At 41.7% G+C, this 72,089-nt stretch overlaps 2 protein-coding genes across 2 annotated transcripts; both read right to left on the bottom strand.

The window, feature by feature from the left end:
- Positions 1 to 25,344: 25,344 nt before the first annotated feature.
- Positions 25,345 to 26,319, bottom strand: LOC138905757 (uncharacterized). The gene has a single exon (XM_070194281.1). The coding sequence runs from the start codon at positions 26,317 to 26,319 to the stop codon at positions 25,345 to 25,347; it is 975 nt and encodes a 324-aa protein (XP_070050382.1).
- Positions 26,320 to 28,576: 2,257 nt separating this feature from the next.
- LOC104093712 (MADS-box transcription factor 23-like) lies at positions 28,577 to 29,098 on the bottom strand. The gene has a single exon (XM_009599507.1). It carries the CDS (start codon positions 29,096 to 29,098, stop codon positions 28,577 to 28,579), a length of 522 nt encoding a protein of 173 aa, XP_009597802.1.
- Positions 29,099 to 72,089: the final 42,991 nt, after the last annotated feature.

Raw genomic sequence — 72,089 nt, 5'->3', positions numbered from 1 at the left:
CGAGCAAGTCTATGGTACGCCGCTGGGACCAACTCTAAAATCTGCACAAGAAGTGCAAAGTGTAGTATCAGTACAACCGACCCCATGTACTGGTAAGTGCTGAGCCTAACCTTGATGAAGTAGTGACGAGGCTAAGGCGGGTCACTTACATTACCTGTACGCAATATTAGTAACAACAACAATAGTAGAAATAAATCAGGTAACTCATTTGTAATAATTGAAGCCAACTCAGCAGTCATAACCAATTATCATTTCTATAAATTCTATTGCAGCGTGCAACCCGCTCTCACAATATATTCACATTCAGTTCTGTTGCAGCGTGCAACCCACTCTCACAGTATATTCACATTCAGTTCTGTTGCGGCGTGCAACCCGCTCCTCCAATATATTCATTTTAATCAAGTCTGGTGCGGCGTGTAACCCGATCCTCCAATATATATATATGTATGTCGACTTTTAAATAAGTCTGTTACGGCGTGCAACCCGATTCTCCAATATGGACTTTTAATAAGTCTGTTGCGGCGTGCAACCCGATCCTCCAATATGGACTTTTTAATAAGTCTGTTGCGGCGTGCCACCCGATCCTCCAATATATTCATTATCATCAATTCTGTTGCGGCGTGCAACCCGATCCTCCAGCAAATTCATTATAATCAATTCTGTTGCGGCGTGCAACCCGATCCTCCAACATATTCATTTACCAATTCTTATAGAAGAAATTTCTCCAATAAATACAATAATTAATATAAAATTATAAGACAACAAACATACAATAATTATGATTTAATTATGAAACAAACAAAGGCAAATAGTAAATTATTATGGAAATCAGAGAGAAAATATGCAGTTTAATATTTAATATACTAAATATCAAATAACAATTAAGGCACATAATTCAAATAGCATGTAACAATTAATGAAGGAATTCAAAAATTAATAATTGACAAAGAATAGGAGAGAAACAATTATTATAATAATTAATTCATAATTTAAAATAATTTATGATTTTTTAAGTAAATACACAAACAATTAATTTGACGACGTATAGACACTCGTCACCTCGCCTATACGTCATTCACATGAATTTCATATAACAAATAATTTAGGGGTTCTATTCCCTCAAGTAAAGGTTAACCACGACACTTACGTCACTTTGCAAATTCCAATCAATTACTCAACCACAACTTTTCCTTTTAAATTTGTCTCCGAAAGCTTCAAATCTATTCACAAATAATTCAATATACTCAATACGAATCATAGGAATTAATTTCATATGAATTTATTAATTTTCCTGATAAAATCTGAAATTCATTAAAATATTCAGTAGTGGGACCCACTTCTCAAATCTCGAAAAAACTTACGAAATCCGAACATTTATTCCAAGATGAGTCCAACCATACAAAAATTATCCAATTCCGATATAAAATGGACCTTTAAATCTTAAATTTTTATTTTTGGAAGAATTTATAAAAATATAATTTTTCTTCCATAAATTCACGGATTCATAATATAAATGAGTATGAAATCATGAAATATAATCAATATAGGATAAGGAACACTTACCCTAAAGTTTTTCCGTGAAAATCGCCCTAAAATCGCCTCTTGAGGTTTAGTGTTTGAAAAATTGAAGAATGAATGAAAAATCCCATCAAAGACCCTTTTACTCAGCTGCAGGTGTCGCAATTGCGACCTGAGCTTCGCAAATGCGAAGGAACACTCGCAATTGCGATGCCCTTCACAATCCCGCTGCCTTCGCAAGTGCGAGGAAAGTGTCGTATTTGCGACCACTGAACCTCGCAATTGCGAGTAGATGTTCGCATTTGCGAACCTGCCCTTCCCAGACTCCCATCGTAATTGCGAAGAAAATCTCGCAATTGCGAGAACATGCTGGCCCAGGCCTTCTTCGCAATTGCGATAGATACCTCGCAATTGCCAGGCCTACTTATTTCGCATTTGCGAAGCCTGGTCTCGCAATTGCGAGATCAGAGGCCTGCAACAGGTTCAGTTATACCAACAAAATATTCTAAGTTCAAAATATTCCGTGGCCTATCCGAAACTCACCCGAGCCCTCGGGGCTCTAAACCGAACATGCCCACAAGTCTAAAAATATCATGCGGACTTGCTCGCGCGATCAAATCGCCAAAATAACACCTAGAACTACGAATTTAGTACCAAATCAAATGAAATTCTCAAGAACACTTAAAATTCATATCTTATCAACTGGACGTCCGAATCACGTCAAATCAACTCCGATTTCTACCAAATTTCACTAACATGACTTATATATATTATATTAAACCTGTACCGGGCTCCGAAACCAAAATACGGGCCTAAATCCAACGATAACATTAATCAATTTTTTAAATTCATAGAATTTCAGTCTTACAATTTTCATCAAAAATTCATTTCTCGAGTTAGGGACCTCGGAATTCGATTCCGGGCATACGCCCAAGTCCCATATTTTACTACGGACCTTCCGGGAATGTCGAACATAGATCCGAGTACGTTTACTCAAAACGTTAACCTAAGTCAACTAAAAATAATTTTTAAATCCCAAAAACAAATTATTACTTCATAAATTTATACATAAAGGCTTTCCGAAAAATTGTACGGACTGTGCACACAAGTCGAGGAATGATACATGGTGCTTTTCGAGGTCTTAGAATACAGAATTACTTATTAAATTTAAAGATGACATTTTGGGTCATCACAATACAGATGCCTCAGATTTTGCCATTGGGGATGTCTTGATGCAGGATAAGAATCCCATAGCATTTGAGAGCCGTAAGTTAAATGAGACAGAGCGACGTTACACAGTGCAAGAGAAGGAGATGACTGCTATTGTGCATTGCCTTCGTACATAGCGACATTATTTACTCGGGTCGAGGTTTGTGGTCAAGACCGATAATTTAGCTACTAGCTACTTTCAGACGCAGAAGAAGCTCACACCAAAACAGGCTAGTTGGCAGGATTTCTTGGCCGAATTTGATTATGTGCTGGAGTATAAGCCGGGAAAAGGTAACGTTGTAGCCGATGCCTTGAGCCGGAAAGCCGAGCTTGCTGCCATCACTTCAACAAGATGGGACATCCGTGAGGATATAAAAGAAGGCATGCAGCATGATCCAGCAGCCAAAAACTTATCAAGTTAGCCAAACAGGGCAATACGAGACGTTTTTGGGTCGAAAACGGCCTCCTGCCTACCACAGGTCGACGGGTCTACGTGTCTAAGTTTGGAGACATTAGACAGCGGATCATAAGGGAGAGTCATGACATAATGTGGGTTGGTCATCCAGGCCAACATCGCACTAGGGCCTTGGTTGAGTCAGTCTACTATTGGCCACACATGCGAGATGACATAGAGTGTTATGTGCAGACTTGTCTTGTCTGTCAATAGGACAAGGTTGAGCAACAACAACCAGGAGGACTTTTGGAGCCACTACCAGTTGTAGAGCGTCCATGGGAGAGCGTGACTATGAACTTTTTCACTTGTCTGCCGAAGTCCGACGGTTATAGTACTGTAGACAATAAATTGCGTCGAGAAAATAAAATCAGGCCGAAAAATATTATAACAATCGTAGTATTTGATTTCAAATAATATGAGTGTACAATCTCTATGAATCATTTGATTCTTCTTTTTAACAGTAAATAAAAGAGCCTTTGAGCTTAATCTTGAATTTTAATTTATTTTAATCCAAGTGCTTGAAACCTAATCTTGATCTTGACGTGGAAATTCATACGCTCCGCGGACGGAGCAAAAAGTGGAGTCTTGGTCAGAGCAAACCGCCCTATTCTATTACCAGACATAATTGGGAGAAGCTCATCCGATTTTTAATCCAAGGGCTTGCAGCTTGTTCTTGAATCTTCGTCTTAATCTTTTAATCCTTAGAACACTTGAATGCTTGTAGCTTTTAGAGAAATCTGCAACGTTTGATCCACGAGCTCCCTCTTGCTTCTTGTTATAACTTCTGGTCTCCTTTTCTGAGTTTTGAGGACCCCTATTTATAGTTGTGGGAGGAAAGAGTTATGATAAGAACAAACTCTTTCCGACCAATCAAATCAAAGTGTGACAAGGCCGCATTTGATTGGCCAGAACATGTCACTTGTACATGTGGCGCGATTTCACTGCCCTTTTAATTTGACTTGGCATGCCTTATTATTTTGACATGTGGCACGATCATATTGGCTCTTCCGTTTGACTTGGCGCGCCACATCATTTGACACGTGGCGCCAAACTGGGCCTCTAGGAAGATGACATCTTGGGCTTAATGAAGTAGGCTCATCACTTTAGCCCAATTAAGTGGGCTAGCCTAATGGATTAAAACGTATTTATTTAATCCATATATATATTTGACCTATATAATTAATTCATTTATATACTAGCCCATAATATTTATTTGGACCAATATATCTTGAATTTAAAATATAATCCAAATTATTTTATGGATTTATTTTAATAAAATTTATATGCTTACAAATGCCCCCTACTTCAAGATTTATCGGACATAACCTTTGACTTGAAGCGATAAATTCTTGAAGTACCAGTGAAGCATCAAACATTGGCCTCGAGTTAAACGATGTTCCAGGGGAAATATCCTCACAATCAATTAGTTCATAAATTTTGCAATTTGATAAACTTTTTGAACAGGAACAAGGCTAAACGACAATGATTGCCGTTGCATTTTTCGTGCTGTTATCTCACTATATATACGTGGCCTTGTAATCCATAATGGATTTGGTTGGAAACCTTTATCTTTTGGCAAAGCAATCCTTTTTGTCTCCAATAAGGAAAAGTTGCCGTGACTATTAAACTCTTAGGAAGCAAAGCAATCCTTTTTGTCTACAATTACTCATTCCGATTTCGTATTTGGAACAAATTCCAGTCGCCTCAGCAGTTGATCCCACGTCGAGAACAAACCTTCCATGCCATCTTTTATAAATCTATATAAATCCATGCGCTCGTAATTGTTGAGCATCAATTCGCAGTCTTCGCAAGCAACTTGAGTCTATTTGTGGACTCGGAAGTATTAATTCTAAGGTAATTTCTTCTTCTTTTCTAATGCTTTCTTCTTTATTATCCTGCTGTTTCCTTTTTTTTTTCTTTTTAGAAGTAACTTCATGAAATTTTGAAGTACTTTAAAAGTTCGAGACATAAAAGTTCGCGCAATCATCCTTAAAAGCTCGTGGTCAAGATCTTTAAAAGTTCACAGCGAAGACCTTTAAGAGTTTGCGATGAAGACTTTAAAAGCACGCGATGAAGACCTTTAAAAATTCGTGGCGAAGATCCTTAAAAGTTCGCGATGAAGACCTTAAAAATTTGCGGCGAAGCCTATAAAAGTCCGCGATGAAGACCTTTAAAAATTCGTGGCGAAGATCCTTAAAAGTTCGAGATGAAGACCTTAAAATTTGCGGCGAATCTCATAAAAGTCCGCGATGAAGAACTTTAAAAGTTAGCGATGAATACCTTTAAAATTTGCGGCAAAGACCCATAAAAGTTCGTGCAAAGATTCTTAAAAGCAAGTGGTCAAGCTCTTTAAAAGTTCACAGTGAAGACCTTTAAAAGATCACGGTGAAGACTCTTAAAAGCATGCGACGAAGACGTTTAAGAATTCGTGGCAAAGACCCTTAAAAGCTCGTAGTAAAAATCCTTAAAAGTCGGCAGTGGGGACCCTTTAAAGTTTGCCACGAGCACCTTTAAAAGTTCGAAATATACGCTTTTTAAAAGTTCGGAACGAAAACCTTAAAAATTCGAATGCCTTTAAAGTTCGAAACGAACACCTTTAAAAGTTCGCAACGAAAACCTTTAAAAATTCGAATGCCTTTAAAAGTTCGAGACGAACACCTTTAAAAGTTCGCAACGAAAACCTTTAGAAATGGTCCGACATATACATCCTTTTTTTTTTAGTCTGAGGCAAAAAATATTTTTTACTCATCCATGCTCTCTTTCAAGATTGTGATTGTTACTCTTTCCCCCTTTTTAGGGCAGTGAGCAGATATGAAAACCAACAAACTTGAAGGTTATGCGAACATGAAGACAGAACGAATCCCCAGACTTTGATGCAAATATTGTCATTATTTCAATGAAGACACCATTTCACCATAGCAGCTTGCCCCCTTTAAATCAAATGGGATCCAAAGCTTAACAGAAGAATGGTATCTCAGCTCAATTTTCAAGTGTTGATTAAATGGATTACATTCCATCGTACTTCATTCGAACGATGATTGGGGCACTATGTATCTTTTGAACTCATGCGACTGAACTCAGAATGAAACTCTAAGCTGCCTACGTACTTCGGTGAAAAGAATCAAGTTATACCGCAGTTCAGAATGGATGATTTTTTTAAAATATTTTTTTATGTCCTAACTTTTTCCTAGGCCGCCCCTTTCGAGGTTTCCAACCTAGCAGATTTTTTTATATGTCCTAACTTTTGCCTAGGCCGCCTCTTTCGAGATTTTCAACCTAGCGGACTTTTTTTTTATGTCTTAACTTTTGCCTAGGCCGCCCCTTTCGAGGTTTTCAACCTAGCAGATTTTTTTTTGGGTGGGCCGTACACAGTTTAGACTCATGCGGGCCAGAAGTGTAGGAACATGCTGCTTAGGCTCATGCATCAAGGAGCGTTGCAACTTCAAGGATAATAGTTCTTCAAAACTTGCCATTGATAGGGCCGGTTCTCATGCCATCTGCATCAACCAGCTTGTAAGCCCTACTTGAGTAAGCTTCTTATACAACATATGGCCCATCCCATTTTGAAGTGAACTTCCCTACAGGTATATGGGAAGTAGTTATGGGTCTTCGTACGACAAGGACCTGATCTCCTACTTGAAAGGATCTCGAGCGAACTCTTTTATTGAAGGCACAAGACAATCGATCTTGATAACATTCAAGACTCTATTGAGCTTCCAACCTTTTCTCATCAAGAGTCTCCAACTCTGCTAATCGAAGTCGAGCAATTTCTTCATCAGTGATCCCTTCTTGGATAGCTAATCTTAATGAAGGTATTTTATGCTCGAGTGGTAAGACGACTTCGACTCCATAAACGAGTACATAAGGGGTCGCTTGTGTTGGCGTGCAGTGAGTTGTCCTATATGCCCATAGAGCTTCTTCCATACGGTCATGCCAATCTCATTTGGATTTGGAGACAACCTTTTTTAATAAGTTGCATAGAGTCTTGTTGAATGCCTCAGCTAGACCATTGGCGGCAGCATTGTACATAGAGAAGTTACTTTGTTTGAAGCCAAAGAGATAAAAAATCTTGTTCATTAATCTATTGTCGAATGGCTTGCCATTATCCGTTATTATGTAACGAGGAATGACAAAGCGATATATTATGTTTACTCGGATGAAACTTGCAACGTTTTACTTCTTTACTTCCTTAAGAGCCATAGCTTCAGCCCATTTTGAGAAGTAGTCAGTTGCAGTCAAGATGTATAGGTGCCCACCAAAGGACTTTGGCAGTGGTCCAACAATATCTAAATCCCCAAGCATTAAACGACCAGGATGCCACAGTCGGGAGCAACACTTCAGGAGGTTGATGAATAAAATTCGCATGGAATTGACAAGCCTTGTATCTTCGAGCGTAGTCCAAGCAATCTTTTACCATCGTTAGCCAATAATATTCCATCCTTTTTATATGGACGTGGAACATTGGTCCAGACTGGTGTGACCCACATACCCCAGAATGTGCCTCTTGCAAAGCTTGGAGTGCTTCTTATTCCCCTGTGCATCAAGAGTACTCCCTCGAATGACCTTCTGTATAGAGTATCTTTGTAGTAAAGGAAGCGAGGTGCACGACGACAGGTTTCAGTCCTTCTCCTCGGATTTTCTGGAAGTATCCCATAGCATAAGTAATCGATAATGGGTTGTCACCATTCTTCTTTCTCAACTTCAGAAACAACGACAAGATGCTTGAGTTCATTTTCTTCACCTTCAACCTCATTTGGCGGCGGTACTACCCATTTTTGGAAAACAGTAACTTGCGCTTGATCAGGCAGGGTTAACAACAAAGCTAGGGCAGCTAAAGCATCAGCCTTCTTATTTTCTTTCCTTGGAACATTCTGAATAGTCACATCACCAAGCACCCCATTAATTTTTTAGCGTAATCATGATATGGGCGTAGTTCAGGATTCTTGACCTCATAACTACCTAGAAGCTGATTGACCACTAACTGAGAGTCACCAAAGACTTGCAATTGCAACCGCTTCATTTCGATAGCCATTTAGAGCCCAAGTATTAGTGCTTGATACTCAGCAACGTTATTAGAACAGAGTTGCGTTAACGTAAAAGAGTAGGGCATAACTGCACCTTGAGAAGTGAAAAATACTACACCAGCACTAGCTCCTCCGCAATGTGCAGCACCATCAAAGTACATCTTCCATGGAGGCTGAACTTCAATAACCATTGCGTCCTCATCAGGTAGTTCGTCAGTTAGCTCCCAATCATCAGGTATAGGATGATCTGTCAAGAAGTCCGCTAGAGCTTGTCCTTTTATAGCCTTTTGAGGGATGTAAAAAATCTCGAATTGTTGAAATTGGAGATACCATCTCGCTAGTCGATCACTAAGAACAGGTTTTGACATCACGAACTTGATGGGATTTACTTTAGAAATAAGACAAACAATATGAGCTTGAAAGTAGTGCTTTAACTTTTGAATTGAGAAGACTAGCGTCAAACACAACTTTCCAATTGGCGAATAATTCAGCTCGTTTGGTGTTATCATCCTGCTCAAGTAGTAAAGAGAGTTTTCTTTCCCTTCACTATTTTCTTGGGCCAACAGCGCTCTAACAGACCTTTCTTGTGCTGAAATATATAGTATCAGCGGCTTTCCAAGTATAGGGGCTGCTAAAACCGGAGGCTTCATCAAGTAGGATTTAATTCTCTCAAAGGCATTGCTACACGCTTGGTCCCATTTGAATGGGACACTTTTCTTCATAAGGTGACTGAATGTGGCACCTCCCAGCTATGTTTGAGATGAATCTCCTAAGGTACGCTAACTTTCCTTGCAGACTTTTCAATTCGTGAATATCCCGAGGCTTAGGCATTTTCAAAATTGCATCTACTTTGGCTTGATCAATTTCAATCCCTCGATGTCGGACAATGAAACCAAGGAACTTTTCGGAAGTAACTCCAAAGGCGCATTTCAATGGATTCATCCTAAGTTGGTACCTTCGGAGAAACTCAAACACCATTCTCAAGTCTTTCAAGTGGTCGCCCCTCTTTCTTGATTTTACCACCAAGTCGTCCACATAGCATTTGACATTTTTGTGGAGAAGATCGTCAAAAATATTCTGTATAGCCCTTTGATAAGTAGCACCAGCGTTCTTCAATCCAAAAGGCATTACCCTGTATAAATACCCTTGGGGGTGCGGAATGCAGTAAGCTCTTCATCTTTTGGTGCCATGCGAATTTGGTTATAGCTTGACGAACCATCCATAAACGACATTGCCTCATACCCAGTAGTAGCATCGATCATCAGCTCTGGAATAGGAAGCGGGAATTCATCTTTAGGAAACGCATTGTTGAGATCCCTGAAGTCGACGCACACTCGAATCGGGCCATTCTTTTTTCTTACAGGGACAATACTTGAAACCCATGTTGGGTATTTAACTTCACGAATAAAGCCAGCTTCGATGAGTTTGTTAACTTCGATTTCAATCAAGGGAACCAAGTCCGGCCTAAAGCGCCTTTAGGCATTTTTAACAAGGCGAGCACCATTCTTGACGGCAAGGTGATGGGCAGCTACTTTCGGGTCCAATCCAAGCATCTCTTTGTTGCTCCAAGCAAAGACATCCCTGAACTCCTTGAGTAACTCAATATAAGTGCCTTCTTCATCCACTTCTAGTAAATCACTTAGGTAGGTGGGTCTTGGTTCTTCATCGGTGCCAAGGTTAACTTCTTTTAAGGCATCAACTGTAGTCTTCACTCCTTCTTCAAGTTCGGGTGGAGCATCTTTTGCATCTTCATCTTCTTGAGGGTCCCCATCATTGAAGGATATGTGATAACATGGTGAAACATCCTCCAATTCTGCATTATCCTCTATTGAAGATGGAACACCATTCTCGCCTTGTACAGTAACATGATACGAAGAACCCACATTTTCTTCATCTTCGTCATGTTCCTTAGTGTAGACGACATTATATGGCTTTACTTTCAGTACTTCTTTATATGAAACCACAAGTATTATTTGTCGTCTCATTCTAGAAGGAACCAAACTTTGGAAATCCTTAGAGATCTTCTGGATTTTGGGCGAAGCGGGTATTCTTATGCTTTGAAAATTTCTATGGAACTTGTTCTCCTTCTTTAATGGACCCAATCTCTCAAACATGGAAGACCTCACAATTGATTTTCCAAGTCGATCAAAGACAGAAGGCTTGTTAGAAGCGGCAGATTTATCTTCTATAGTGATATAATTGATGCTCGCCCTTCTTATGGAGATGCGCACTGGTGACGGTTGCTTGTATCCCAAACCTTCACGTGGTTGTCTCGCCCCATCTTCTGATGGTAGCTTCCCTAACTTTGATGGCTCATTAGGATTGTATCCAGCTTTTCAAATAGCCTGTAAGCGTTAGGATCAAAACCTTCATCTGTTCGCTTTTTAGGGAGTGCCACATTCTGCAAACGATTTTGGGCCACAAACCTTGCAAGCGACATTGAGGACAACTTTCGCCTCAATTCGTTTGACCGGAAGAGTTAACCCCTTTAGCATGTTAGTTTGGAGATTAGCTGATTCACCTTCATCTTTCTTCTTTTAAGGGACATATTGGAGTGGAGGAGTTACTTTCTTGCCGTGAGACACAATGTTCCCTTTATGAGACTTATTTGGGTTGGGGTGTACCTTCTCAGCAACAACTTTTGGTTTTGTTATCAACCACCTCAGCTCTCTTAGCCGTGGACTCATCATCCTTGTCATTCATGACATCATCAACTTTTAACTCCTTCACAATACGGTTCTTCAAGTAGAACTTTGCATCGATGAAGTATGACTCAGCCTCGATGAATGGCTCGTCATCAGCAATTATCTTCTTCTCGACTTCACCTTCGTAGTATTTCAAACATTGATGGCAGGTAGATGGAACCACTTTATTCTCATGTATCCAAGGCCTTCCAAGCAAGACATTGTTATTTGCATCGATCACATACATCCATGTACTTGATTGCATATCTTCAATGATGATTTCCACCCTGATCGCGCCTATGGCTCTTTGCCCCCATTGGTTGAATCCTTGGATCATCACATGACTTTCTGAGAGTTCGTTCATGGGAATACCAAGTTCTTTCATAATGCGAATTGACAAAATGTTCACTGAGGATCCTCCATCAACCAAAATTCGATTTACTCTTTTATCACGCATATAGCCAACAAGGTACAATGAGCGTTTATGAAGAGTGTCACCTAGCAGAAGATCGTCATTTGTGAACGTGACTTTTTTCTCACAAGTATTAACTTCTTGAGGAGTGGCCTCAATGAGCTTTTCCGAAGATGTTGCCAACGGTAGGCCATCATTCTTTTCTTTCCCTTCGTCAGCATGGCAACAAGAGGCATAGATACCCCCATGGGAAATCTTCATGCGGAACCAACTTGGTAAAAACTCCTCGAAGTTCACTGGATTTCTTGGCTTTTGAGAGTGGTGCACCTCCACTTTTTCTTTCTTTAAGTGCTTAACCGGATTCCATCTCCTTGGTCGTTTTACCATCATTTTCCTTGTTGGTTGTTCTACTGATTCTTTTTGTGGGCTCCTTCTGTGGTGTCTATGACGAGTCACCAACGTCCAACCTTCATCATCATCAGGTTGATTGACTTCATCTTTGTCGTTCTCCAGTAATTCTTCATCTTTACTTTCTTTAAAACCACATAATTCATCCGGACTGAATAAGCCAAAGGTGATATATACTTGGTTTGTGCTTGCTTTTTCATCTTCAAGCACGATCTTCTTTTCGCGAACTAAGTCCATAACTTTGTCCTTGAAGATAAAGCACTTCTCCAGAGGGTGGCTCACAAGTCGATGGTATTTGCAGTAATTTGGGTCATTTATTTTCCCAGCTTCATTTGGTCGCTTCATCCCCGGAAGCTCAATGAGATTTAACTCGAGGAGTTCTTCAAAAATATCTGGCACATCTGAATCCAGAAATGGGTACTCTTTCTCTTGCATTTCTTTTAGAGTCAACTTTCCACTTGGCTTATCTTGAAAAGAAGTGGATTTCATACTCTGCTTCTTTCTCACCTTCGTCGTGAACTTTACAGGTGATGTGTTGATATTCATAGCTTCTTTTCTATCAGGCTTGGGTATGAACTTGCCCCACTTACTGACTTCTTGCTTGTCGTTCCCCTTGCGAGGTTCATAGATGGGTAGTCTTTCATTTCCAACAGAGGCCATGCTCAATTCCATGTCATGGGCACGAGTTGCAAGTTCTTCAAATGTGCTAGGCTTGATACCTTGCAAGATATAGCGCAATCCCCAATGCATACCTTGGATGCACATCTCTATGCCTGAAGCTTCACTAAGCTTGTCTTTTCAGTTGAGGCTTGCATTCCTCCAACGATTGATAAAGTCGATAACTGGTTCACCCTTTCATTGACGAGTATTTGTAAGTTCTATCATACTCACAATACGTCTCGTGCTATAAAAGCGATTGAGGAATTTTTGTTCTAGTTGATCCCAACTATCAACAGATATAGCCTCGAGGTCCGTATACCAATCAAAAGCATTTCCTTTTAATGAGCGGACAAACTGCTTGACGAGGTAATTTCCATAAGTCCCAGCATTGTTGCATGTCTCAACGAAGTGCGCCACATATTGCTTTGGATTTCCTTTGCCATCAAACTGTTAAAATTTTGGAGGTTCGTAGCCAGCAAGCATCTTCAACATATCGATCCTTGAAGTGTACGGCTTTGTGTGGGTAAAGGAGGACCTGGAAGCGACTTCATATTTTCTTATTATAGTCCCTTCAACGAACTCTTTTAGTTGATTGATTGGAATCATCCCTTCCGAAGAGACTGGAATTTCCTTAGTGGATGCAACTTGTCGTGGGGGAGGATCAATCTCTTGAACTTCTGGGAGTTGCCAGGTGCATGGGTGGATTCTTTTTCCATCAAGATTCCCACCCTATCTGTTAGCTTGTCGATTCTAGCATCTTGATTTTGCATGCACTTGGTCAAGCCAGCGATTGCTTCCATCAAGTTTGCCAACTGCTCCTCCACAGATGAAGTGTTTGTCACCATGGCTTGCATGATTGTCGTGGACGATGGAGAGTAGCATGGATCTTCATACAGATTGATCCTCGAATGGCTTACGCTATGCGGTGTAAGCGGGGAGGATCCATCACTTGAAGCATCATCATCTTCCTTCATAGCAGAGTTCTTGGATCCGGAGAGGTCAAGCAGAGCAAGAGTTTTCTTGATCTTTTCAGTAACATCGCTTCCTCCTTCGGGCGCGTTTGTGCAAGATCTTTCTCCTTTTGAGGATGAAGATTCAAAAATAGGGGTTGATGCAGACGACACTTGGAGTGCTTGTTGTCCTAAAGAGTTTGCTTTGCTCCTCGTAACTGGTCCAAAGCTTCTAAAAGTAACATCGAGGATGCTTTCCACATCAACATAGAACATGGAATTAGCACCCTTGGTGGAAGTTGAACTGGAGTTGATTTTCTTTGAAGCCATTTTAATGTTCTTGAACTTTGATGATTGAAAAGTTGAGATGAGAGGTAGAGATTGTCCCACTGGGCGTGCCGGAATTTGTAGACAATAAATTGTGTCGAGAAAATAAAATCAGGCCGAAAAATATTGCAACAATCGTAATATTTGATTTCAAATAATATGAGTGTACAGTCTCTATGAATCCTCCGATTATTCTTTTCAACAGTAAATAAAAGAGCCTTTGAGCTTAATCTTGAATTTTAATTTATTTTAATCCAAGTGCTTGAAGCCTAATATTGATCTTGACGTATTTTTAATCCAAAGGCTTGCAGCTTGTTCTTGAATCTTCGTCTTGATCTTTTAATGCTTAGAACACTTGAATGCTTGTAGCTTTTAGAGAAATCTGCAGCGTTTGATCCACGAGCTCCCTCTTGCTTCTTGTTATAACTTATGGTCCCCTTTTCTGAGTTACGAGGACCCCTATTTATAGTTGTGGGAGGGATGGGTTATGATAAGAACAAACTCTTTTCGACCAATCAAATCAAAGTGTGACAAAGCCGTATTTGATTGGCCAGAACATATCACTTGTACATGTGGCGCGATTTCACTGGCCTTTTAATTTGACTTGGCATGCCTTGTCATTTTGACATGTGGCACGATCATATTGGCTCTTTCATTTGACTTTGCGCGCCACGTCATTTGACACTTGGTGCCAAACTGGGCCTCTAGGAAGATGACATCTTGGGCTTAATGAAGTGGGCTCATCACTTTAGCCCAATTAAATGGGTTAGCCCAATGGATTAAGACTTATTTATTTAATCCATATATATATTGGACCTATATAATTAATTTATTTATATACTAGCTCATAATATTTATTTGGACCAATATATCTTAAATTTAAAATATAATCCAAATTATTTTATGGATTTAATTTAATAAAATTTATATGCTTACAGGTACTATTATGGTGGTCGTGGATAGAATTTCCAAATATGCAACCTTCATGCCCGCCTCACCAGGTTGCACTGCCAAGGAAGCCGCCAAGTTATTCTTTAAGAATGTGGTGAAGTATTGGGGCTTACCGAGGTATATTATCAGTGATCGAGACCCCCATTTTACTGGGAACTTTTGGAGAGAGTTATTCGACATACTTGGCACGGAACCGCACATTTTCACTAGTTTCCACCCACAGACAGATGGACAAACGGAACGGGTCAATGCCTTACTAGAATTCTACTTGAGGCATTATGTAAGTGCGCATCAGAAAGATTGGGCAAGGCTCCTAGACATCACCCAATTCTCTTATAACTTGCAGCGGAGTGAGTCCACGGGGCGGACACCATTTGAGCTAGCCACATGCCAACAACCACAAACTCTACATTCATTACCAGCCGCGTTCAAGGGAAAGAGTTTGGGGGCTTATCATATGGCCAAAGGATGGGAGGAGCAACTTGACACTGCTAAGTCCTACTTGGATAGGGCAGCTAAGAAGATGAAGAAGTTTGCGTACCGTAAGCGGCATCCCACAGACTATAAAGTTGGGGACATGGTCATGGTAAAGTTTAACCCAAGACAGTTCAAGGCACTACGGGGGATACATCAGAATCTGATTCGCAAGTATGAGGGGCCATTTAAGATCATCTCCAAGGTAGGCAAGATCTCATACAAGCTTGACATGCTATCGTATCTTAAGATCTACCTTGTCTTCCATGCCAGCATGCTTAAGCCATATCATGAAGATAAGGATGATTCGAGTAGGGTCCAATCAAGTCGAGCGCCTATGACTCTCCCCTCCTCGCATGATAGGGAGATTGAGGCTATCATGGATTACCAGGCCAGGTGAAAACAAGGACAAAAAGCCACCGCTATGTTCCTCGTCCATTGGAAGGGGCAATCACCGGGGGAGGCCATATGGGAACGATATGAAGATTTATTGCAGTTCAAAGATAAGATCCGAGAGTTTATACGGCAGCATTGTACCGTGGTCGTCGCAACATTAGGTGGGGGAGAGTATGATGACCCGTCATGTCATCATGCCACGTAGGTGCCATTTGGCATATATTAAAGCCATGTGGAAGCTTACATAGGAGGAAAGAAAGCATTTGTGAGAAGATTCTAGAAAAGTATGGACATTTTCTTTGGAAGACCCTAGATCCCTATGGATTTACTAGGAAAGTCCTTGAAATCTTCTAGGCTTGTAGAGAATTCTAGAGAAAGCCCCTATCTTGTAAATATTAAGGACTTGTATAATAATTAATATTTACACACTAGCCCCTAGGAGACTAGTATATAAAGGTGGCCATTCATTTGTAATTCACAAAGCAAAATAATCAAGTTCTCTCTAATACAAAGCTTCCTTTAACAATTCTCTTGTGTTCTTTCTACCATTCTCTTAGCGATCTTGAGTGTAGTAAGGCTAGAACGTGAGCAAGTTGTGCAAGATTGTGAGTAAGTTGTCAAGAGCCACACGTGTACTTAGTTAACGACTAAGGACGTGACATTTAGGCCCTTAAATTAAAATAAAATCAATCAAATTCTAAAACACACGATCAAACCCTTGCTAACAATTGACGAGAAAAATCAATAGATACTTTCTCCAAAGTGAAAGATTTTTTGGAGATTGTCCTACATTTATTTATTTGCTTTTTTAAGAGACTTCTTCCCCAACTACCATTGTTGAACAAATATGGAGGCTCCATTACTTATTATTCTTGACAAGTGAATATTTGCAATCATTTGTTGCTAATTTGGCAATATGGATCCATTCATTTCAAATGTAATCTTATTGTTATCAATTACTTCCCACTCCTTTTCTCTCGTTTACTTGAATTAGTTTTCACATTGGTCTCTATAATGGTTCATGCTAATTAGCTTCATATTGATATTTTTGGAACTTATAAAAGTGTATTGTACAAAAATAATTATACTTTTATTGATATACGCAACAATTTAATTATTTTTCAAATACATATACTGCTTATTAGAATGACATTAACATAGTATTTACCCGAAAAATGGATATAGTTGAATTTATACGTAGTTCCAAGGATATGTGGTATACTTTTATACAAAAAAATGTAATGATAAATATCAATGAGAATTTAGATTTGGAGAAAATACAAGACAAACAAGATTATCCAGAACAAATGAGTCTTAGAATTTTACAAGATGAAATCAATCTAAGAAGACTGAAAAAGAGATGCTTTACTCTCCAGAAATATGTTGCTTTGTGTTACAATGTATGACTTTGGAAAAAACCTGCCCCTAAGAGGTGGTAGCCAAGCCCCTTTTATATTGGAGGGAATTGTCTCCAAGCATAATAAAATAACCTTTAGTAGGAGACCCATGATGAGGCAGCTTTTTCGTGATTTATGCCAAGATTCTTTCTAGTGGGATTGCAATGGTTCTTGTCTGTGAGCTCGATCTTGCTGGAAGATGCCTGCTTTGGTTTAAGCTCGATTTCAGTTCGAGCCCAATCTTGGTCCGAGCCCCCGAATTGCTTCGACGTCGAGGCCAGTGCTGGCTGGTATATCTATTCTGTGTCGACTTCCACTCGAGCTTGATAATGGTTTTGGCACGGGTCGGCCTGATCGGATTCAAGATTTGGTTTGTTGCACCTTCGGGGTCTTGCTTCAACAGGCCATTGTTCGAACTCGATCGGTCGTGTTTAAGCCGAAATCTATTTCGACCGTACATAGATAGTCCCTCGTTTTTCGGAAAGGATGCGGCGAGAAACGATATAATTTTTCAATGGCTCGATCGGGTTACAACCAAAAGCTTCCATCGGGTTTGTCCATGACGCGTCTGGTATTTGCCTAGTCGGTTTAGTCTCTCAAAACATTTAATGTGTGTTAGGTGGTATTTGAACCGCTATCATTTTGAATTTATAAATATCCCTTTCTTTTATCTTTTACCATTTTACTTCTTCTGTCTTCCCAAGTTCTTCTCCGTGCCTTTCAATTTGTCAGTAGGTCTATGATTCCTTTCTAAAAAGCCCTCCTTTATTTCTGCAACATCTTTATCACTTTCCTCTATTCCCCACCTTTGGGTCTGAGAATGGTGAAAACATCACAGGCCATCCAATATCCTCAGAGAGAAAACTTCATCTTCGCAGCGTGCCGTTGATGAGACATTGGCAGAACCACGGCCCGAGGAGTGTGATCCTGGGGTGTGTGTTCTTTCTTCAGATTTTAAGGTCGACAAGGGTTCGTAGGTCCCTAGCCGGTGTGAACCGGTATTGAGGTATATGTGTTCGATAATCGAGAAACACCTCGAACAGCTAAAGAAAGATTACAATTGGGATAAAAAAGAAATATTAATTCCTGCTTTTGACGAAGATATCACTTCTTGCGTGGAAGGGTTTCTGAGCGTCTATACCTATCCTTTCACTTTGGGTCCCCTTGATCCCGTCATTATTGATTTCTGTCGTCAATACCAGGTAACCCTAGGCCAGGTCCATCCTTCTCTGTGGCGGATCGTTATCCTGATCCGGTATTTTGTGAGCAAAATCGAGGGGATGCCATTCACCCTCGACCATCTTATCCGATTGTATCGCCCTCGACTTTTTCGAGGAGGTTTAATAAAACTTCAGCGTCGGGCTACCAAGGCTTTGTTCTCGAGTATTGATGAGGACATGGACCGAGGCTGGATGGGTAGGTTCGTTCGAGTAAGGACTTCAGACCTGATTCCGACTGAGAAGATGCCCTTTCCCGAGGGGTTGAATATGAAACGTAAGTGTGACCTCGCTATTACTTACGTATTGTTCATCCAATTATTCTCATTGACCTTCCTCTTTTCGTGATGTAGCGATTCCCTGGATGCCCGGAGCAGTTCCCGACCTAAAGGGCTGGGTATGAGCCCTTGCTTCGACCTCCACATATGTCGAACGCTCGTGGCGTGATTTGTCTAATGGTTGGTAGGAGGCAAAAAATCATGGTAAGCTCATTTCTTATACTTTTTGATGACCCAAACGAGATGGATTTCAAAATATTTTACTAAGGTTTCCCATTTGCAGGTTTGGGAAAGGACGCGGCCTTGAGGCCTTTGTCTAATGAGGAGCAAATTTCGGCTTCTCTCCCGAGGCCGGTGAAAGAGCACAAGAGTAAAAGAGTCCCCATCCCCGAAGATCCAAAATCGAAGAAGAGGACGTCCTGTAAGCCGAAGAAGAATGTTATACCTTTGACCATAGAATCCGTTCTGCGCCTAAGGGATGAAGAAGAAAAAGAAATCAATGAATCCAGGTTGGCGGTCCGAGTGAGAAGAAACACCGAGACCTCATCGGTGGCTGGATTGATGATGCCTCATGAGGCCCTGCTTCGAACTAAGGACATATCGGAGAAAGATTCGGGCAGAGTTCCCGAACTATCAAATATTGACGGCGCATCTTATCGGAGTCAACGAGCAGGGAATATGACTGAAGGGGACCTTGAACCTCTTCGAACTGAGAAAAATGCTCCAGGCGATTTATTTGGGGCAGCAGCCAAGGATTCGCCTACATTTCCTGCTTTTTCCGCAGGGGTGATTCGAGAGGCTCAAGCTTTGGGAGCTCTCGATCTAGACCGGTCTCATGATGAAGAAGATCCCTTTTGTGACCTTTTTACCGGCATTGATGATGTTATCGGGGTTGATGACGAACCAGATCTTTTTCTTGGACTGCGGCAAGCCCTGAGTCAAGCGAGCTTTTGATACTATATTTATCGGTGTATTTTTATGCTCACCTTTTGTTAACTTCATTTCTCGTTTGTTTGTAGGCAGCGGCAGTTCATCGAGAGTAATGTTCTCGATCCCAAAATGAGCTTCATCGATATGGAGCCGACCTACAACGAGTTACTGACGAGAGAAATTCCCTTAGACTTTCCTTAGGGCAAAGAGAAGAGGAGATAAAAGACCTCCGAGCTAAGCTGGCCAGGGTTTACTGAGATCAAACCGATTTGTCTGAGCAGGTAATGATGATTTTGAAAGCCCATGTGCTTGATACCGGAACGATAGCTAATATTTCGGTCTCACAGCTGCAGCAAAAAATTGAGATGATCGGGAAGCTTCGCGAGGAGGTCGATGTAATAAGAACGGAGTCTCTGTGGTGGAAAGAAGTTATGGACCAATTTGCTGCAGAAAAGAAAACTGCTCGAGCCCAGTTATCATCGTCCGAAGCTCAACTTCAGAAACTGAAGGAAAAGGGTCTGATTCAGGCGAGGAGAATTGAGGAGCTTGAGGCTCGGTTGGCCTTTGTACTTGCCAAGGCCGAATCTGATGCCGAAAGGGCAAAGGCCGATGCGGATGCGCTTATGGACATCTATCGGGCTGATGCTGAAGCTGCTCAAGTCCAGGCAAGAGAGGCAGCCGAATATGCCAATACTCAAGCATATCGGGTCACCAATCTTGCTAAGCGCCGATCTCGACGAGAAACTCTCGAGGAGATCCATGCTCGTGGTTTTGATCTCGCTAATGAGATAAAAAGAGCCAAAGAACTTGAAGCCGATGCTGAAGCTCTGGTTTCCGATGGCGATGATGATGATGCAGATGATGATGGGGATGAGAGCGGGTCCGAAAACGGGGTCGAGCCTGACAAATAATAGATCGCTCATGAGCGGAAAGTTTAGTTTTTGCATTGTAATCACCTAGGCAGATAGTTTGTATATAGTTTGTAGATGCATTTGTAATCATTGAAAAGTTGGTAGATGCATTCTTAGTTGATGTTTCGATCTTGAAGAAATAGCCCATAGGCGCAATGGTAGAGTGAGTACTTGTTCGAACTTGAAATATAGCCCATGGGCATAATGGTCGAGTAAGTGTTTGCTCGAACTCGAAATAAAAGTAACCCGTAGGCTTAATAGTCGAGTGAATGATTCGAACTTGAAGTATAGCCCATGGGCGTAATGGTTGAGTGAGTGTTTGCTCGAACTCAAAATAAAAGTAGCCCATAGGCTTAATAGTCGAGTGAATGATTCGAACTTGAAGTATAGCCCGTGGGCGTAATGGTCGAGTGAGTGTTTGCTCGAACTCAAAATAAAAGTAGCCCATAGGCTTAGTATTCGAGAGAATGATTTGACCTCAAAGTATAGCCAGTGGGCGTAATGGTCGAGTGAGTGTTTTCTCGAACTCGAAATAAAAGTAGCCCGTAGGCTTAGTAATTGAGTGAATGATTCGAACTTGAAATATAGCCCGTGGGCGTAATGGTCGATGAGTGTTTGCTCGAACTCAAAATAAAAGTAGCCCGTAGGCTTAGTAGTCAAGTGAATGATTCGAACTCGAAGTATAGCCCGTGGGGGTAATGGTCGAGTGAGTGTTTGCTCGAACTCGAAATAAAAAGTAGCCCATAGGCTTAGTAGTCAAGTGAATGATTCGAACTCGAAGTATAGCCCGTGGGTGTAATGGTCGAGTGAATGTTTGCTCGAACTCAAAATAAAAGTAGCCCGTAGGCTTAGTAGTCAAGAGAATGATTCGACCTCGAAGCATAGCTCGTGGGCGTAATGGTCGAGTGAGTGTTTGCTCGAACTTGAAATAAAAGTAGCCCGTAGGCTTAGTAATAGAGTGAATGATTCGAACTCGAAATATAGCCCGTGGGCGTAATGGTCGAGTGACTGTTTGCTCGAACTCAAAATAAAAGTAGCCCGTAGGCTTAGTAGCCAAGTGAATGATTCAAACTCGAAGTATAGCCCGTGGGCGTAATGTTCGAGTGAGTGTTTGCTCGAACTCGAAATAAAAAGTAGCCCGTAGGCTTAGTAATCGAGTGAATGATTTGAACTCGAAGTATAGCCCGTGGGCGTAATAGTCGAGTGAGTGTTTGCTCGAACTCGAGATAAAAGTAACCCGTAGGCTTAGTAATCGAGTGAATGATTCGAACTCAAAGTATAGCCCGTGGGCGTAATGGTCGAGTGAGTGTTTGCTCGAACTCGAGATAAAAGTAGCCCGTGGGCGTAATGGTCGAGTGAATGATTGTATAATAACTCTCAAGAAATAGAGGAAATGTCCTTGGATATAAAAGATGCCGATGAATAAAATAACTTTCTTTGTACATTATTACACGTCTGGGTCCGGACCAATCTATACGAGCATGGTTCGCTTTGACCATTTAGCTCTTACAATTTTCCCTATCGGAACCCTTGTTGTTGTGACATGAAACTCATCGAGGGATCAGATATTGTTGTGAATGTTGTACGATTAATGGTTGCCTTATTAAAAACCTTGCCAAAAAACCCATTTGGGATAAAACCGGTCCAAGGGAAAAAGAGTACAACGCGTGCTTTCGAGCGGGAGATCCATCTTAGCCTTGTTCGGACTTCTGCAGGGGTCAGTTTCGAAATGCAAACGCATATTGAAAAGGTCGTACCTTAGCTGTAGTACCGTTTTAAGTGTGATACGTTCTAGCTGCTTGATAGCTGTTTGCCGTTTACAATGCCGAGCCTGTACGATCCTTTTCTGATGTTCTCGAGCACCTGATATGGTCCTTCTCAATTCGGTCCTAATTTTTCTTCGTTCAGATTTCGGGTGTTGAGGGTTACTTTTCTCAACACCAAGTCCCCAGTTTTGAAATGGCGGAGCTTTGTTCTCCGATTATAATATCTTTCGATTCGTTATTTTTAGGCGGCCAACTGGACGAGAGCGACTTCTCGTCTTTCATCCGATAGTTCGAGGTTAGCATTCATTGCCTCGTTGTTTGATTCTTCCGTTGCGAATCGGAATCTGGCACTTGATTCACCTACTTCGACTGGTATCAATGCTTCGGACCCATATACTAAGGAGAATGGGGTCGCCCCCGTGCTGGATTTTGACGTAGTCCGATAAGCCCAAAGGACTTCGGGCAGGATTTCTCTCCATTTTTCTTTGGCGTCGTTTAACCTCTTCTTTAAGTTTTGAATGACAATTTTGTTTGTTGACTCGGCCTGTCCGTTCCCACTCGGGTGGTACGGCGTTGATAATATCCTTCTTATCTTATGGTCTTCGAGGAATCTTGTTACTTTGCTGCCAACGAATTGTTTTCCATTGTCACACACTATTTCTGCAGGAATCCCGAATCGGCATATGATATGATCCCAAATAAAGTCTATAACTTCTTTCTCTCTTATTTTCTTGAACGCCTGCGCTTCAACCCATTTAGAAAAATAGTCAGTCATAAATAAAATGAATCCAGCTTTACCTGGGGTCGATGGCAGAGGACCGACGATATCCATCCCCTACTTCATGAACGGCCATGGAGACAGGACTGAGTGGAGCTGTTCCCCGGGTTGGTGGATCATTGGCGCAAACCTTTGACATTTGTCACACTTACGAACAAATTCCTTCGCATCTTTGCCCATATCAATCCAATAATACTGTGCTCTGATTATTTTTCGAACTAGTGTATCGGCTTCAGAGTGATTCCCACAGGTACCTTCGTGTACTTCTCGTAGAATATAATTGGTGTCTCCTGGGCCTAAGCATATAGCCAACGGTCCATCGAATGTTCTTCGGTATAGCGTTCCATCCGACGCCAATGTGAATCGAGCTGCCTTAGTCCATGGTGCTCTAGAATATTTAGGGTCCGATGGGAGTTTTCCGCTTTTCAAGTATTCAATATACCTGTTTCTCCAATCCCAGGTTAAACTTGTCGAATTTATTTCGGCGTGACCTTCTTCGATTACCTATCTCGAAAGCTGAACAACGTTTCCTGAGCCCGAGTCATCTACCTTGATCGATGATCCCAAATTAGCAAGTGCATCGGCCTCATTATTCAGTTCCCGCGGTACATGCCGTAAGGTCCATTGTTTTAAATGGTGCAAAGTGACCAGCAGTTTATCTAAATACCTTTGCATCCTACCTTCCCGAACTTCGAAAGTTCTGTTTACTTGACTTACTACCAGCAAGGAGTCGTAATTGGCTTCAATGACTTCTGCTCCCAAGTCCCTAGCTAGTTCCTGACCTACAATCATGGCTTCATACTCGACCTCGTTGTTAGTGAGCCTGATAGTTTTAATAGATTGCCTAATAGTATTACTCGTGGGTGGTTTCAAAACAATGCCCAGCCCAGACCCTTTTATGTTCAAAGCCCCATCCGTAAAAAGGATCCATACCCCCGATGACTTTCCCGATGTCGACAGAATTTCTTTTTCGACTTCGGGTACGAGGGTTGGCGTGAAATCGGCCACAAAGTCTGCTAAAATTTGAGACTTGATGGCCGTACGGGGTTGGTATTCGATATCGTACCCACTGAGTTCGACGGCCCATTTGGCTAATCGGCCTGATTGTTCGGGTTTATGCAAAATATTACGAAGCGGGTAAGTGGTTAACACACATATGGGATGACACTGAAAATACGGCCTTAGCTTCCTTGAAGCGCTTATTAGAGCAAGTGTCGATCTTTCTAGGAGCGGATATCTAGTTTTCGCATCTCCTAGGGTTCGACTAGTATAATAAACGGGAATTGCATACCTTGCTCTTCTCGAACTAGGACACCACTTACGGTGACTTCTGATACTGCCAAATACAAATAGAGTTTTTCGTCTGTTTTGGGAGTGTGAAGCAGTGGTGGGATTGATAGATACCGCTTTAGTTCCTCTAAATCTCGTTGGCATTCCAGGGTCCAAGCAAAATCATTCTTCTTTTTGAGTAGAGAGAAAAATTTGTGACTTCGATCTGATGATCTCGAAATGAATCGACCTAAGGCTGCAATCCGTCCGGTCAGCCTTTGTACGGCTTTCACGCTGTCCACGATGGTGATGTCTTCGATGGCCTTGATTTTCTTGGGATTTATCTCGATTCCTCGGTTTGATACCATGAAGCCGAGGAATTTGCCCGAACCAACCCCGAATGCATATTTTTCGAGGTTGAGTTTCATGTTGTATTTTCTTAAAATATCGAACGTTTCCTGCAAATGGGTCAAATGATCCTCTGCGCGCATGGATTTAACTAGCATGTCATCAATATACACTTCCATTGATTTACCTATTTGTTCTTCGAATATTTTATTTACTAAACGTTGATAAGTAGCTCCTGCATTTTTTAGCCCGAAGGGAATTACATTGTAACAGTATGTTCCATATCTGGTTACAAATGCCATTTTTTCCTGGTCCTCCAGGTTTATCTGAATTTGATTATACCCGGAATAGGCATCGAGGAACATGAGGATCTCGTGACCGGCCGTGGCATCGATCATGCGATCGATGTTGGGCAGTGGAAAGGAATCTTTCGGGCATGCTTTATTTAAATCCTTATAATCCACACACATTCTAAGTTTGTTCCCTTTTTTAGGTACTATAACTACATTGGCTAACCATTCGGGGTATTTTACCTTCCGAATAAACCCTATTTTGAGAAGTTTGGCTACCTCATTCTTTATGAACGCGTGCTTTACCTCCGATTGGGGTCTTCTCTTTTGATTCACCGATCTGAATTTAGGGTTCAAACTTAGTCGATGCGTCGTTATGCCCGGGGGTATTCCTGTTATATCTAAATGGGACCAAGCGAAACAGTCGATGTTATTGATAAGAAATTGAATGAGTTTTTTCCTGAGTTCTGGGATCAAACCCGTTCCCAGGTATACCTTTCGTTCGGGCTAATGTTCGATTAGTGTGATTTGCTCTAGTTCCTCAATAGTTGATTCGGTGGCATCGGAATCATCGGGGGTCACGAACGATCGAGGAGTCCATCGATCGTCATCTTCTCCGATGTTCTGCTTATCTGGCTGGGCAGAAGCTGATGTATGTGATTGCTATTTGGCGCTCTGTTCTTCGATTGTATCTCATTCTGAACCCGTTCCTTTTATCGGTGAGGACGAAGATATTGATTTTGTTTCCTCAACGGCGAACATCTCCTTCGCAGCTGGCTGTTCCCCGTACATTATTTTAACACCTCTCGATGTTGGGAATTTGAGGACCTGGTGTAGGGTCGAAGGTACGGCTCTCATGCTGTGGATCCATGGACTTCCGAAAAGGGCGTTATACCTCATATCGCCTTCGATCACATGAAATTTTATTTCCTGAATGGTTCCGTCCACGTTTATCGGTAAGATTATCTCGCCTTTTGTGGTTTCACATGCCATATTGTATCCGTTCAGAACCAGAGTTGCAGGTATGAGCTGGTTCTGTAAGCCGAGCTGTTCTATGACCCTCGATCTGATTATATTGGCTGAGCTACCTGGATCAATTAGCACACGCTTAATTTTAATTTTATTCACGAGTACGGATATTACCAGTTCATCATTATGGGGTTGGGTGATTCCCTCTGTATCTTCATCATTGAAAGACAAGGTCCCTATAGGTATGTATTCTTGAGTTCGAGATCGCTTTTTCTTGACAATAGATGTTCTAGCGCGTTTAAGCACTGGTCCCTGCGGGGTATCGGCATCGCCGATGATCATGTGGATGACGTGTTGCGGTTCTTCCAGCTCGTTTTGCTTGTCGAAGTCCTTGCTCTTGAAATGATTCTTCGCCTTATTGCTCAAAAATTCCCGAAGGTGCCCTTTGTTAAATAAGTGGGCTACTTCCTCTCTTAATTGCCTGCAATCTTCGGTCCTGTGACCATGGGTGCCATGATATTCGCACATTTTATTGGAATTCCTTCGGGCAGGGTCGGTCTGCATAGGTCGAGGCCATTTAGTGTCTTCGATAAGTCCGATGGCTGACACGATAGCAGATGCACCGACGTTGAAGTTGTATTCCGACAGTTGAAGGGTTTCTACAGGATCGGTACGTTTATCGAAGCCGCTTTTACTCATCAGTCCCCGGTCGATCCTTTCATTGTTTCGAACTGTATTGCATGCTGAACCGTTATTTATCCGATCTGTGACGTATGACCGATATCGATCTTGGTTTGACCTTTGAACCTTGTCGATTTCCCTTTGATTTTTAATAACTGTTCTCTTCCTATGAACGGGTCCGTATGGAGCCCCCAACTGATCATCCTCGACCCTAATCTTCGATTGATATCGGTTGTGTACGTCTGCTCAGGTTATTGCTGGATACTCGATCAGATTTTGTTTCAGCCGATGTGATGATGTAGAACTTAGCTGGTTCAACCCTTGGGTGAAAGCTTGGACGGCCCAATCGTCTGTGACCGGGGGTAATTCCATACGTTCCATTTGAAATCTGGATACGAATTCCCTCAGCATTTCATTCCCCCTTTGTTTTACTTTGAAGAGGTCTGATTTTCTTGTCGCAACCTTTATGGTACCAGCATGTGCCTTTTACGAATGAATTCGCTAACATGGCAAAAGAGCCGATGGAATTCGGCGGTAAATTGTGGTACCAGATTATTGCTCCCTTCGAGAGGGTCTCCCCGAATTTTTTTAACAGCACAGATTCGATCTCATCGTCCTACAAATCGTTGCCTTTTATGGCACACGTGTAAGAGGTGACATGTTCGTTGGGATCGGTCGTACCATTATATTTGGGAGTTTCGGGCATACGGAATTTTTTGGGGATTGGCTTCGGTGCTGCACTTGGCGGAAAAGGCTTTAGTATGAATTTTTTTGAATCAAGACCCTTTATCATTGGTGGAGCCCCCGGGATATGATCGATCCTGGCATTATAAGTTTCCACCCTTTTGTCGTTGGCTTCGACTCGTTTTGTAAGTTCCTCGAGCAATTTGGTAATTCCAGGGGTAGTCCCCGATTCTTGCTCGTTAGATTTTACTACGGCGGGTTCTGTTCTGGGGGTAGCTTCTCGAAGTGGATCGGACTCCGGCCCGTGTTGTGCGCGAGTTTGACTCTGTAATTGAGCTATCGCGACTTTTTGGGCTTGTAGCATCTCGAAGATCATACGCAGGCTGGTCCCGATTTTTCCCGCATTTTGTGTGTCTTGGGCTACGGATCGAGCTCCGCCCTGAATGCTTCTTTCCTGTTCGGAACGTTGATTTGCCTCCAAAGCTATTTGCGAGTTGACATCCAATGGTATTTCAGCTCGAACCTCGGTGCCATTGTCAATTGGCCTTCTGGCCACGAGTGCCAAGTTATTGGTTTCATCTTGAAGGCTGGCTTCGTTATCGATTGGTGAAGCCATTTGATGGTTGTTTGTAGTGTTTTTTCAGATTTGTATCAAATAACCACTGTTATCCTCGGCCCCACAGTGGGCGCCAAACTGTTTACCCGAAAAATGGATATAGTTGAATTTATACGTAGTTCCAAGGATATGTGGTATACTTTGATATGAAAAAATATAATGATAAATATCAATGCGAATTTAGATTTGGAGAAAATAAAAGACAGACAAGATTATCCAGAACAAATGAGTCTTAGAATTTCACAAGATGAAATCAATCTAAGAAGACTGAAAAAGAGATGCTTTACTCTCCAGAAATATGTTGCTTTGTGTTACAATGTATGACTTTGGAAAAAACCTCCCCTAAGAGGTGGTAGCCAAGCCCCTTTTATATTGGAGGGAATTGGCTCCAAGTATAATAAAATAACCTTCAGTGGGAGACCCATGATGAGCCAGCTTTTCCGTGATTTATGTCAAGATTCTTTCTAGTGGGATTGCAACGGTTCTTGTCTGTGAGCTCGATCTTGCTGGAAGACGCCTGCTTTGGTTTAAGCTCGATTTCAGTTCGAGCCCGATCTTGGTCCGAGCCCCCGAGTTGCTTCGAGGTCGAGGCCAGTGCTGGCTGGTATACTATTTTGTGTCGACTTCCACTCGAGCTTGATAATGGTTTTGGCACGGGTCGGCGTGATCGGATTCAAGATTTGGTTTGTTGCACCTTCGGGGTCTTGCTTCAATAGGCCATTGTTCGAACTCAATCGGTCATGTTAAAGCCGAAATTTATTTCGACCGTACACACATAGAATAATATTATCAATTCATGTAACATATTTTTAACGTAGAATTAATAAAATCGTACATAGATTAATAATGTCTTAAAGATAAATTAGATGAATTGATTATACTGAAAAGGCAATACAAACATCAAATTGTTTGTAAAAATATAATTAACATCTCGAGAGAGAAGAATAAAACGCTAATAAGCTTAAATAATCAAGCTTAAACACTATTGCTTTTATTAAAATTTAACTTTATGCCACTTTTTTTATTGAGCCGACATGTCATAAACAGAGCCTGAAAACAGTCAGAATCTTCTGAAGCAAGCTTCTCTCTTGTTCCTTCCAACTGCTCCTTCAACAACAAGAGTTGATTCAAGTTTTGACATTCTTCAACATCTATATCCTCCAACCAATCGCGGAGGCCATTCCTCGGGGACGGGGATGATCTCGGCCCCGAGGAACTGCCAGAAACATCATCAGAATTAGAATGATGAGAATTCAGCCCAGACGATAATGGTTCTGAAAAACTTGAAAAGTGCCTCTCAATTGCACAAGTAACATTGCCGCAAGTGTAAGGCCTTCCGGTGGGCGAAAAAACCACCGCCGCAACTCGAGATCCGGTCATGGATTCAAGTTCTCCAGCTTTTTTGAAAAGCCCTTTGCGTCTTTTAGAGAATGTAACCATTCTAGACGTTTCTTTTGTGATTTTCTCGATCTGTATCTTCTTCTTTCCTGTTCCCATCTCCTCGTTTTCTTCTTCTTATTTTTTCGTGTTTTTCAAGTGTATATAGATTGTGCTTTGAAAGCTTTTGAACAATTTGGAATTCTTAAAGTTTGATATTTATAGGGAAGAGATTGAAACAGATACTGTTTTGGTAGGGATTCCTAAAGCCATATAACATTGGTAGTTTCCTATTGTAAATATACTGTTTGCCATATTAGTTTCCTAATTTTTCTGTCTATAACTTCTCGCCGCCTTAAACCAAGAGACGTTTCTTTTCATTTTTTTCCCTTTTCCGAGGGGTTTAATTTATAGTGCTTTTATCTTTTTATTCAATTTAAATTAGAGTTTGGTAAAAAAAAAAATTAGAGTTCGGTTTGACATGTACTTTTATTGTAGTTTATACTTGGTCGTTCTTTTAGTATGTTTAGATCTTGAATATTGAGCATTAATGTGGTAGTATTTAATTTAGTGTAAAAGTCCTAATTAGTTTCCATGTTGGTTGTTCCTATATTAGTTATCTTTTCCATATTAGTTTCCTATTCTGAACCAACCTTCTTTTTCCATAATAGTTTCCTATTTTTTGTGTGTAACTTCTTACCGCCATAAACCAAGAGACGTCTCTTTTAATTTATTTATTTTTTGGTTTAATAACTTCCCTTTTTTAAGCGAATTAACTTCCCTTTTTAGGATTAACATTGAAAAGGAAAAGTTATGTGCTTTTTCTTCAATTTTCGGGTTCGTTCTCTTCTTTTGCCAGGTAAAAAAAGAATTTCCTAACAGGTAATTTCCTAAAATATTTTTTGGTTCTAGAAAGCGTTTGGTTTGTTTGTTTGTTTTTCCAAAACATTTGGTTTGATTTCGAAAAGTAAATAATGTTGTGTAGTCCAAATGGGATTGATTTATATTATTTTCCTAACTTATAAACAGGCTTAATTAATAAGTTTTCTGCTTTTACGTTTAGTTCTTTCTGGGGCTTATTTTTGAATAAACTCGTATTATTTAATTTAGTTTAAAGTTCTAACTAGTTTTCATGTCTTAGCTGTCCCTATATTAGTTTTCTTTCTTGAAGGTTAAGTATAGGGTTAGGAGTTTTTAAGTGTTAATATATGACCGCACTGTAAATAGGGTAACCCTGTAAATAATATGACTTCTATAAATGTGAAATTTTATAAACCACTAGTGACATAGTTTTTCGATCGAGTTAATCTGAGCTACGATGGTTAAGTTAACAAATCTTTACCCGGTGTTTACATCAAGGACCAAATCGTAATTTACTTAATAAAATAAATAACCATATATATATATATATATATATTATTATAAATCTATCTATATTATTATAAAAGCATGAATATTAGAATACTAAATGTTGATCGACGAAAATATCCTCGAAATATTGACGGACCTTTATGCCTTTGCAAAATTAAATCATTTGTTCAAAGAACTAACTTGATTTGGATAGAACAAGGAATATTGAAATTTTAAAATCAACTAAGGTTTTATCTCTATGGATACTTTTTCGACGTAGGACTCTAAATTTGAATAGGAGTGGTGTTTTGGTTATACATTGTCAATTTAAAAAGAAATACATTACGTTATCTATGCTATAACTTTTTTGTGCTTTATATTGTTAGCCTATGGTGTGGCTACCGAAGAATAAACCTCTTAGAATGAATATTTCTTATAATATTTCTTTTCTACTATTTAACTTTTACATATGCTATATTGTAGTTATTGTGATTAGTATCCTTGGAAGAAATTTCAAAAGTTTGACTCTTAGTTAACAAGGTAAGTTTAATCTCTTTTTATTTATTTTCTTCACTTCTACGGTGTTTAATAATTTCATGTGATAAGTACTATTTGCTTGTACATGTTCATGTATTATTAGATTTATACATGATACAATATTTTTCGTTGGTTTAGATGTGTAATTGTATTTTGTATATCGATATGTGATACTATATTTTAATAGAGATTAAGATTTTGTCGTGAGTTTCTTAGATTTTTCTTGTATGTTTCTTTAATATGTTTCATTCATTCCACATTAAACATATTTATTTTGATTGAATTAATTTTATGTCTCCTAATACAGACTTTAGTTTAGGCATCTTCTACACCCATGACACTAAATTCTAAACATCCTTTGATCAATCGCACTTTACACATTATTTTTATGAGTTGAGAATATAATATATAGATTATTAAGGTTAATCTTAGATATCGTCTATAATTGATCAAAGGAAAATAATGAAAAAAGAATATAATGGGATCTTTTATGGGGTGTGGAATGTTTAAAGTGCGAAATTTTGATCAATAAAAATATTCATGAAATTTAATGATTACAAGTTCCTAATGCTATCGTCATTGTTTTTTCAATTGTTGATTTTGCAACGTCTTCTTTTAAAACAACTTTAATTTTTGTTTGTGTCATGACCCAATTTCTCTTCTAGACCGTGATGGCGCCCAACGTTGCCGCTAGGCAAGCCTACAGTGAACTAACTCCGTGGTCCTTTCCTTTGAAGACTTGAAATAGTTGATTTTTAGTTTGTGCATAGATAAGAAGTAAAAATTTAATAAAAAAATAAAAAAATCAAGATTTTTAAAGCAAGTGAGATAAGTAAAATAACCTAAAAACCAACAAGTGTCTACTAGCATGAACCACCAAGACCTGCTATCACAAGTGTACGAGCAACTAATAGAATATACAAAAGAATACTAGTCTACTGTCTGAAGTGAAATAGACAGAAAATACAAGCAAAAGAAAGACTCCGGCTACTTCAGAACAGGCTCAGAAAGTAGCTCACCACGAAGTCTAGTGGTAGTCAAGGATGCGCGCCGGACTGATATCCAGATGCACCTGCCTCAGATCCTGCACATTTAGTGCAAAAGTGTAGCGTGAGTACATAAACAACATGTACCCAGTAAGTAACCAGTCTAACCTCGAAGAAGTAGTGACGAGGGGCCGACTTTGACACTTACTATAGGCTAACAATAAAATGTCACAATGATAACTAAGCATGTGTTACATAAATATAACTGAAAACTCAATAACAGGAAATAATAAACAATCCTTTCACTAATAGTAAATCCCAAATTTTATTTTCATCATTTAACAACTTATATCTCAAGCCAATGAAGCAATATCAATTATAATTAGTTTCAAAGATTTATTATGCGCAATTTATGCCGAGGTCGTACGGCCCGATCCTACATAAAAATATTTAAAATGTGCACTGCCAAGGGTCAAACGACACGAACCATAGATGCATCTATCTGCTACCGAGGCGTTCGGCCCTCTCCGCGAAAAAGAGAAAGTACTTTATAACAGCCGATTCAAGATTTATTAAGAGGCTAATATTTAAAGAAACACCAATCCTCAATAACAGTCAAGTGACACATCCACAACTTCAAGTAAGTAAAATTTAACCTTTTACAATTCCTTTATCAAGTTCCAATATAACTTAAGCAATTAAGTTAGCAAGTAGGGTGCAAACATCGCAAGTATAGCATGGTATGGGTCCTAGACTACCTACACAATAGCATAATTAGTAGCTACGTACGGACTCTCGTCATCTCGTGCATACGTAGCCCCCACAAATAGGAGCATATATTAATCAATTTACCTATGGGGTTAATTCTCTCTTACAAGGTTAGAAAAGAGACTTACCTCGTCTCAAAGACTACTTTCCGGTCCAAGATTGTGCTCAAACCCTCAATTCGGTGCCAAGCGACTCGAAACTAGTCAAATGTTATATATAATAGTCAATACATGTTCAAAAGTTCACATCCTAACTATCAAAGTGATTTTCCAACCCTATTTGAAAAATTCCTAAAATTTACCCTGGGCCTACGTGCCTGAATTTCGAAAATTTTTAAAGAAAGATATTACCCATAACCTCATGAATCCAAATATATGATCTTTGCTAAATCCCATAATAAATTTTGTGGTTAAATCCTATTTTTATCAAAACCCTAGGTTTTCACCTAAACCCATGATTTTTATTAATTTACATGTTATAATCTACCCATAAACTATTTATTTAACTCATATTCGGTAGAAATTACTTACTTCAATTAGTTGATGAAACCCACCTCTAACCAGCTCCAAAATCTGTAAGAAATGAGCATAAATGCCTAAGTCCCGTATTAAATAAAGTGGTCTGCCTTCTGCGATATTCGCACCTGCGGTTCTGCTTCTGCGGACCAAATCACGCAGGTGCGGACCAAGGCAAGGCTTCCTTCTCTCACTTCTGCGCTAAGGCGATCGCGCCTGCGGACCCGCACCAACGGCAAAAGGTGCGCACCTGCGCCTTCGCAGGTGCGGTCTCTGGCCCGCTTCTGCGATCACTGGCCTCCCTTTGCTGGTCCGCTTCTGCGGCTCATGGCTCGCACTTGCGGCTGGCCAAGCGCAGGTGCGTTTACACTAGAAGCTGAAGCTTCAGCATTTTCCTAAAGCCACAACTAGATCCGAGCCTCGTCCGTTTAACACTCGGGTCCCCCAGGGCCCCGCCCGAACGTACCAACAAGTTTGGAATCATAAAACGGACTCGCTCGAACTCTCGGAATGCGCAAAAAAAATATCAACACTAAGAATCATACCCCAAACCAATTGAATCAAAAATATGAACTTCAAGTTCTTCAACTTACTCCTAACGCGCCGAAACGTACTTAAACTACTCGGAATGACACCGAATTTTGCGTACAAGTCTTTAATGACATTAGGGAACTGTTCTCAATCTCGAAATCCTATTTGGACCTCGATATCACCAAAACCTACTCCAAACCAAATTTAAAGAACTTCTAAAACATTCAAAGAGCCAACTTAAACTATTAGGCGCTGAAATGCGCCCAGGTCATCAAAAACCCGATCCGAACATACGCTGTAACGACCCGACCGGTCGTTTTGAGCTCTATCATATCGTTTGGCGATTTGAGGCCATGTGAAACTTCACTTCAGGTATTATGACTAGTATGTGTAGTCGGAATTGAATTTCGGGAAAGTTCGAAGTTAATTTGGATATAAAATTCTAATTTCGGAAGCTTTAAATTGGAGGAATTGACTAAGGTATGATTTTTAAGTAAACGACCTCAGAATCAGGATTTGAAGGTTCCAACAGGTTCATATGATAATTTTGGACTTGGGCGTATGTTCAGATCGGATTTTGGATGACTCGGGAGCGTTTCAGCGCCTATTGTGGAAAGCTGGCATTTTTGGAAGAATTTTATAAATTTGGGTTGAAGTGCATTTCAATGTTATCGATGTCCATTTGGGATTCCGAATCTGAGAATAGCTCCGTAAGGTGATTCTGGTATTGGGAGAGCGTCCGGATGTGGATTTGGAGATCCATAGGTCATTTTGGGGTCATTTGGGGAAAGTTTGAAATTTGAAAGTTTTTGAGAAGTTTGACCGGGAGTGGACCTTTTGATATCAAGGTCGGATTCCTATTCCGAAAGTTGGAGTAGGTCTGCAATGTCAAATGCCACTTGTGTGCAAAATTTGAGGTCAATCAGACGTGATTTGATAGGTTTCGGCATCCAATGTAGAAGTTTGAAGTTCTAAAGTTCATTAAGCTTGAATTGAGGTGAGATTCATGATTTTGGTGATATTTGATGTGATTTGAGGCCTCGAGCAGGTCCGTGTTATGTTATGGGACTGGTTGGTGTGATTGGACGGGGTCCCGGGGTCCTCGGGTGCGTTTCGGGGTGGTTTCAGATCAATTTGAGTTGTTTTGGAACTGCTGTTGCTGGTATCTGGTTTCCTTCTTCGCGAACGCGAAAGGAGTCCCGCGTTCGCGAAGAGGAACTTTGAGGCTGCTGGGATTTGGCCTTCACAAACGCGAGGCAGTGGACGCGAACGCGAACGCGAGGTAGCAACTAGGAAGGCCTTCACGAACGCGAAGAAGAGAGAGGGAGAGGGGGCCTAGAGCAGTTTGGCCTTCACGAACCAAGGTGACGCGAACGCGATGTGTAGATTGGAGGTAGTGCATTCTGGCCTTCGCGTTCGCGATGGTCGCGCCGCGTACGCGAAGAAGGGCGGACCTGGGCTGGGCAGAATGTTTTTAAAGCGGGGTTTGGGTTCATTTCACCCATATTTCCCACGGCCGAGCTTTTGAAGTGGAAATTTCATCATCAAGCATGAGGTAAGTGATTTTTACTAGTTGTGAGTTACATACAAGGTTTATACATGGATTTAAGCATAAAAATTTGTAGAAATTTGGGATTTTGAAGAAAAACCTAAAAATTTATATTTTTTGATTTTGACCACGAATATGGGCATGGAATTGAGAGTAAATTATATATTTGAGTTCGTGATGCCATGGGTAATGTTTATCTTCAAAAAATTTTGGAATCCGGGCACGTGGACTCGAGGGTGATTTTATCGACTTTTCGAATAGAGTTGGAAGATGTTATCAATAGGATTATAATGAGTATTAGAGTATATATTTATGGATTTGCACATTTATTGACTAGTTTTGGATCGTTGGGCATCCGTTGAGTTGTTTGAAAGTCTTGGGAGCCGGTTATGGAATTTCGGAACGTGGTAAGTCTCCTTTCTAGCCTTGCAAGAGGGAATTAACCCCATAGGTGAATCAAATTATTATGTGCTTCTATTTGTGGGGGCTACGTATGCACGAGGTGACGAGAGTCCGTGCATAGCTACTATTATGCTTATGTCCGGGTAGTTTAGGACCCAAATCATGTTATACTTATGATGTTTGCACCCTACTTATTAATTTAACTGCTTAAACCATATTGAAACTTGATAAAGGAATTGTAAAAGGTTAAACTTCATTTTTTGATCGTTAATGAGAATTGGTATTTCCTTGAATAATTGTCCCTTAATAAATCTTGAATTAGTTGTTTTAAATGTATTATCTCTTTTGTGGAGCGGGCCGAACGCCTTGGTAGCAGATAAATGCATCTATGGTTCGTGCCGTTCGACCCTCGGTAGTGCACAATTTATATTTATATGTTGGATTGGGATGTACGACCTCGCCATAACTTGCGCATGATAACTCTTTGGGACTAATAATAATTGACATTTGCTCTATTGATTGAGATATAAATTGTTAAATGATGAAAAAGGAATTTGGGAATTTCTATTAGTAAAAAAGGATTGTTGATTATTTCCGATTATTGAATTTTCAGCTATGTTATGTACTCCATGATTAAGTATAATATCGGCATTTATTTTTGTTAGCCCATAGTAAGTGTCGGAGTCGACCCCTCGTCACTACTTCTTCGAGGTTAGGCTGGATACTTATTGGGTATGCGTTGATTTACGTACTAATACTACACTTGCTGCATATTTTTGTGCAGGTGCATATATGTCTAGTGGCCTTGTGGGCGCAGAGGCACGGTTATTGCGGGAATTTAGGTGAGCTGCATTCCACGTTACGAGTCCGCAGCATGCACAGAGTCTCCATCAGAGTTATCTACCCTCTCCTGTCTAATTGTATTTCCAGACAGATGTTGTATTTTTAATATATTTCCTAGTCGATGCTCATGTATTTGTGACACCGGATTTTAGGGGTGATTATGGGCTGTTCAGTATTGTAGTTGTGAAAATACTATCATTTACTTTGTAAAGTCTATATCTTACTATTTAATTAAAGGAAATTATGATTTCAAAAATCCTGAAATGAGTAATTAAGTTAAGAAATTATTGTTGGCTGGCCTGACAGCGGTGTTAGGCGCCATCATGACCTCTAATGGAATTTGGGTCATGACAACATGGTATCCGATCACTAGGTTCACTTAGGTCTTACGAGTCATGAGCAAGTCTAGTAGAGTCTTGCGGATCGGTACGGAGATGTCTGTACTTATCTTCGAGAGGCTACAGGGCTGTTAGGAGCACTTCCTTTCTTGATTCCTTATCGTGTGATGGATTCCTTCGAGGCTTATGCCTTTGTTTCTCTCCCATTCAATCTTATGCGACGTGAAACGCTTGTTATCAATTGGGAATCGATAAATTGTAATGGTACTGCGGATGGGGTGCAAGATGTTTTCTCCCTGCGTATTTGATTGGGCTATTGTCGTCGCCTTGCGGAAGGATGTTCTGCCATTTCAGCTCAGTAGCCGTATTTCTAATGGTTTCGAGGTTATGCACATGTTTCTATGAGGTTCATGAGTCATCATCATACAGTATTTATGTGATGGTAGGATTCTTGTCTATGTGCCGGGGGCAGTGAAGGATTTGAAGGGAGGTTTTCCTCGTGCATGATTCATAGGCTCTGTGTTTTATTTCCATCAGAGGAAAGGCAATCGGACTAAGAATGTTCAGGTTTGGGTTGATGGAATAACGAGACTTGGTATTTTTAAGCATGTTGGAATTCTTATCTGTGATGTGGCGTCGTTGTCCTTGTTGAATGCATTAAGGATCGTCAGTGTTATGGTCTATCGAATTGCCTTCGGGGCAGGGTATTATGGAATGGTGCATGAGAAACGGTTGTCAGAGATAGCAGAGTGTAGAAATTATGGAATCGAATGGGTATTTCTAATGTTGATGGCTCGAGATGTATGATCTTCTAGGAGGCTTAGAGTTGGTGGTAATTTATAAGTTCAAAAGCTACAGGGATAAATTCAGATGTGAGGCAATAATTGGGCAGCGAAGGATGAGGAAGGACATGTGGGAGGTGTTTTGCGATAGTGTAAATGTGAGAAGGTCAAGTATGAAAAGAAGAAGTAGAGAAATCTCTTAAAGGAGATGGTTTGACCAAAGTGGGAGAGTGACAGAGTATCATATGGGTTCTGTGGTAGGATAACTACATGCCTTGAGGAAAGTTTAGAGTGATTTGGGATTTATAGTGGACATTGACTAGGTCTACGGACTAATTTGGAATATTGGCTACTATACTAAGGAAGATTGGATACGACAAGAATGAGTTGCTCGATATGAAGAGAGATGCAACATGACTTTGGATTGGAATGTATCGTCGCACCTATAGTTAATGTCAATGGGGCGTGAACTGACTTGCACAACTGGTGGAGGGGCACATGCTCAGAATGGTTTATTGGTTTCGTAATAATTGTACTCGGTATAGCGTCGTTGAAAGAGGTCGGCATGGAATTTCCACATGTGGGATATCTCCTGTGAGCAGGTTAGTGGTTACGTGGTGTTGATGAAGCTTCTACGAAGAATTTTACTGGCTATCCGGTAAGAGGTCGAATATGTAAATGCGGCTAGTGATTCAGAGTGTTCATGAAATAGTTAACAGGAAGATTTCGAGGAATTTAGTGGGTCGATTGTGCGAGGTCATGTCAACGAAGAAGAAGGAATCTTGGTAGGTTCTAGGGTTATAAAATTGTAGCTCAAGCTAAGTGGGAGAGCCCCACCGTCTACGATTGGGTTGCATGGTTGTCTACTTATGAGGTTTCTTGTTATCGGCATATTGGTGAGTTATTACGACTAAGGAAAGAAAACATCAGTGGTAATTTGAGCAAAGGATTTGGGGAATGTGTGCTATATTTGGCCTTATCGATTCATGTTTAGGCTTTGGGAAGACTTAGAGTTTATGTTTTGTGTAGACATGATATACAAGGAAAGTGAGTCAGCCGGGTGCTTCTTTGAGAAGGTGTTCATGTGATAGCAGGGCCTTGGAGTTTGATCATATTTGGGGACAAGTCAGAGTGGGTGACCCTCAACAACGGTTCTAGTGGGTTCAAAAAATTCAAAGTGTGGTGTTAAAGGATTTCGAGTCTGTAGTAGGGTTAAGTATCGAGCTTTTGCAGTGGACTATGAAAAGGGGCTTGGAATGTTCTATGTTATCATTGGGTATGCGGTGCAGTATTGGAGGAAAGGAATAAGTAGCTTCGGATTCACGGAAGGTCTTGTAGAACGGGTGTACCCGTTGGTGATGCTATGGTGCGCGTAAGGAGAATATGAGATGGTTCATGGGTGTGAGACAATGTGGTATCGTGGATTCGGTCACTCGAGATGAGGGTTGTTAGGTTTCGTTATGTTAATGAATGGAGCTATTATTATTTCTAGGGCAAGTTGAGAATAAATTGGAAGAAGATGGGTCGGCTAATAACGGTTGAATCGACATGATTGTGGTCATGATCAGTTCCATCAGTATGTTAAGTTATATATGTGGTTTATGGCGGTACGTACGGGGCTTGACAACCACCATAATTCGATTGATTTGGGAGGTATTTGGTTCTAAGGACTAAGTAAATGGATTCCAGAAGAGTCATGGCGATTTAGATCGCGACATGAGTTTTGTGTTCCCGCGGTTTGAGAATTTAGTTGCGTTGCATTGGTTCTTCTGAAATGAGCTAAGTAAGAGGTTTCTGTATGATGAAGGGTTTATTCTACTAGTGGTTCAGGAGTTATGATGAAATGTTTTTTATACTCTCGCGTATTGGTATGTTAGGTGCAGTGAGCGACACGGGAATGGGAAGTTGAGAATCAAGGTTGCTGTTTGGTGTTGACAAGAATGTCATGATCTCGGATGAGCAAGAAAGGATTCAGATGGTCAGAGTAAGCTGGTATTGTCTTTAGCGTCACCTGAGATCGGTGTCTTGTGTAAGAGGCTTTGTGTTCTGATTACGGATTCTTGATTTGCTTTACAACATTAGTGTGGTTGGTGGAATGGATGTGCAGACTTGTTATCTGGTGCGAAAGGTCGTGAGAGCGTATCCCACGGGAAGATTATATGAGTATGACATGTAGTCACTTGATTGATTAAAGATTGAAATCAAGTATGGAGATTATGGTACTATCTCTAATATGAGAGCTTAGGCCTGGGAGGCGCTTTATTCATCTGGTTGTGAACTGTTGAAGTTTGTTCCAGATTGAACAATTATTCTTATGTGTCATGTATAGGGTTGTTGTGGATCCTTGGAAGGTTATTATCCCAGTGCAGTACGATCAGAATCAGCTTGAGGTCCGTGGATGGATCTAGATGTAAATGTGCGCTCTATATCATGCCGGATGTGTTCATTTCAGCTTAGTGTTGTTTACGTAGGAATCTTCGGGCCTTGGATGTTATTTCTGTCGACAGCTATTTCATATAATACTCTATTGTACCGTGTGGGTTGTGAGACAGCTTGATTATTTGTACAATGTGTTGAGGTCCCGCATAGCGATGGTGTTATGTGAGCAGGATGGCTCTAGAGATGCAGATCATATATCGCACCTTAGTTGTGCTTGAGTTTTATAGCGTATGACGCTACCCGTCTCCCCAGGATTTGTATTATGCACTTGGTGTGCTTATGGTTGATATTCAGGCATTTCATGAGTATAAGCATTACGACTCGATGCGTGTTTTATTTAGATTATTATGTGTGGATCGGGTGGCACGCCGCCACGGGTATTTTGTTTGGATCGGGTGGCACACTGCCACGGGTGGTTGGATCGGGTTGCACGCCACAATGGTATCATGTGTGGATCGGGTTGCACGCCGCAACAGTGTGACGTTGAGTACAGTTTCCCACAGCTATTCTTGTGTGTTTTGTGTCTCATTTCTGAGGAAGGTTCATAACATATTTTCGGTTGTTTAATTAGTCACGTGGGTTGAGCAGTTCTTTCTAGAGTTCATTTTTCCTTATGTATCACATGCGAGTTTGTAACTTGTTGGTGCATTGTGGCATCATATGAGACTTTTGACAGTGTCTAAGATGGTGTATTGCATGAATAGCTTATACTTGGTGAGACGAGATTATTGGACCTGGGATCAGTGCGATCAGATTATATGAGTCATATTTAAAAAAAGCAAATATTGTTATTTAGTTCATAATGGGGTAATGGTTCTTGTCAAGAGGTGGGACTCAATGATTTGTCGACTCGACAGTTGGTTAAGAATTTCTACACATCTTTTCCATTGTGGCAATATTGCAAGGGTTGGAACAGGACTTTTATGCGCCATGAGGTGTGTTGTGGGCATCAGATTCGTGGAATTTTGGCTATTGTTGTCAGAGGATGCTATTATGGTCATGTAAATTATGCGGTGCATGGTGTGAATTCAGTAAAGGGTATACAATCATGTTTGGTGCAGTGTGTAACGATTGATACGGTGTTCTTATGTTGGGAACAGACCTGGTAGAGAATTTCAGATGTTGGAATTTGGCTCTAAGGCTAACTTGACTAAATAAAAGGGAGAATCTCCAGATTTGCTCGAGCCAATGTGCTCAACTAGGTTGTGATAGCACGGGTAGGTGTACGAGGTGTTAAACAGTGATTTCGGACAACTCTAGAGCAGATCTTAGTACGTTCGAGGATAAACATATGTTTAAGTGGGAGAGAATGTAACGACCCGACCGGTCATTTTGAGCTCTAGCGCGTCGTTCGGCGGTTTGAGGCCATGTGCAGCTTCACTTCAGGTATTATGACTTGTATGTGTAGTCAGAATTGAGTTTCGGGAAAGTTCGAAGTTAATTTGGATATAAATTTCTAATTTCGGAAGCTTTAAGTTGGAGGAATTGACTAAGGTGTGATTTTTAAGTAAACGACCTCAGAATCAGGATTTGAAGGTTCCAACAGGTTCGTATGATGATTTTGGACTTAAGTGTATGTTCGGATTTGGTTTTGGATGACTCGGAAGCGTTTCAGCACCTATTGTGGAAAGCTGGCATTTTTGGAAGAATTTTATAAATTTGTGTTGAAGTGCATTTCAATGTTATCGATGTCCATTTGGGATTCCGAATCTGGGAATAGCTCCGTAAGGTGATTCTGGTATTGGGAGCGCGTTCGGATGTGGATTTGGAGGTCCGTAGGTCATTTTGGGGTCATTTGGGGAAAGTTAGAAATTTGAAGGTTTTTGAGAAGTTTGACCGGGAGTGGACCTTTTGATATCAAGATCGGATTCCTATTCCGGAAGTTGGAGTAGGTCTGCAATGTCAAATGCCACTTGTGTGCAAAATTTGAGGTCAATCAGACGTGATTTGATAGGTTTCGACATAGAATGTAGAAGTTTGAAGTTCTAAAGTCCATTAAGTTTGAATTGGGGTGAGATTCATGATTTTAGTGATGTTTGATGTGATTTGAGGCCTCGAGCAGGTCCGTGTTATGTTATGGGACTGGTTGGTGTGATTGGACCGGGGTCCCGAGGAACTCGGGTGTGTTTCGGGTTGGTTTCAGATCAATTTGAACTGTTTTGGAACTGCTGTTGCTGGTATCTGGTTTCCTTCTTCGCGAACGCAAAGGGAGTCCCACGTTCGCGAAGAGGAAATTTGAGGCTGCTGGGATTTGGCCTTCACGAACGCGAGGCAGTGGACATGAATGCGAGGCAGTAGTTGGGAAGGCCTTCGCGAACGCGGCCAAGGCTACGCGAACGCGAAGAAGAGAGAGGGAGCGGGGGCCTGGAGCACTTTGGCCTTCGCGAACGCGGCCAAGGTGACGTGAACGCAATGTGTAGATTGGAGGCAGTGCATTCTGGCCTTCGCGTTCGCGATGGTCGTGCTGCGAACGCGAAGAAGGGTGGACCTGGGCTGGGCAGAATGTTTTTAAAGCGGGGTTTGGGTTCATTTCACCCATTTTTCTCATGGCCTAGGCGATTTTTGGAGCTTTTAAAGAGGGGATTTCATCATCAAGTATGAGGTAAGTGATTTCTACTAGTTGTGAGTTATATACAAGGTTTATACATGGATTTAGGCATGAAAATTTGTAAAAATTTAGGATTTTGAAAGAAAACCTAGAAATTTATATTTTTTGATTTTGACCACGAATATGGGCATGGAATTGAGAGTAAATTATATATTTGAGTTCGTGATGCCATGGATAATGTTTATCTTCGAAAAATTTCGGAATCCGGGCACGTGGGCCCGAGGGTGATTTTATCGACTTTTCGAACGGAGTTGAAAATTATTGTAAATAGGATTATAATGAGTATTAGAGTATATATTTATAGATTTGCACATTTATTGACTAGTTTTGGAGCGTTGGGCATCGGTTGAGTTGTTTGAAAGGCTTGGGAGCCGGTTATGGAATTTCGGAGTGAGGTAAGTTTCCTTTCTAACCTTGTAAGAGGGAATTAACCCCATAGGTGAATCAAATTATTATGTGTTTCTATTTGTGGGGGCTACGTATGCACGAGGTGACAAGAGTCCGTGCGTAGCTACTATTATGCTTATGTCCGGGTAGTTTCAGACCCAAATCATGTTATACTTGCGATGTTTGCACCCTACTTATTAATTTAACTGCTTAAAACATATTGAAACTTGATATACGAATTGTAAAAGGTTAAACTTTATTTTTTTTGATCGTTAATGAGAATTGGTATTTCCTTGAATAATTTCCCCTTAATAAATCTTGAATTGGTTATTTTAAATGTATTTTCTCTTTTGTGGAGCGGGCCGAACGCCTCAGTAGTAGATAGATGCATCTATGGTTCGTGCCGTTCGACCCTCGGCAGTGCACAATTTATATTTATATGTTGGATCGGGCCGTACGACCTCAACATGACTTGTGCATGATAACTCTTTGGGACTAATAATAATTGACATTTGCTCTATTGGCTTGAGATATAAATTGTTAAATGATGAAAAAGGAATTTGGGAATTTCTATTAGTAAAAAAGGATTGTTGATTATTTCCGGTTATTGAATTTTCAGCTATGTTATGTACTCTATGCTTAAATATAATATCAGTATTTTTTTTATTTGTTAGCCCATAGTAAGTGTCGGAGTTGACCCCTCGTCAATACTTCTTCGAAGTTAGGCTGGATACTTATTGGGTACACGCTGATTTACGTACTCATACTACACTTGCTGCACATTTTTGTGTAGGTGCATATATGTCTAGCGGCCTTGTGGGCGCAGAGGCGCGGTTATTGCGGGGACCTAGGTGAGCTGCATTCTATGTTACGAGTCCGCAGCATGCACAGAATCTCCATCCGAGTTATCTACCCTCTCCTGTCTAATTGTATTTCCAGACATATGTTGTATTTTAAATATATTTCCTAGTCGATGCTCATGTACTTGTGACATCGGGATTTGGGGGTGATTATGGGCTGTTCAGTATTGTAGTTGTGAAAATACTATCATTTACTTTGTAAAGTCTATCTCTTACTATTTAATTGAAGGAAATTATGATTTCAAAAATCCTGAAATGAGTAATTAAGTTATGCAATTATTTTTGGCTGGCCTGACAGCGGTGTTAGGCGCCATCGCGACCTCTAATGGAATTTGGGTCGTGACATAGGCCCAAGTCCGAAATCATCATACGAACCTATTGGAACCGTCAAATCTCGATTCCGAAGTCGTTTGCTCAAAATGTTGACCGAAATCAAACTTAGCCTTTTTAGCCAACCTTAAGGAACCAAGTATTCCGATTTCAACCCGAACTCTTCCAAATCTCGAACTAACCATCCCCGCAAGTCATAAAATAGTAAAAGCACATACAAGGAGCCTTATTTAGGGGAACAGAGTTCTAGAACGTAAAACGACCAGTCGGGTCGTTACAATTTGGAAACTCGATTTTGTGTTCCCTATAAATTTTTAACCCTTTTTAGTAACAATAAAATCTAGAAGAGAAATAATTTTTTCCACCATAATCTTCTGTTTAAACAAAAATTTCAGGGGAATATTAGATGGTCATATTACCGTACTCCTAATCTAAACTATCTCTAGACCAACATCTCAATTGTTTTTCTTTAGCATATTATTGAGGCATTCTTACAGTTTGTTAACTATCTATATCAATATCTATATCTATATATGTTATTATAAAATCATAAATGTTTCACGTTAAATGTTAAACAACTATAATATCTCCGAAATATTGATTGACTTGTACACCCATTTGTCTTATTCTACCATGTTTCTATTGATTTTTTGTTAATTTAAAAAATATCATATTTAAAAATATTATTTTAAACAAATACTATTTCTGGATTTCGATTCCCGGTCTAATTAAACAACTACTATAATCATGAAAGTAGAATTTCAAACCTTTGTGGTGAATTATGTCTAAGTTTGCTGATAATTCCAACATTGGTTACAATTGTAATGTAAAGTCAAGTTAATTCCTAGAAGAATTCATATCCATAGTAGTTGAACTAGAGTTACTTTAGAGTTAGATAAAGTACGCACCTGAATAGGACACAAGTCACATAATACTTTACACCAAATAACATAAAAGATTTAAACTATCCAACAATTGAAACCTTATCTACATGGAATTATATTATTATTATTATTATTATTATTATTATTATTATTATTATTATTATTATTATTATTATTATTATTATAAAACTATAAATTTTCAACGAAAAATAAAGATTATTGATTGACATCGACATGCAATTATTAAACGGATTGAATATTTACGTGCAACACACGTTCATAGAGACTAGTTATTATAAAAGCACGAATAATATATGCTAAATGTTGAATTACTAAAATATCCCTAAAACATTGATCGACTTTTATGCCCTTAAATATTTGTATAGTTTAAGGATCTAATTGTAATTAAATTACTCAATGATGAAATTCTTTTTCGATTTAAACTACACATACATCGACCCTATAAAGTTGATCCTACTTGAATTAAAAAAGCACATTAATAATTTAAAAAAAAAAATTAAAGTGTCTCACGTAATTTATTACAACATATGTTGTAGATTGAATTTTAAGTTATGAGCAAATTTTAAATGATTTACCTATTTATAAAGCTTAAAAGAAAAATTATAACACTTATCAATGGCACTTATTTTTCCCTATATATTCCCCAATTGAGAACGTATATATTTATATCTACAACTATCTATTTCTATTTATATATCTATATTATTATACATCTATCTATCTATATCTATATCTATATCTATCTATCTATATTATTATAAAAGCACGAATGTTAAAATGCTACATGTTGAACGACTAAAATATTCCTGAGATATTAATAGTCTCTTATACCCTTTAGCGCTTAATTTTCTTTCATACAAATAATTTCATATTAGATAAAATTATAAAATTTAAAATTGAGAACTTTGCTTTGAAGAATCAGCGTTCACGAAGGAAACTTCTTGTCGAATCTCTCTCGATTTTAATAGGAATTTGTTGCATGTCTACTGTTCCGATTTTTTTGTATCTCATTTTTAATAGGAATCCATTGCATGTATTTAATTCCTACTTTCTTTTAAAAACACTATCTCCATCAATTCTTCAAAGTAACCGAATAAGAGATATGTTCTTTATCAAATTAGTTCTCTCTATGCAACAACCCGACCGGTCGTTTTGAGCCCTAGCGCGCCGTTCGGTGGTTTGAGGTCATGAGTAGCTTCACTTCGGGTATTATGACTTGCACGTATGGTCGAAATTGAATTTCGGAAAGTTCAGAGTTAGTTTGGGAAGATAATTCTAGTTTCGGAAGTTTTAAGTTGGAGGAATTGACTGAGGTTTGAATTCTGAGTAAGCAGCCTCAGAATCGGAATTTGAAGGTTCTGGCAGGTTCGTATGATGATTTTGGACTTGGGCGTATGTCCGGATCGGGTTTTGGATGACCCGGGAGCATTTCAGCGCCTATTGTGGAAGTTGGCATTCTAGAAGAATTTCATAAATTTGGGTTGAGGTGCATTTCAATGTTATCAATATCCGTTTGGGATTCCGAGTTTGGGAATAGCTCCGTATGGTAATTCTGTTAATGGAGCGCGTCCGGAAGTGGATTTGGAGGTCCGTAGGTCATTTTGGGATTATTTGGCGAAAGTTGGAAATTTGGAAAATTTTGAGAAGTTTGACCGGGAGTGAACTTTTTGATATCGGGGTTAGATTTCGATTTTGGAAGTGGGAATAGATCCGTAATATCAAGTGTGACTTGTGTGTAAAATTTGAGGTCAATCGGACTTGATTTGATAGGTCTCGACGTCGAATGTAGACGTTTGAAGTTCTAAAGTTCATTAAGCTTGAAATGTGATGCGATTCATGGTTTTGGCGTTGTTTGATGTGTTTTGAAGGTTCAACTGTTACACCCCATATTTTCGTACGTAAAAGTACACCATAAGTAAATTGATAAAAGCTCGGAAATGAGATGTTACATCCCACATTTTCGTACGCTAAGTTTCGTCGTAAGTTAATCGACATAAGCTCGGGAATGAGATTATTTTGAGATTATAAGTATTATGCTATTTATAACAAGTGATAAGTAAATTCATGAAGGTGAGAGGGTAAGCAAATCAAAGAAAATGAGTTTCATCGAAGTTTGATATTTTGAGATAAAATACGGTCCAAGCTATAATACCCCGTATTTATGGACTAGTGCCATACAAGGTACCACATGGCCATAATAGTAAGGCATATGAAGTATACTAGTATTTAAGTGAAATGAGACCTAGAAATTATTATGTGGCTAATTGATTAAATATTGGATTTTAGTGAAAGATTAATAGATTAATTAGTAGATAATTATTGTGTGGGCATCAATCCACGTGTAAGTAGCTAAAATGACTAAGCACTACTTAGTAGGTGGCCGTGGATACACCTAAGGAAGAGGTTCTCTTATGTTAGCTAGCTGGATGCTTGACAACATATTTGATCAAAAATGTAACTCATGTGATGATTACAGAAACCCATAATTCCATGTTTCATGACACTCTTGGAAACAAAGTAAAACTATTTTCTTTTCTCTACTACTACTAGAACATTAGTAGAACTCATTTAATTGAAAAGGGCATGATGCTTGAGAATATTTTCGGCAGCAAAGCAAAACTATTTCCTTTTCTCAAAGTTCGATTGCTCAAATTCACGAAGAAGGCAATTGAACTTCAAGTTCTTATAACGCGTAGCTCATATACCCGTTTTCCAGTGATTATGATTGAGGCGTGGAGGAGATTGTTCATGGATACGAGTAGAAAGTTTTTCTTAAAGGTATGTTAAGGCTATCCCTTCTCTCCTTTTGGCATGATCCATATGATACAAACGAAACGAGCAAACACACAACTTTCATAAATGACTCTATTCATAGAAGTACTAGGGGTACCTATGTTCTTGATTCCCCATGTGTTTTATTATTATATCTTCTGTTCATGAGTCTCAAAAGAATATGTGGTTGATAAAATTTATCCGGAAGCATATTGATCTTATGACATTCCGAGAAATCTTATTAACTTACTTTTTATGCATTTCATTCATTTATACATGTACATTGACCCATGACCAGATGTTGTTATATACGCGTATATTATATGTATATTGGATATGGAAAAAGGTTACGACGTTATATACGCACCACCACCTGATCAGCTGGTATACGTTGATGATTTGCCCACAGTGGCCGAGATGATATGATGGGATGCCCTCATAGGCTTGATGATATTATGTACGTATATACCTATGCATGGTATGACATTTATACGCATATGCATGACATTATAAATATGAAATGATTCACAAAGCTATTCAGACTTACATGTTGAGTCTTTTACTCCATGTTTCTCTCATGTCTTTTATTTACCGATTTTCATTCCTTACATACTCGGTACATTATTTGTACTGACGTCCCTTTTGCCTGGGGACGCTGTGTTTCATGCCCGCAAGTCCCGATAGACAGGTTGAGAGTCCTCCAAGTATGCTATGAGCTCAGCGGAAGGTGTTGGTGCGCTCCATTTACTCCGGAGTTGCTTATTTGGTTAGTATGATTTGGACATGTATTGATTAGTATGGCGGAGCCCTGTCCCGACCTTTATTGTAGTTATCTACTCTTAGAGGCTTGTAGACATATGTCATGTACGTGAAAGATTGTATGGCCTTGTCGGCCTATGTTCAGTGTACGAGTGATCATTTTGGTTTTATAGGCCCGTATGTCATATGTATAAGTTTGTATTATATGTTGGGTCATCCAATGTCGAGTATTTCCACATGTTTTATTCTACTTATCTCAAGACAACCTCTCCGGCTCATTTACCTATGATAGTATCATACGAAAGATACGTTACGTTGGTACTCGGTTGAGTAAAGTACCGGGTGCCCGTCGTGGCCCACCGGTTTGGATCGTGACATCGACTAAGTTCATATTGTATTTTAAGACTTTTTGGTAGGTTTGGTTGAGGTCATGGGGGCCTCGGGGTGGTTTCGGATGGTCAACGTATTAATTTGGAGCTTTGTTGTATTGTTGGAGGGCCTGAGTTCTAGTGCAATCGCACCTGCAGAAAAAGGGCTGCAGGTGCTACGCCGCAAAAGCGGCAAGGCAAACGCAGGAGCGGACCCTGGTTTGGCAGTGCTGGGACCGCAGATGCGGTCGTTTCGCCGTAGAAGAGGGACCACACCTGCAGAATGGGGCAACACTGAAGCGGAGGATGGCCAAAAGGCCTGGGCCGCAAAGCGGGCATAAACGCGCAGGTGCGCGAGCACAGAAGCGCTTGAGGACCGCAAAAGTGGAAGCACAGATGTGCTACATGGGGCGCAGATGCGGGGATTGTTGGGCTAAGCTGGAGCCACACCTACGATGGAATTTCCGCAGGTGATGAGCAACAGAAGCGTTTATTGGACAGTAGGTGCGATGATCGGGCTGGGTAGTGTGCTTCTTTAAAACGAGGGTTTGACTCAATTTCACTTCATTTCGTCCATGGGAGCTGATTTTGGAGCACATTTGGAGTGCCATCTTCATCAACTATAATGGGGTAAGTGCTTTCTTCACATTGTGAGTTAAATACATGATTTATATACGGATTTAAGCATGGAAATTAGTAGAAATTTGGGATTTTGGTAGGAAACCTAGAAATTAGTATTTTTGGACTTTGACCACAAAATTGGGCATGGAATTGAGAATAAATTATATATTTGAGTTCTTGATGTTACGGGTGATGGTTCATCTTCGGAAAGTTTTGGAATCCGGGCACGTGAGCCTAAGGGTTGCTTTATCGACTTTTCGAGCGGAGTTAGGAATTTGTCTAAATTGATTTGTTATGAGTATTAGAGTGTATTTTTATTGGTTTGCACATTGTTTGACTAGTTTTGGAGAGTCGGGCATTAGTTTGAGGTGTTAGATAGGCTTTGGAGCCGGTTATGGAACTTCGGAGCGAGGTAAGTCTCTTCTCTAACTCTGTGAGGGGGAAATTACCCCTAGGTGTTGTATATTGATGTGTGCTACTTGTTGTGGGGGCTACGTATGCGCGAGGTGATGAGAGCCCGTACGTAGCTACATTCATGTTATTGTCCGGGTATGCTTAGGTTTACATCATGCCATAACTGTACTATTTGAGCAATCTCTCGCCCATTAAATTCCTCTGTTTTACATTACTACTTAAGACTAGACTTGGTATTGTAGAGACTTCACGAGTTCATGATTAGTCACCGAATAATTTTACTCCTCTTACTGCATGTTTCCGTGATATATATGTTTCATTGAAAGGTTTTTGTTAAATAAATTACAACTCACACGTGTATTCGTGAGTGGGGTCAAGGACCCGTCAAAGCTCCTTATTCTAATGGGATCAGGTTGATCGCCTTAGCAGGATTTATGTACCATACTATCATGGGAGCGGGCCGTTCGCCTCGGCAGGATAGATACATCTATGGTTCATGCCGTTCGACCCCCGGCAGTGCGCACACTTTATAGGACTAGGCCGTTTACCTCGGCAGGATTATGTACCACACTCTCATGGGAGTGGGACATTCGCCTTGGCAATGTATACAATAGATGTATCTATGGTTATATACCAGATTATGATGGGATCGGGCCGTACGCCTCGGCATTTCTGTAAAATACTTCTATGGAATTGTGTGTATTATTTGTCAAAAGGCCAGTGTATCTGGAAATATTCCTTATTTGAATTATGACAACCCCTCTGGTAAGGTCCATTATATATATACACACTCTGGTGGAGGAGGTGACTGCTAATCGAGAGTTGAGCTTATTGTTGAGAGAAGGATTGTACCACATATTTATACTTGTTTAATTCATTTACTTATTCTACCCCATATTTGTTACTTCTTACTGTATCTGTCTTATTAGACCACTAGTAAGTGTCGATGTCGACCCCTCGCCACTACTTCTCTGGGGTTAGGCTAGATACTTACTGGGTTCACGTTGATTTACGTACTCATGCTACACTTATTGCACATTTTGTGCAGGTACATATATGTCCGGTGATCCTTTGGGTGCAGAGGCGCAACTATTGTGAGGACTTACCGTGAGCTTGATTTCATGTTACGATCCGTAGCCTGCAGAGTCTCTATCACAGTTATTTGTATTGTCCTGTCTAATTTGTATATCAGACAGATGTTGTATTTTATTTTATTTCCTAGTTGATGCTCATGCACATGTGACACCGGGTTTTGGGGGTGCTTATGGGTTGTCCTTTATTGTAGTTGTGAAAACATTATCAGTAACCCTGTAAATTCTATATCTTACTATTTAATTGATGAAAATTATGATTTCAAAAATACTAAAATAAGTAATTAAGTTAAACACTCACTGTTGGCTTACCTGAGTCTAGGGGATTTTGGGTCTTGACAGCTAGGTATCAGAGCGTTAGGTTCATTTAGGTCTCACGAGTCATGAGCAAGTCTAGTAGAGTCTTGCAGATCGTTATGAAGACGTCTGTACTATCTTTGAGAGGCTACATGCCTGTTAGGAGCACTTCCCTTTCTTGATTCCTCATCATGCGATTTAATTCCTTTGAGGCTTATGCCTTTATATCCTTCCTACTCATTCTTATATGATGTTCAACATTCGTGTCAATTGGGAATCGAGGAGTTGTAGTGGTACTACAGACGTGGGCAGGATATTTCTCCCTGCACATTCGAGCAAGTCATTATCGTCTTCTTGCGAAAGGATGTTCTATCATTTCTACTCAGTAGCTATGTTTTCAATGGTTTCAAGGCTGCGCGCAGATTGCTATGATGTTCGGACGTTATTATCGCACCGTGTTGGTGTAATGGTAGGGTGCTTCTTTATGTGTCGAGGCAGTGAATGACTTGAAATGAGGTTTTTCTCAGTGCATGATTCAGAGGTTCAGCATTTTATTTCCAGCGGAAGAAAGGCAATCGGACTATGGATGTTCAGGTTTGGGATAATGGAGTAACAAAACTTGTTATTTTTTAGCGTGGTAGAATTCTCAATTGTGATGTGGTGTCATCATCCTTGTTGTACCCGTTAAGGTTCGCCGGTGTTATGGTCTTCATCAATTTGCCTTCGGGGCAGGGTAGTGTAAAATAGTGTCGGAGAAGCGGTTCTCAGAGATAGCGGAATATAGGAATTTCGGAATCAAATGGGTATTTCTAATGTTGAGGGCTCGAGAAAGATGATCTTCTAGGAGGTTTAGAGTTGGTAGAGATTCATTTGTTCTGGTGCTATAGGTATGGATTTGATTTGGGGCAATATTCGGGCAGCGAAGTATGAGGAAGGGCATGGTGGGAGGTGTTTTGCAGTGGTTAAATTGCTATAAGGTCAAGAATGAAAAGCAGAAGTTGAGAATTTGCTTAAAGGAGAGGGTTTAACCAAAGTGGGAGAGTGGCAGAGTAGCATATGGGTTCTGTGGTAGGATAGCCACACGCCTTGAGGAAAGTTTACAGCAATTTGGGGATTCATGAAGGGAAATGACTAGGTCCACGGATTTTATTTGGATGCAACATGACTTAGAGTTTGGGATGTATTGTTGCACTTTCAGCTGATGTCAATGGGGAAGAAGGAATCTCGGTGGGTCCCAGGGTTATGTAATGGTAGCTTCAAGCTCAGTGGGAGAGCCCCACCGTTTATGATTGGATTGCGTGGTTGTCTACTCGTACAGTTTCTGGTTATCGGTGTATTGGTGAGTTATTACGACTAAGGAAAGAAAACATCAGTGGTAATTTGAGCAAAAGATTTAAGGAATGTGTGCTAAATTAGGCCTTATCAGTTCATGTCTAGGTTTTGGTAAGACTCGGAGTCTATGCTTTGTGTATATGTGATGTACAAGGAAAGTAATTCAGCCGGGTGCTTCTTTGAGGGGGGTGTTCATGTGCTAGCAGAGCCTTGGAGTTTGATTATTATTCGAGAACAAGTCAAAGCGGGTGAGTCCCAACAACGATCCTAGTGGGTTCAAAAATTAAAATGCGGTGCCTGAGGGTTTCGAGTCTGTGGTGCAGTTAAGTATCGAGCTTTTGCAGTGGATTATAAAAGGGACTTAGAGTGTTCTATGGTATCTTCGATCTGCGGTGTGGTATTGGAGGAATGGGAGAAAATAACTTCGGACTCATAGAGGGATTTTCTGAATGGGTGTACCAGTTGAATATGCGAATATACGCATAAGGAGGGTATGAGATAGTTCGTGGGATTTGGAAACAACGTGGTCTCGTGAAATAAGGCCACTCAGGATGAGTGTGAATTTGGATTCATGATGCCTTGAATGGAGCTATTATTATTTCTAGGGCAAGTCCAGAGTAAACTAGAAGAGATCAGATCGGTTAGCAATGGTTGAATAGGCATGATGGTGGCAGTGATCAGTTCCTTCAGCGTGTTAAGTTATACATGTGATTTGTGGCGGTACGTGCGAGGCTTGACAGCCGCCCTAATTTTATTGGTTTGGGAAGTATTTGATTCTAATGGCTTTGTTGTGTAAATGGATCCCGGAAGATTTATGGCGCCTTAGATCACGACTTAAGGTTTGTATTTTCTGCGATTTGAGAATTCAGTTGTATGTTGTAGTGGTTCTTCCGAAACGAGCTAAGTGAATGGTTTCTAGCCAATGAAGTGGTTATTCCACTAGTAGTTCGAGGGTTATGGTGAATACGTGTAATATCACGTAGCGGCATGATAGGTGCAGTGATCGGCATGGACAGTGGAAGTTGAGGATCGAGGTCGCGGTTCGGTGTAGACAAGAATGTTACGAGATTGGATGTGCAGGATATAATTCAGATGTTTAGAGTAAGCTGGTATTGTCTTTAGCGTCACCTGAGATCGGTGTCCTATGTAAGAGGCTTTGTGTACTGATTTGCGGATTCTCGATTTGCTTTACAGCATTGTATGGTCGGTGGTATGGATGTGCGGACTTTGTTACCTGGTGCGAAAGGGTCGTGGGAGTGTATCCCACGGGAAGATTGTATAAGTGTGACATGTAGTCACTTGATTGATTAAAGATTGAAGCCATGTATGGAGATTATAGTACCATTGCTAATGTGAGAGTTTAGGCCTGGAAGGAGCCCTAACCATTTGGTTGTGAACTGTGGAAGTTTGTTCCGGAATTGACGGCTGTTCTTGTGTGTCATGGAAAAAAGGGTTATTGTGGATCCTTGAAAGGATATTAGCCCAGTGCGGTACGATCAGAATCGGCTTGAGGTCCGTGGATGAACCTAAATGTGAATGTGTGCTCTATATCAGGCCGAATGTGTTCATTTCAGCATAGCGTTGTTTGCGGAGGAGTCTTCGGGCTTTGGATGTTATTTCTGTCGTCAACTATTTCATGTAATACTCTACTGTGCCATGTGGGTTGTGAGGCGGCTTGATTATTTGCATATGTGTTATGGCCCCGTGTAGCTTGCGGTGCTATATGAGCAGGATGACTCTCGAGATGCATGTCATTTATTGCACCTTAGTCGTGCTTGAGTTTCGTAGTGTATGGCGCTATCTGTCTCCCCAGGGATGGTATTGTGCACTTATTTGTATTGTTATTATTTATACTGGACTGTACCTGTGGAGCTCGTCATTACTTCTTGCCCAGAGGTTAGTCTTGTTACTTATTGAGTTAGTTGTACTCATACTACACTTTGCACCTCGTGTGCAGATCCAGGTGAGCGTCAAATCCCGATTCCGAGGTCGTTTACTCAAAATGTTGACTGAAGTAAAACTTAGCCTTTTAAGGCCAACTTAAGGAACCAAGTGTTTCGATTTCAACCCGAACCCTTCCAAATCGCGAACTAACCATCCCCACAAGTCATAAAACAGTAAAAACATATAGAGAGTCTTATTTAGGGGAACGGGGTTCTAAAAAGCAAAACGACCGGTCGGGTCGTTTCATTCTCCACCTCTTAAACAAACGTTCGTCCTCGAACGGGTCTAGAATCATACATGGAGTGCTGAATAAGTGCGGGTATCTGCTCCGCATGTCCTCCTCGGACTCCTAAGTCGACTCCTCGACTGGTTGGACCCTCCACTAAACCTTTCCAGCGGAAATCCTTTTGGACCTCAACTGGCGATCCTGCCTATCAACAATGGCAACTGGCTCTTCTTCATAACCTAGACTCTCATCTAACTGAATCGTGCTTAAGTCTAACACATATGACAAGTTGGCATGATACCTTCAGAGCATAGACACATGGAAGACCGGATGAACTCCCGATAGACTAGGAGGCAAAGAAAGCTCATAAGCAACCTCTCCAACTCGTCTCAACACCTCAAATGGGCCTATAAACCTTGGGCTCAACTTGCCCTTCTTCCCAAATCTCATGACCCCCTTCATCGGTGAGACTTTCAAGAGAACCTTCTTGCTTACCATAAATGATAAGTCACGCGCCTTCTGGCCCGCGTAACTCTTTTGTCTGGACTGTGCTATGCGGAGTCGTTCCTGAATCAACTTTACCTTTTCCAAGGTATCCTTCACCAAATCAGTACCATATAACATAGCGTCGCCGGGCTCAAACTACCCGATGGGGGAACGACATCGGCGACCATATAAAGCCTCAAATGGAGCCATCTCGATGCTGGACTGGTAACTGTTGTCATAAGCAATCTCGACCAAAGGCAAGAACTGATCCCACTATCCCCCAAAGTCAATCAAACATGCTCTGAGCATGTCCTCCAAGATCTGAACTGTCCGCTGCGACTGACCGTCGGTGTGTGGATAAAATGCGGTGCTGAGCTCTACACGGGTCCCAACTCACTCTGTGCTGCTCTCCAGAAATGCGAAATAAATTGAGGACCTCTGTCTGATATGATGGAAACAGGAACACCATGCAACCGAACTATCTCCTGGATATAAATCTGGGCAAATATCTCTGAAGTATACATAGTCATCACAGGAATGAAATGTGCCGACTTGGTCAATCGGTCTACAATGACCCAAACTGCATTAAACTTCTGCAAGGTCCACGACAACCCAACTACGAAGTCCAAAGTAATGCGCTCCCACTTCCACTCAGGTATAGTTATCTGCTGGAGTAGGCCTCCTGACTTCTGGTGCTCATACTTAACCTGCTGGCAATTTATGCATCTGGCTACATACTCAACTATGACTTTCTTCATCCGCCGCCACCAATAATGCTGCCTCAGGTCGCGATACATCTTCGTAGCACCTAGATGAATGGAATATCGAGAACTGTGCGCCTCCTCTAGAATCCTCTCCCTCAAGCCATCAACATTTGGAACATATAGACGACCCTGGAGTCACAGAATACCATCCTCGCCGATAGAAACATCCTTGGCACTACCCTGCAGTACCGTGTCTCTGAGAACCGTCGAGTGCGGATCAGCAAACTGTCGAGCCTTGATATGCTCCAATAGTGAAAACTAGGCAACGACGCATGCAAGAACTCAGTTGGGCTCTAAAATATCCAACCTCACAAGTCTGTTAGCCAAAGACTGAATGTCCAAGTCTAGTGGCCTCTCCTCTGCTGAAATGAATGCCAAGCTACCCATACTCTCTGCCTTCCCGCCCAAGGCATCCACGACCACATTCCCCTTTCCCGGATGATAAAGAATGGTGATGTCATAGTCCTTCAGTAACTCAAGCTACCTACGCTGCCTCAAATTGAGATCCCTTTGCTTGAGCAAATACTGCAAGTTGCGATGATCAGTGTAAACCTCACAGGACACCCCAAAGAGATAATGCCTCCAGATCTTAAGAACATGAATAATCGCGGCCAACTCCAAATCGTGCATAGGATAATTCTTCTCATGGCGCTTCAGCTGACGTGAAGCATATGCAATAACTCGCCCCTCCTACATCAATACACAACCCAAGCCAACATGTGAAGTGTCGCAATACACAGTATACATCTCCGAACCGGAAGGCAACACTAGGACTGGTGCTGTAGTCAAAGATGTCTTGAGCTTCTAGAAGCTCGTCTCACAATCATCGGACCAACGAAACTGAGCACCCTTATGGGTCAATCTAGTCATAGGTGCTGCAATAGATGAGAATCCCTCCACGAACCGGCGATAATAAGCTGCTAACCCCAAGAAGCTCCTGAACTCAGTCACCGAAGTAGGACGAGACCAACTCTAAACTGCCTCAATCTTCTTGGGATCCACCTTAATACCCTCGCCTGATACAACATGCCCCAAGAATGCCACAGAATCTAACCAAAACACACACTTAGAGAACTTAGCATATAGCTTCTGTTCCTGCAAGGTCTGAAGCACCACTCTCAAGTGCTACTCGTGCTCCTCCACGCTACATGAGTAAATCAAAATGTCATCAATGAAGACAATGATAAATGAATCAATATAAGGCCTGAACACCCTATTCATCAAGTCCATAAACACCGCTGGGGCGTTAGTCAAGCCGAAAGACATCACTAGAAACTCATCATGGCCATATCTAGTATGGAAAGCAGTCTTCAGAACATCCGAGTCCCGAATATTCAACTAATGGTACCCCAACCTTAAGTCGATCTTAGAGAACACCCAACCACCCTGCAACTGGTCAAACAAATCATCAATACGCGGCAGCGGGTACTTGTTCTTGTTGGTAACTTTGTTCATCTGGCGGTAATCAATGCACATCCGCATAGTCCCATATTTCTTATTCACAAATAGAATTGGGGCACCCCAAGGTTATACACTTGGCCTGACAAACCCCTTCTCTAGAAACTCCTCAAGCTGCTCCTTCAACTCCTTCAACTCTTTCAGAGCCATACGGTACGGTGGGATAGATATAGGCTGGGTACCTGGAGCCAAGTCAATACAGAAGTCGATATCACGACCTGGTGGCATGCTTGGAAGGCCAGAAGGAAACACATCAGAGAACTTCCGGACTACTGGTACTAAATCAATTGCCGGAGACTCTGCAGTAGTATCCTGAACACAGGTTAGATAAGCCAAACACCCCTTCTTGACCATGCATCGATCCTTCATAAATGAGATAACCTAACTAGATGTACTAACAGATAAACCGTTCCAATCCAATCTAGGCAACTCTGGCATCGCTAAGGTAACAGTCTTGGCATGGCAATCAAGGATGGCATGAATTGTGGATAGCCAGTCCATGCCTAGGATGACCTCAAAGTCGGTCATATCAAGCAACAGAAGATCTGCTCTAGTATCGTATCCATAGAATATAACCACACAGAACCGATAGATCCAATCCCCAACAACAGAATCACCCACAGGAGTGGACACATAAACAAGAGTACCCAAGGAATCACGAGAAATATCCATAAAATGAGAAAACGGAGATGACACATACGAATAGGTAGGCCTTGGATCAAATAGTACTGAAGCTTCCCTATCGCAGACGGAAATAATACCTATGATCACGACATCTGAGGCCACTACATCTGGTCTGGCCGAAAAAGCATAGAATCTGGCTGGAGCGCCACCTGGCTGGTCCCCGCCTGCTTGACCTCCACCTTTGGGATGACCTCTACCCACCTGCCTTCCGCCTCTGTACGTCTGGTGCGGCTACTGGTGCTGTAATCATGGGTTGCTGACCCTGCTGCACTACCTTGCCCTGAAGTCTGGGGTAATGTCTCTTCATGTGACTAGGATCCTCGCACTCATAACAACCTCTCGGAGCGGTGGACTGTTGCCCCAAAGTCTAACCTTGGTGGCCCGAATACCCACCGGGAGAACCCTAAAGAGCGGGTGGGCAGTATAAACTCTCTGGCATGGCACTGAAATAGGCACTGGAAGAACCCTGATGACCGGAGTACCCACTGGAAGAACCCTGAATAGCTGGCAGGTGGTAAGAACTCTCCGGCATAGCACTGAAGTAGGGTCGTGCTGGAATACCCCCGAGGAGGTGGTGGTGCTGAATATGGGGCCTGCTGGGCTGAACCCTCCCAAAATGACCTCTGTCCCCAGCTGGGCACCTCTGAACTCTCCAGAAAAACGGGACCTCTTGTCCCGCTGCATCTGCTCTCTACCCCTCTGACGGTAACCCTCAATCCTCCGAGCAATCTCCACTACCAACTGATAAGAAGTCCCCATCTCAACCTCCCAAGCCATACTATCCTAAATACTAGAGTGCAACCCTGCAACAAACCTTCGCACTATCTCTGCATCGGTAGGAAGTATCATAAGTGCATGACGGTACAACTCAGAGAATCTCGCCTCATAGCCGGTCACTGACATCTAACCCTGCTCGAGCTGCTCAAACTGACTCCGCAACTCTTCCCTATAGGAGGGAGGAATATACCTGTCCAAGAATAGGCATGTGAACTGGTCCCAAGTCATAGGAGGAGAACCTGCTGGTCTGCCAAGGAGATAAGACTTCCACCGCCTACGTGATCTGCCTTCTAATTGAAAGGTAGTGAAATCCGCCCCGTGAGACTCCAATATGCTCATGTTGTATAGTCTGTCCCTACAACTATCAATGAAGTCCTGGGGATCCTCATGTTTCTCACCCCCAAATACCGGAGGGTGAAGCCTATTCCATCTATCCAGTGGCTTTTGCGGCTCGCCGGTCGCAGCTGGTCTGGGCTCAGGTATAGTTACTGCAACGGGCTGGGCTCCGCCCATACGTAGTATGCCCGGGGTCTGATATACTGCAGCTGCATGCCTAGGAGCCTGAGTAGTAGGGGTCTGTGCTCCCCCTCCCGCCTGAGACGTGGCTAGGTCTGCTGGAAATAAACCAGCCTGGGTCATAGAATCCATGAACCGCAACATACGACCCATGACCTCCTGAAAGACCGGTGCTGACATGAAATCATCCGGGGTTGGCTCTACTGCGGGCACCTTGCCCTGCTCCTCATAAATGAGATCCTCCACTGGATCGGCTGGTGGTGAAACTAGGCCAACTCTGGGACGTCCTCGTCCCCTACCTCGGGACGGTGCCCTCCCCCGGCCTCAGCCTCAACCTCTAGCAACATGGGGAGCAGCTCTTCCCGGATCCGAAACATCTGCCATGCGCGTTCTCACTATCTGTGAGAGAGTAAGAGAATAAACTTAGTACACCATCAATTGCACGATAAGAGATGAATAAAGAGTAGTTTCCTAACATATATAGCCTCTCGAAGATAAGTACGGACATCTCCGCACTGATCCGCAAGACTCTATTAGGCCTGCCCATAACTTGTGAGACCTACGTGAACCTGTCTCTGATACTATATTGTCACGACCCAATTTCATTGTTAGCCGTGATGACGCCCATCACCATTGCTAGGCAAGACAACAGTGAACAATCTAGTGCTTTTCCCATTTTAATAAGTTTTTCCCAAGTAAATAACTTTCCTTAATTTAATAGGTTTAGTAAGAAACATATTTAAATTAATAAAACGAAACCAGCTGAATGTATTTATGGCCATAGGAATAAAACCAAAATCACAAGTCTACTAGCGTGCGCCACGATCTGGTGTCACAAGTGTGTGGGCTACTAGTAGAATATACAAAAGATCTCTACTCAACTGTGTGAAATTGAATAGACAGGAAATAAATCAAAAGAGAGATTCTGGCTGCTGCTGAACGGCTCGGAAGGGCAGCTCACCGCGTCGTCTCGGACCAGAAGTCAAGCATCCGTGCCGGACTGATAACCAGATGCACCTGCCTCAGATCCTACACATCAAGTGTAGAAGCATAGCGTGAGTACATAAACAGCATGTACCCAGTAAGTATCTAGTCTAACCTCGAAGAAGTAGTGACGAGGCGTCGACTTCGACACTTACTATGGGCCAAAAATATAATAGTATGAAGTTCTAATTAAACCTGATATATAAAATGATAATAGAACTCAGAGCAGGAAAATTAGTAAACAATCCTTTCATTTCAAGTGAGAACCAAGTCATTTCTCTCGTCTAATCCCTTTACCTTTCAAGTACATGGAACAATATTAAATATAAAGGGGTTCCAATATCTTTACGCATAAATTATACTGAGGACGTATGGACCGATTCAAATATATACATATAAATATATTGTGCACTGCCGAGGGTCGAACAGCCCGAACCATAGATACATCAATTAACCTGCATAGGCTAACGGCCCGCTCCCATGAGAGTAGTGAAAATTTACCCCGCTCGCGAAATATACTTGCGAAGCGGTTGAATATAGATTTTCTCAAGTTATCATAATATTTGTCAATTCTTTTTCAAAGTAGGAAATTCAGCTAGGAACCTTTAAAAATATCGAATTCCTCAACCTACGCTTTAATCCAAACAATTAGTAAGCATAAACAAGCAACGATATCAACAAAATATGGTGTAAGCCTAAATCTACCCGGACATAAGCATGAATAGTAGCTACGCACGGACTCTCGACACTTCGTACATACGTAGCCCCCACAAATAGAAGTACATAATGATTAAGTTCACCTATGGGGTTAATTTCCTCTTACAAGGTTAGAAAAGAGACTTACCGCGTTTCAAGGCCTACTTCCCAGTCCAAGAATGTGCTCACACCCTCAATTGGGTGCCGAATCAACCCAAAACTAATCAAATAGTATATAAACTAATCAATACATGCTCAAAAGTTCATATTCCAACTATTAAAGAGGTTACTCAACCCTAAATGTAAGATTCTTAAAATTCACCCCGGGCCCACGTGCCCGAATTCCGGAAATTTTAGAACAAAGTTATTACCCATAACCTCATGAACTCAAATATATGATTTTTACTACATTCCATAACGAATCTTAAATCTCATTTTTATCAAAAACCTAGGATTTTCTCCTAAACCCATGATTTCCATTAATTTACATGTTATAATCTACCCATAAGTTATGTATTTGACTCATATTTGGTAGGAATTACTTACCTCAAGGTGTTAGATGAAAATCCCCTCTCTAAGAGCTCCAAGAATCGCCCAACAATGGAATAAATGGCCCAAAATGACTAAGTCCCGCATTAAATGAAGGATTCTACTTTCAATGGTTTCCGCAACTACGGAGGGACTTCCACTTCTGCGGTCAAAAGTCTGCTTCTGCGGAACCGGCCTGGCCACTCGCCCATTGCACCTGTGGGGATAGGGCTGCTCCTGCGCAACCGCTCCCGCGGCCGACTCTTTTGTGCCTGCGATCACAACCGCTTCTGCGGTAACAGTTATCGCACTTGCGCATTTGCAGGTGCGCCAAACTCCTCGCTCCTGTAGATCCTGGGCAGCCTTGGCTTGCTCGCTTCTGCGGCTCCTGACTCACACCTGTGAGCTCGCACCTGCGGCTGGCCAAGCGCAGGTGCGATTACACCAGTAACTTCAGCTGTTGCTCCCAAGTTTCAACTTGGTCCGAGCCTTGTCCGATCGATAATTGGGGCCCCCGAGGCCCTGCCCGAACATACCGACAAGTTTGAAATCATAAAACGGACCCGCTCGAACTCTCGGAATGCCTAAAACGACATTAAAACTAAGGATCACACCCCAAACCAATTAGATCAAAAATATGAACTTTAAGTTCTTCAATTTACTCCCAAAGCGCCGAAACATACTTACACTACTCTGATTGACACCAAATTTTGCGTGCAAGCAATTACGGAACTAACCCCGATCTCGGAATTCCATTCGGACTTCGATATCACCAAAGCCTACTCTAAACCAAATTTAAAGAATTTCAAGAACCTTCAAGGTACCAACTTTCAATATTAGGCGCTGAAACGCTCCCGGGTCATCCACAACTTAGTCCGAGCATCTACCCAAGTCCGAAATCACCATACAACCTATTGGAACTGTCAAATCTCGATTCCATGGTCGTTTACTCAAAATGTTGACCGAAGTTAAACTTAGCCTTTTAAGGCCAACTTAAGGAACCAAGTGTTCCGATTTCAACCCGAACCCTTCCAAATCTCAAACTAACCATCCCCGCAAGTCATAAAATAGTAAAAGCATATACGGAGAGTATTATTTAGAGGAATAGGGTTCTAAAAAGCAAAACGACCGGTTGGTTCATTATATTCTCCACCTATTAAACAAATATTCGTCCTCGAACGGGTCTAGAATCATACCTGGAGTGCTGAATAAGTGCGGGTATCTGCTCCGCATGAACTATCGAACTCCTAGGTCGACTCCTCGACTGGTTGGCTCCTCCACTGAACCTTTCCCGCGGAAATCCTCTTGTACCTCAACTGGCGATCTTGCATATCAACAATGGCAACTGCTCCTCTTCATAACCTAGACTCTCATCTAACTAAATCGTGCTGAAGTCTAATACATGTGAGAAGTTGGCATGATACCTCCGAAGCATAGACACGAAGAAGACCGGATGAACTCTCGATAGACTGGGAGGCAAAGCAAGCTCATAAGAAACCTCTCCAACTCATCTCAACACCTCAAATGGGCCTATAAACCTTGGGATCAACTTGCCCTTCTTCCCAAATCTCATGACCCCCTTCATCGGCGAGACTTTCAAGAGAACCTTCTCGCTTACCGTAAATGATAAGTCACGTGCCTTCTGGTCCGCGTAACTCTTCTATCTGGACTGTGCTATGCGAAGTCGTTCCTGAATCAACTTTACCTTTTCCAAGGCATCCTTCACCAAATAAGTACCATATAACATAGCCTCGCCGGGATCAAACCACCCGATGGGGGAACGACTTTGCCGACCATATAAAGCCTCAAATGGAGCCATCTCGATACTGGATTGGCAACTGTTATTGTAAGCAAACTCGGCCAAAGGCAAGAACTAATCCCACTGTCCCCCAAAGTCAATCACACATGCTTTGAGCATGTCCTCCAAGATCTGAACTGTCCGCTCCGACTTCCCGTCGATTTGTGGATCAAATACGGTGCTGAGCTCTACACGGATCCCCAACTCACTCCGTACTACTCTCCAGAAATGCGAAGTAAACTGAGGACCTCAGTCTGATATGATGGAAACAGGCACACCATGCAGCCGAACTATCTCCTGGATATAAATCTGGGAAAATCTCTCTGAAGTATACGTAGTCATCACATGAATGAAATGTTCCGACTTGGTCAATCGGTCTACAATGACCCAAACTGCATTAAACTTCCGCAAGGTCCGCGACAACCCAACTTTGAAGTCCATAGTTATGCGCTCCCACTTCCACTCGAGTATAGTCATCTGCTGGAATAGGCCTCCTAGCCTCTGGTGCTCATACTTAACCTGCTGGCAATTTAGGCATCTGGCTACATACTCAACTATGTCTTTCTTCATCCGCCGCCACAAATAATGCTGCCTTAGGTCATGGTAAATGTTCGTAGCACCTGGATGAATGGAATATCGAGAACTGTGCGCCTCATCTAGATTCCTCTCCCTCAGGCCATCAATATTTGGAACGCATAGATGATCCTGGAGTCGCAGAACACCATCCTCGCCGATAGAAACCTCCTTGGTACTACCCTGCAGTACCGTCTCTCTAAGAACCGTCAAGTGCAGATCAGCAAACCGTCGAGCCTTGATCTGCTCCAGTAGTAAAGGCTGGGCAACGACGCATGCAAGAACTCAGCTGGGCTCTGAAATATCCAACCTCACAAGTCTGTTAGCCAAAGACTGAATGTCCAAGGCTAGTGGCCTCTCCTCCGCTGAAATGAATGCCAAGCTACCCATACTCTCTGCCTTCCCGCTCAAGGCATCCACGACCACATTCCCCTTGCCCGAATGATAAAGAATGGTGATGTCATAGTCCTTCAGTAACTCAAGCCACCTACGCTGACTCAAATTGAGATCTTTTTGCTTGAGCAAATACTGCAAGCTGCAATGATCAGTGTAAACCTCACAGGACACCCCATAAAAATAATGCCTCTAGATCTTAAGAGCATGAACAATCGCGGTCAACTCCAAATCATGCAGAGGATAATTCTTCTCATGGTGTTTCAGCTGACGTGAAGCATATGCAATAACTCACCCCTCCTGCATGAATACACAACCCAAGCCAATGCGTGAAGCGTCGCAATACACAGTATACATCCCCGAACCGGAAGGCAACACTATGACTGGTGCTGTAGTCAAAGATGTCCTGAGCTTGTGGAAGGTCGTCTCACAATCATCGGACCAACGAAACTGAGCACCCTTCTGGGTCAATCTAATCAAAGGTGCTGCAATAGATGAGAAGCCCTCCACGAACCAGCGATAATAACTTGCTAACCCCAAGAAGCTCCTGATCTCAGTCACCGAAGTAAGATGAGGCCAACTCTGGACTGCCTCAATCTTCTTGGGATCCACCTTAATACCCTCGCCTGGTACAACATGCCCCAAGAATGCCATAGAATCTAACCAAAACTCATACTTGGAGAACTTAGCATATAGCTTTTGTTCCCGCAAGGTCTGAAGCACCACTCTCAAGTGCTGCTCGTGCCCCTCCATACTATGTGAGTAAATCAAAATGTCATCAATGAAGACAATGACAAACAAATCAATATAAGGGCTAAACACCCTGTTCATCAAGTCCATAAACACCGTTGGGGAGTTAGTCAAACCGAAGTACATCACCAAAAACTCATAATGGCCATATCTAGTACGGAAAGTAGTCTTCGGTACATCCGAGTCCTGAATCTTCAACTAATGGTACCCCAACCTTAAGTCGATCTTAGAGAACACCCTACCACCCTGAAACTAGTCAAACAAATCATCAATATGCGGCAGCGGGTACTTGTTCTTGATGGTAACTTTGTTCAACTGGCGGTAATCAATGCACATCCTCATAGTCCCATCTTTCTTATTCACAAATAGCACTGGGGCACCCCAAGGTGATACACTTGGCCTGACAAACCCCTTCTCTAGCAATTCCTCAAGCTGCTCCTTTAACTCCTTCAACTCTTTCGGAGCCATACGGTACGGTGGGATAGATATAGGCTGGGTACCTGGAGCCAATTCAATACAGAAGTCGATATCACGATCTGGAGGCATGCCTGGAAGGTCAGAAGGAAACACATCGGAGAACTCCCGGACTACTGGTACTGAATCAATCACCGGAGACTCTGCAGTAGTATCCCAAAATAGGCTAGATAAGCCAAACAACCCTTCTCAACCATGTGTCGAGCCTTTATACAAAAGATAACCTTACTAGATGTACTGACAGACGAACCCTTCCACTCCAATCTAAGCAACTCTGGAATCACTAAGGTAACAGTCTTGGCATGGCAATCAAGGATGGCGTGATATGGGGATAGCCAGTCCATGCCCAGGATGACCTCAAAGTCAACCATATCAAGCAATAGAAGATCTGCACTAGTCTCGTATCCATAAAATATGACCAATAAGACCGATAGATCCAATCCACAACAACAGAATCGCCCACAGGAGTAGACACATAAATAGGAGTACCCAAGTACTCACGAGAAATATCTAGAAAATGAGCAAACAAAATGACACATATGAATAGGTAGACCTTGGATCAAATAGTACTGAAGCTTCCTTATTGCAGACATAAATAATACCTGTGATCACGACATCTGAGGCCACTGCATCTGGTTTGGCCAAAAAGCATAGAATATGGCTGGAGCGCCACTTGGCTAGCCCCCGCATGCCTGACCTCCACCTCTGGGACGGCCCCTATCCACCTGCCTTTCACCTCTGGGCAGCCGGACGGCTGGTGCGGCTACTGGTGCTGTAATCATGGGCTGCTGACCCCGCTGCACTGCCTTGCCCCGAAGTCTGGGGCAATGTCTCTTCATGTGACTAGGATCTTCGCACTCACAATAACCTCTCGGAGCGATGGACTGCTGCCCCGAAGTCTGACCCTGGTGGCCCGAATACCCATCGGGAGAACCCTAAAGAGTGGGTGGGCAGTATGAACTCTCTGGCATGGCACTGAAATAGGTACTGGAAGAACCCTGATGACCGAAGTACCCACTGGAAGAACCCTGAATAGCTGGCAAGCGATAAGAACTCTCCGGCATAGCACTGAAGTAGGGTCGCATTGGAACTCCCCGAGGAGGTGGTGGTGCTGAATATGGGGGCCTGCTGGGCTGACCCCTCCCAAAATGACCTTTGCCCCTAGCTGGGGCGCCTCTGAACTCTCCAGAAAAACGGGACCTCTTATTCCACTGCATTTGCTCTCTACCCCTCTGATAGTAACCCTCAATCCTCCGAGAAATATCCACTACCAACTGATAAGAAGTCCCCATCTCAACATCCCGATCCATACTAGCATGAATACTAGAGTGCAACCCCACAACAAACCTCCGTACCATATCTGCGCCGGTAGGAAGTATCATAAGTGCATGGCTGGACAACTCAAAGAATCTCAGCTCATAGTCGGTCACTGACATCTTACCTTGCTCGAGCTGCTCAAACTGACTCCGCAACTCTTCCCTCTGGGAGGGCGGAATATACCTATCCAAGAATAGGCGTGTGAACTGGTCCCAAGTCATTGGAGGAGAACCTGATCGTTTGCCAAGGAGATAAGACTTCTACCAACTACGTGCTTTGCCCTCTAACTGAAAGGTAGTGAAATCCACCCCGTGAGAGTCCAATATGCTCATGTTTTGCAATCTGTCCCTACACCTATCAATGAAGTCTTGGGGATCCTCATGTTTCTCACCCCCAAAGACCAGAGGGTGAAGCCTGGTCCATCCATCCAGTAGCTTTTGCGGCTCGCCGGTCGCAGCTGGTCTGGGCTTAGGTATAGTTGCTGCAACGGGCTGGGCTCCGCCCACGGGTAGTGTGCCCGGGGTATGATATACTGCAGCTACATGCCCAGGAGCCTGAGCAGTAGGGGTCTGTGCTCCTCCTCCCGCCTGAGATGTGGCTGGGTCTGCTGGAAATAAACCAGCCTGGGTCATAGAATCCATGAACCACAGCATATGGCCCATGAACTCCTGAAAGCCCGGTGCTGACATGAAATCATCCGGGGTTGGCTCTGCTGCGGGCACCTCGCCCTGCTCCTCATCAATGAGATCCTTCGCTGGATTAGCTGGTGGTGCAATGAGGGAAACTCTGGGATATCCTCATCCCCTACCTCGGCCGGTGCCCTCCCTCGGCCTCAGCCTCAGCCTCTAGCAACAGGGGGAGCTGCTACTCCTAGATCCGGAACATCCACCACGCACATTCTCACCATCTGTGAGAGATAAGAGAAGAAACTTAGTACACCATTAATTGCACGAGAATAAAGAGTAGTTTCCTAACACCCTTTAGCCTCTCGAAGATAAGTACGGATGTCTCCGCACTGATCCGCAAGACTCTATTAGACATGCCCATAACTTGTGAGACCTACGTGAACCTGGCTCTGATACCATGTTGTCACAAACCAATTCCATTATTGGCCGTGATGGCGCCCAGCACAATTTCTAGGCAAGCTAACAGTGAACAATCTAGTGCTTTTCCCATTTTAATAAGTTTTTCCCAAGTAAATAACTTTCCTTAATTTAATAGGTTTAGTAAGAAACAGATTTAAATTAATAAAGCAAAAGCAGCTGAATGTATTTATGGCCATAGGAATAAAACCAAAATCACAAGTCTACTAGTGTGTGCCAAGATCTGGTGTCACAAGTGTGCGGGCTACTAGTAGAATATACAAAAGATCTCTACTCAAGTGTCTAAAATAGAATAGACAGGAAATAAATCAAAAGAGAGACTCCGGATGCTGCTGAACGGCTCGGAAGGGCAGCTCACCGTGTTGTCTCGGACCAGAAGTCAAGCGTCCGTGCCGGACTGATAACCAGATGCACCTGCCTCAGATCCTGCACATCAAGTGTAGAAGTGTAGCGTGAGTACATAAACAACATGTACCCAGTAAGTATCTAGTCTAACCTCGAAGAAGTAGTGACGAGGTGTCGACTTCGACACTTACTATGGGCAAAAATATAATAGTATGAAGTTCTAATTAAACCTGATATATAAAATGATAATAGAACTCAGAGCAGGAAAAATAGTAAATAATCCTTTATTTTAAGTAAGAACCAAGTCATTTCTCTCGTCTAATCCCTTCACCTTTCAAGTCCATGAAATAATATTAAATATAAAGGGGTTCCAATATCTTTACGCACGAATTATGCCGAGGACGTACGGCCCGATCCAAATATATACATATAAATATATTGTGCACTGCCGAGGGTCGAACGGCCCGAACCATAGATATATCAATTAACCTGCCGAGGCGAACGACCTGCTACTATGAGAGTAGTGAAAATTTACACCGCACGCGGAATATACTTGCGAAGCGGTTGAATATAGATTTTCTCAAGTTATCATAATATTTCTCAATTCTTTTTCAAAGTAGAAAATTCAGCTAGGAACCTTTAAAACTATCGAAATCCTCAACCTCCGCTTTGATCCAAACAATTAGTAAGCATAAACAAGCAACGATATCAAAAAAATAAGGTGTAAGCCTAAATCTACCTGGACATAAGCATGAATAGTAGCTACGTACGGACTCTCGTCACTTCGTACGTATGTAGCCCCCAAAAATAGAAGTACATAATGATTAAGTTGACCTATGGGGTTAATTCCATCTTACAAGGTTAGAAAAGAGACTTACCTCGTTTCAAGGCCTACTTCCCGGTCCAAGAATGTGCTCACACCCTCAATTCGGTGCCAAATCAACCCAAAACTAATCAAATAGTATATAAACTAATCAATACATGCTCAAAAGTTCGTATTCCAACTATTAAAGAGGTTACTCAACCCTAAATGTAAGATTCTTAAAATTCACCCCGGGCCCACGTACTCGGATTCCGGAACTTTTCAAAGAAGGTTGTTACCCCTAACCTCATGAACTCAAATATATGATTTTTACTACATTCCATAATAAATTTCATGATTAAATCTCAGTTTTATCAAAAACCTAGGATTTTCTCCTAAACCCATATTTTCCACTAATTTACATGTTATAATCTACCCATAAGTTATGTATTTGACTCATATTTGGTAGGAATTACTTACCTCAAGGTGTTAGATAAAAATCCCCTCTCTAAGAGCTCCAAGAATCGCTCAACAATGGAATAAATGAGACAAAATGACTAAGTCCCGCATTAAATGAAGGATTCTACCTTCAGTGGTTTCCGCACCTGCGGAGGAACTTCCGCTTCTGTGAGACCGCTTTTGCGGTCAAAAGTCCACTTCTGCGAAACCGGCTTGTCCACTCGCCCATCGCACCTGCGGAGCCAGGGCCGCTCCTGTGCAACCGCTCCTGCGGCCGACTCTTTCGCGCCTACGATCACAGCCGCTTTTGCAGTAACAGTCATCGCACCTGTGCGTTCGCAGGTGCGTCAAACTCCTCGCTCCTATGGATCCAGGGCAGCCTTGGCTTGCTCTCTTTTGTGGCTTCTGGCTCGCACCTATGACTAGCCAAGCGCAGGTACGATTACACCAGTAACTTCAGCTGTTGCTCCCAAGTTTCAACTTGGTCCGAGCCTTGTCCGATCGATACCTAGGGCCCCCGAGGCCCCGCCCGAACATACCGACAAGTTTGAAATCATAAAAAAGACCCGCTCGAACTCTCAAAATGCCCAAAACGACATTAAAACTAAGGATCAAACCCCAAACCAATTGGATCAAAAATATGAACTTTAAGTTCTTCAATTTACTCCCAAAGCGCCGAAACGTACTTACACTATTCAGATTGACACTAAATTTTGCGTACAAGTCTTAAATGACATTACGGAACTAACCCCAGCCTCAAAATTCCATTCGGACTTCGATATCACCAAAACCTATTCTAAACTAAATTTAAAGAACTTCAAGAACCTTCAAGGAACCAACTTTCAATATTAGGCGCCGAAACGCTCCAGGGTCATACACAACCCAGTACGAGCATACACCCAAGTCCGAAATCACCATACGAACCTATTGGAACCGTCAAATCCCGATTCTGAGGTTGTTTACTCAAAATGTTGACCGAAGTCAAACTTAGCTTTTAAGTCCAATTTAAGGAACCAAGTGTTTCGATTTCAACTCGAACCCTTCCAACTAACCATCCCCGCAAGTCATAAAACAGTAAAAGCATATACAGGGAGTCTTATTTAGGGGAACGGAGTTCTAAAAAATAAAATGACCGGTCGGGTCATTATAGTGGGGGCTACGTACGTGCGAGGTGACGAGATTCCGTACGTAGCTACATTCATGTTATTGTCCGGGTAGGCTTAGGTTCACATCATACTATAGCTGTACTATTTGAGCAGTCTCTCGCCCATTAAATTCCTCTATTTTACATTACTACTTGAGACTAGACTTGCTATTATAGAGACTTCACGAGTTCATGATTAGTCGCCGAATAATTTTACTCCTCTTACGACATGTTTCCGTGATATATATGTTTCATTGAAAGGTTTTTGTTAAATAAATTACAACTCACACGTTTATTCGTGAGTGGGGTCAAGGACCCGTCAAAGCTCCTTATTCTAATGGGATTGGGCCGATCGCCTCGGCAGGATTTATATACCACACTCTCATGGGAGCGGGCCGTTCGCCTCGGCAGGATAGATGCATCTATGGTTTGTGCCGTTTCACCCTCGGCAGTGCGCACACTTTATGGGATCGGTCCGTTCGACTCGATAGGATTATGTACCACACTCTCATGGGAGCGGGCCGTTCGCCTCGGCAATGTATACAATAGATGTATCTACGGTTATGTACCAGATTATGATGGGATCGGGCCATACGCCTCAGCATTTCTGTAAAATACTTCTATGGAATCATGCGTATTATTTGTCAAAAGGCCAATGTATCTGGAAATATTCCTTATTTGAATTACGACGACCCCTCTGGTGAGGTCCATTATATATATATTAGCAGTCACCTCCTCCACCAGAGTGTGTGTGTGTGTGTGTATATATATACACACACACACACACACACTCTCTCTCTCTGGTGGAGGAGGTGACTGCTAATCGAGAGTTGAGCTTATTGTTGAGAGAAGGATTGTACCACATATTTATACTTGTTTAATTCGTTTACTTATTCTGCCTCATATTTGTTACTTCTTACTGTATCTGTCTTATTGGACCACTAGTAAGTATCAATGTCGACCCCTTTCCACTACTTCTTTGGGGTTAGGCTAGATACTTACTGGATACGCGTTGATTTACGTACCCATGCTACACTTGCTGTACATTTTGTGCAGGTACATATATGTCTGGTGATCTTTTGGGCGCAGAGGCATAGCTATTGCGA

The sequence above is a fragment of the Nicotiana tomentosiformis genome, chromosome 1 (genome assembly GCF_000390325.3).
Source record: "Nicotiana tomentosiformis chromosome 1, ASM39032v3, whole genome shotgun sequence".
NCBI classification, from domain to species: Eukaryota; Viridiplantae; Streptophyta; class Magnoliopsida; order Solanales; family Solanaceae; genus Nicotiana; species Nicotiana tomentosiformis.
The sequence above is the reverse complement of the archived record's forward strand: the minus strand, read 5'-3'. Positions and strand labels throughout refer to the sequence as shown.

Bases quoted from the DNA above. Each gene is read 5' to 3' on its own strand.
- LOC138905757 (XM_070194281.1), bottom strand. From the start codon at position 26,319: ATGAGTAAAAGCGGCTTCGATAAACGTACCGATCCTGTAGAAACCCTT.
- LOC104093712 (XM_009599507.1), bottom strand. From the start codon at position 29,098: ATGGGAACAGGAAAGAAGAAGATACAGATCGAGAAAATCACAAAAGAA.